Below are 72,089 nucleotides of genomic sequence, written 5' to 3'. Positions count from 1 at the left end.
TCCAGGAAAATACACAAAGCTAGGAGCACCCTAACCATATTTTTCTCTAGTATGTTTGTCTTGTTTCCTTAATCCTCGCAATGCCCATGCTGTGCTTCAGGTCCATTCAGAGCCTATTCACCTTGGGTTAACTCCAGCATAGAATAAAACAGACTGGTCTAGATGTCAAGGGCAAGATAGGCAAAATAGAATTGAAATTTTCATGACTTTATGCTTCAACGGTGTCTGCTGATTAGCTGTGTGAAATATCCTGCTGTCTGCTCTTTTTTTTTTCTTTTGGTTTTTGGGTCATACCCGGCAGCGTTCAAGGGTTACTCTTGGCTCTACACTCAGAAATCGTTCCTGGCAGGCTCCGGGGTCCCTATGGGATGCCGGAATTAGAACCACCGTCCTTCTGCATGCAAGGCAAACGCCTTATCTGCATGCTATAGCTCCGGCCCCCTGCTGTCTGCTCTTAATGTATCCACTGAATTTTTGATCTACTTTTAAACTGTCTTAAAGGTTTTTTTTTTAATCAACTTAAACAATAACTCACCTGCTGAGAATAAGAGTGAGGTAGTAAAATTGATTCTGAGTAAATGGCCAACCTGTGTACTCACTTTAGAGCTGCCTAGGAGACCTTAAAGAGGTTGGACAGCTCATGTGTATTTGTTTGTCTCCTTGTGTATTTGTATTTGTCTCAAACTCTGTCCAACCCTTGTTGATTAGAGGTGCCAGTTTGATTGGCTTTATAGTAATACATTGTAATACATTTATAGAAATAAATTGAGAGAAAATTTGAAACTTTTTTTTTTAGTTACCCACTCCACACTTTAAGAAATGAAGGTATAAGCTACTCTTATTTTTTTTCATCACTGTGGATCAAAGTTTATGAGAGCTTCAGTATTGGTGGGTCTTGGTCCTAGTTTTGGTCCTAGTTAGTGTTTATATGGAAAACAAATATTGATAAAGCCATAAAGTACACAGAAAAAATATGCTATCTTCTCTTCCAGAAGATTAGGGGTACCACCACTCATCCTGGTGGTACTTTTCTAATCTTAGTTGCACAAGGTCTAGGAAAATCCTCTCTCACTTGAATTTAGAATTAGAAAAAAATAACTTTCACTTCACTCTAGAAATAAGCATTCATTTTTTGAGAGATTATTTTTAGGTTCAAGGGTTGAATTGATAATGACAAAAAGCTTTATTGTCAAACTACAATATAACAGCACACTTGGAATATACCAAGCAGAAACTGACCAATAAATTTAAAAGAAATGCTGCTGAACATAATTTAAAATGAGACATGGTAGGAATACAGCTCTACTGAGTGTATGTTTCCTATATAGAAATCCTTGAATTATCCCTAACGTATTTTATATGTTCATATAATACATTTGTATATATCATAAAAGAATAAACAATAGTGAAGCGGTGACCATATTTATTAACTTGTGAGGTTTGATTAAATGTGTTCACTTTTGTTTTTCTTTAAAAAGGGCAGACATTCCCTGTGATCTTCCATTCAGCAGTGAACCTGACTGTTCAGTGTCTGATATAGTGTTATGATGTCTGAGGGCACTGAGTCATACCTACAAGTACTGGAGAGTAGCAGGAGTCTCAAAGGGGTTGCATGCAGTGCCAGGGATAGAACTTGGGACTTTATCATGCTAGGCATATGCTCTACTTCTTTGAATTATATTCTAGGCTCCTAGACTCACTCATTTTTATTTCAATGACAATATTGTTTTCAATATTCCTAGACTCACTCATTTTTATTTCAATGACAATATTGTTTTCAATATTCCATATTTCATTTGGTTCTTTATGAAATCTGCCTATTCTTTCATTACAATTTCTGTTTATTACTTTGCCTCTTTAATAAAGTTAAATGTTGCTATCTTCTCTATCAGGTACTTCTATAATTTCCAGCTTGTGAGTTCTTTACTACTCTTTATAGCATTTGCTCACAGAGATTTATTTCCTACTGAGCTGTTCTGGGATAGGTTGTTTTGTTTATAGGAGTCTCTTATGCCCTGAATTGTGAAAGAGTCCCTTCAGAGCAGTTATGTATTTGCTTCTGCCAGGGTTCTTTGGCTCTTAAAGATCCTAGAGCATTTGTGAATGATTATTACTCTGTTTGTGGTCCCTGAATTATGCAGCTATTGTAAATTTACAACCATCGCACAGGCCTGGTGTTTTGATTTCTCTTGGGTGTTTTTTGTTTTCTTTTTCTTTCTAAAGGCTCAGACAGAAAACAAACTTCCCTATCCTTCCCCCACACCAGAAGATGAAGCTTTTCCAATCTCATTGTCTGGAAGTTCTTAAGGCACCAGGTTTTTCATGAGATCCATCTCTTCTACCTTACTGAAGCTCAAGACCTTTTTTTTTTTTTTTTAACAAGCAGTTATTCCAATTATATTCTCCTTTTTTTATTGTGGGCAAAGTGAATTACAAATCGTTCACAGTAATATTTAAGGCACATAGTAGTAATGAATGAGGGGCATTCCCACCACCAGTGTTATCCTTCCTCCACTCCTGTTCAGAGCATGCATCCCTCTCCTCCCTCAATTACCCCTCGTAATGCTAGTGCAGCTGTCCCTCATGTACAGCATGATGTAGATTGGGTATCATTTCTGTTGTCATTGACTTTGGATTTTGTGTTCAAGTCTGATCATTTTTTATTTCAACCAAATGGACATACAACTTGGTCTTAGTGCCATCTGTTTTCTCTCCCTCCAAATATGATGGTGATCAAGGTGATTCCAGTAATGTGGCTCTATTGGAGATATAAGAAGGAATATGGGAAGAATCTGTCTAGGTGCTATAAGTATTCCTTTGGAAGAAAAAAGGGAAAAGAAGAAAAAAAGTAACAAAAAATAAAAGGAGACAAGGCAAAAACAAATCAAAATGAAACAAAAAACCAATAAGGGGGTAACAAAAAAAAAGTACAAAACATTTAAAAAAATAAATAAAGAGTAAACCAAAGCACCTTACCTCCATGCTATGAGAAAAGGGTGGAAGGCTGACAGGGACTAAGGTATTTTCTTTGCATGCGACCAACCCTGGTTGGATCTCAAGCATTATTTACTATTTCCTGAGCACTTCCAGTGATCCCTCAGCAAAGTGAGGAGTAAGCCCTGAAGGCTGTAAATATAATAAATAAATAATAGATAAATGTGGGAGGTGTCATAGCATCTTTCCCTGTTCCAGGAGCATAGCTCAGTAGAAATGACAAATAGGTTTTGGAGCCTCATATATGGTTTATTTAAAAATAATTATAATCTCACTATTTTTAGAGTTTATAAAGAAAGTTTAATCAACCATATTTGAGAAATTCTTATTTACTTTTCAGGAAGCTCATCAATGATCCTGGTTTAATTAGTGCTTTCCAAGTGGATGGTATTGCCCCTGGGGATGTGCTGGAAAGATCTAGGACTACTGTAATGAAGGGGGGAGAGAGTGGGGAACACTATCTGTTCATTTAAAAATGGTAAATTTCCAGAAGAGGAGTCTGTAATTAATTTTTATAAAAAGGGGTTAATAGGTCAAATATATGTAGAAATCTCTGTTTTTGCTCCATTGTTGCTTTTAGATTTCAATGATGCATACTAAAAGTAACTTTAATATAAAAAAAGGAAAAGGATAAGATCTTAAAATATAATCTTGTACTAACAAAATGTAGTGACTTGCTTATTTCAGTATTTTTCAATTTTTCTCATTGGTTTGTTTTCACTTTGGTTTATAGCCAAAACTGCTGAACATCTATCTCATCTTTTCTACTTCATGACAATTCTCATATTCCTTAAATATTAATTATTTGGTTTCTTAGGGCTATACATGGTAATGCGTGGGAGCATGACTCAGGAACTGCCAGATGGAAGATATGACTAGAACTAGAACTGGGGTTATAACATAGAATTTATGTGCCAGGGACCAGAGCCATAGTGCAGCAGTAGGGTGTTTGCCTTTCATGTGGCTGATCCAATACAGATCTTAGTTAGATCCCCGTCATCCCAGATGGTCCCCCAAGCCAGGAGCAATTTCTGAGCACATAGCCAGGAGTAACCTCTGAGCATCATTAGGTGTGACCCAACCCCCCCCCCAAAAAAAAGAATTTATGTGCCATTCCATATACATGATTTTTGCTAAATTTCCAATGCTCAACAACCTGGAAGCTTTCTGAAGACCATCTTTTTGAGTATTTTTGTATGTTTAATTGCAAGAAATGTTTGATGACTTATTAACCATTGATGTCACTCTCCAGAACTTCCCTCTTCCCTGCAGGATTTGAGGATGAGGACTGGGTGTTCTAATTCTAAAAGTTAGATCATTGGTTCCACTGGTATTTCTTAAGTGCTTCTAAAATTACTTCACAATTAACACCTTTAACCCTCTCGACACTTGGAAATCCCAAGGTTTTGTGTGTGTGTGTGTGTGTGTGTGTGTGTGTGTGTGTGTGTGTGTGTGTGTGTGTGATGCAAGTTGATGGTTCTGGGAATGAACCCAAATTTTATGCATCCAAGGGAAATACTAAGCCACATTTCCAGCCCAGTTCTTAAATATTTCTTACTAATGACAGCATTTCAATTCCTAAATTGAATCTATTTCTGGAAAATTTATTTGCATTATGACTAGCAATCCCTTAATTATCTATCCAGACTTTTCTTCTGGCTTCTATTTCTACTGTGATAAATGTTTGTGGCATACCTTAGTACAGAACACATAGAAGACACATATTGGTTAAATATGAATAAATTAGAGATTTATTATATAGTTTATATGTTGATATTTGTAGCTCTGATTAAAGTAACAAAATATGATCATAAAAGAAAAATTTGAATTGCCAAATACTGAAATACAAGATAGTCTCTTAATTGTTTAGTAACCTAAGGTTAAATTAACACCAGTTGTTTATTATGCCTCACTGATCTAACATTAAAAGAAATGTTCACACCAAAATGTTTTATTTGTGTAATACTATCAATCACTGCTATAACATTAGTAAGGTGTAGACTTCTACTTTGAAGTTTATATTCCAGTATTCTTGCATGAGAGTATCATACTTTGGTAGGTTGCAAATGTAAAATCCATAACTATCTATTCTTTCAGTTTAAACTCTATACATTTCATTTTTCTTTAATCCTATTTTTAAACATAATATACTACTCTTAACATCAATAATATTAGAACATTCAAGTGAATTTTGTTCAAATACCAGTATATGTGGGACTTCCCCCAATAGAGATCAGGTCAGATTCCAACAGTCCAAACCATCCAAACTTGGTTCCTTTGGTTTGTTTGCTTTTTTTGTTTGCTTTTGTTGTTGTTGTTGTTTGGGCCACGTCGGTGGCACTCAGGAGCTACTTCTGGCTCCAAGCAGGAAGCATATGGGATACCGGAGATCCAACCTGGGTCTGTCCAGGGTCAGCTGTGTGCAAGGCAAATGCCTTACCACTGTGCTATAACTTTGGCCCCAAAACTTGGTTCCCTTTATGCTCTTTATCATTGGACTCAAAGATCATGCCTTCAACTCTTTTCTGCCATTTTTTTTCTCAACTCTTAATCTCCTTGCTACAGCAACCACTTGGTGTGGGGCGGGGAAATAAAAGTATACCCTTTAATAGGACAAGCAATAATGAACGAGCATATAATGGTATAGATTTGGACAAAAATGTGTTTTTATTTTATTTATTTATTTATTTATTTATTTATTTATTTATTTATTTATTTATATTTTTTTGGTTTTTGGGCCAAACCCAATGGCGCTCAGGGGTTACTCCTGGCTCTACATTGAGAAATCGCTCCTGGCAGAGTTGGGGACCATATGGGATGCCAGGAATCAAACCCTGATCCATCCGGGTCAACTGCATGCAAGGCAAACACCCTACAGCTGTGCTATCGCTCTGACCCCAGAAATGTGTCTTTTAAAAAGAGATATTATAACTGCTTATACTAATACTAATATAGTATGATATAAGACAAACAGTGCATTTCCTTCTTGTTATATGTCTAACATTCTATTTCTATAGGAAACCACTTCTACAGTTTTTGTGAACTGGACTGTTCATTCATGTGACTTTACAGAAAGCAAATTTACCTAATCAACCATTCCAATTTCAGGAGAAAAAACACAGTTATTGAAATTTTTTTATAATATCTTTTCCATCATTGCTCTTCCAGTTATACATTTTATTTCAAACTTAGCTTGATTCTTCATATTTATGGTGTGAATATGGAATTTTATTGTTTAGCCAATTATGTTATACAATATCAACTTTCAAACACATCCTCTAAGTTCTTTCATGTAGTTAAATTTTTTTTCTTTGATTTATAGATGGAAGAAGCTGGATCATGAAGCCAGATTTTGATCAGAGAGTAAAAAATTGTTCTATTAATTATAAAATAAAATAAATAAAATAAAAATACTTTGATGCTAAATGTCAAAAGTACATAAAAATTTCTGGCTATAAAGCTTATATTGTAGTATATATCAATTCATATTTTGATTATAAAACATAATCCTTTTCAACAATCTTATACCACCAGAAGTAGTTGTCAGTCTTAAAGCCCCAAGTCCTTTACATGTGACTACCGAAGCCTTCAGGTCATTTAAATTTCAGTTGACCAGTTTCACAAGATGTTTGGACTGTATTATTTGTATGGATTTATAGTGGGTACCCAGATTGAGTTTAAGAACATAAAACTTGATAGCAAGTGAGTGAATTCTCAGTGAAGAGAAATGCCTTCCTTGCAATACATATCCACAAATGGTTGAAAATGGATTTATTTATATTAATGAAAAGCATATGTGATTTTGCATAGATAACAGGGCTGAACAGTGGCAACAGGAAGAAATTCTTTTAATAAGTGCTGGCTGGTGGTATCTTTTCATACAAAGAAATGTTGCCAGCAGTTCTGCTTGAAGACAAATTTGAGTAATTTTTGTTTTGTATATATTTTATTGGTTAATGGGATCAAGGAGTATAATAACCTGGTGAGAATTTCTCTGCAATTGGCAATCAAATTAGTCTTATTCATAAACCTTATAAATAAGCTATAATTCAGCATTTTATATCTGGGAAAAAACTGGGGTCATGCTGTGTAAGAGGATAAGGGGGTTTAGCAGAACACTAGGGGATTTATAGCAGATTTTTAATGAAGATGCATTATAACTAGAAGCCTATTTGTGATTTAAATTACAGGTCAAACTTTGCAATGCTTTTTAGAGACTTTTTTTTTTCAGGGAGCATGTATCTTTTTATGGAAGAAGCAAAAGTCAAATAAGAACGTGCATTTTCTGTCACTCTTAAAATTTCAAGCTGCTTTCAGTCAAATTGTTTCTGGTTTTCAAATGCTGAGAGGACTCTGAAATTTCTTGGGGTTTATTTTTTTTATATCTTATTTTACCCTCTGTTTCAGAGCAGTTATTTTACTTGGCAGGAACAAAGACATGTAGAAAGCATATCTGCCAGTAAACTAATATGGAACCAAGAGACAAAGTATTACCAGTCTTTATAGAATTGTGACAGATCATCATTTTCAACTGGTTCACATACCATAAATAAGTTCTAGGGGTTAAAGAGATAGTGTGGTGAATGGGTGCATGTCTTGCAAGTGACAGACTTAAGTTTAATCTTCCATTCCACATATGGTCCCTGAACATCAGCAGGGGTGGATCCTGAAAGCACAGCCAGGAATAGGCCCTTTGACCTGCGGGTGTGGCACAAAAGTAAATATAAAAACAAAAATCCCATGGGGCTGGAGAAATAGCATGGGGGTAGGACATTTGCCTTGCATGCAAAAGGACGGTGGTTCAAATCCCGGCATCCCATATGATCAACCCGAGCCTGCCAGGAGCAATTTCTAAACGTAAGTCAGAAAGTGCTGGCGGGTGTGAGTGCTGCCGGGTGTGACCCCCCAAAAAAAAATTCCTATAAATAAGTTTTAGTAAAACCTTTGAAGAATTGCATTTATATATATTTCAACATGGATAACATTAAGGCTTATAATTTTTCTCTAAGTCAAATAAATTAATATCACATAAAAATAGCGTGGGGTTGAGAAATAGTACAGGGGTTAAGTTGTTTGCCATATATAGCTGATCCAGTTTCATTCCCTGGCAGGAAATATCCTATGAACACTGCCAGGAGTGATCCTGGAGCAATCAGAAGAAATACTTGATGAATGTTTAGTATATGCCACAAACCAAAACGAACAAAAAACTGTAATCTTAATTTAAACATAAATTTATTATTTGGAAAATTAAATTTCAAATATATTGCCAGTTTGATACTTTAGAGAATATTTCTGTTTTAAAGAGCAAAATCTGACAGTTCAGAATCTAACTATCTACCATTTCCCTATTCTTCAGTAAAATTTATCGTAAGTGATAGCACAACCCCAGGCAGACTTTAACTGTGGATGGGGATAAAAGGATTGAGAAGAAATGAAAATGATTTGCTCTTTTCTTGAGGCTTCGATAAAAGTCCTAGTCAAGAATGGAACATTTAAACGTACAACGTGGAATAAAAAGATGCTGTGGAAATTTTAGGTTTAGAGTCCTCAGTGCAAGATCTTGAGGAAATAAAATATGAATATCCTAAATAAATTTCTCAAGTTACCTCCCAACCCTAACTCAAGCATCTTCCATATTAGTTCTCCTATGCCTAAGATTTGAGGAAGGGCTCCAGCATCAAGCCCTTTTCTTATACCAGGCAAATCTGTAATTGATCCTGAGTGCCTTCTAAATCCCCAAGTGAAAAACAACCATGATTGGGAATACCATCAAGAGATACCTCCTAAGATAATTTTCTTTTACTTTTCTATTTTTTTTTTTTGGCTTTTCGGGCCACACCCATTTGATGCTCAGGGATTACCCCTGGCTAAATGCTCAGAAATTGCCCCTGGCTTGGGGGACCATATGGGATGCCCGGGGGATCGAATCGCAGTCCTTCCTTGGCTAGTGCTTGCAAGGCAGACACCTTACCTCTAGCGCCACCTCGCCAGCCCCCTAAGATAATTTTCAGAAATTGTGTGAGTTGAATTCATAAAGATAATTAAACCTTGAACAGTATAAAATTATAGTCCAAAGAAACATCATTATGGGCATAAACCACAACGCAATGGTTTTAACAGGAGATAGTATAGAATCTTGAATATTTTATCAGAAAATGTTAGTGCTCCGGTAGTAGATACTGTCATTTACTGCTGGAAGTTCATATCATCAGCTCTTTCTGACAATTTTTTTCACTAATGGATGCTGCTCAGTTCAAAGTAGCATCACCTTTTCTATATAATGACCGGTGAGTGCAGAGACACAAAAGGCCCTTTGTTTCAAAGTGTCATTTCCAAAAGCCCTTTAAACATCATCCCAGGACATTTTCTGTGGTCTTGAAACTGTCATAGGTTGACTTGCCTTCAGGACAATTCTGCTCTCTGTACTAGTTTGTGGACACTCTTCTGGACAGCATTGCTAAATAAACTGTCTGCATAAAATACTCTGTCTGGGAAAAACACCTGAGGCAAATCCAATTAAAATGTGAGATACTACAGAATATATTAAAAACATTTAACCTAGAATCTGGGAAAAGTATGTATGCTTCACTCATTAGAAGTGCTGGAATGTAGTCTCTATGGCAACAAGTTGGCATCTCAAGTACCTGAGCTATTAGTGTTCTGTTCTCCAGCTCTGCAAAGCCCAATAACAACAGTTATGTTTATGCTTCTTGTCCATTATGGATTATTGGGACAAGGAGGTATTTTTTTTTTGGGGGGGGGGGCTTGTCTTAGTCATCAAGGAAACCAGTCTAATGAGGCAGCCACTAACTAGAATCATGTATACTCCTGAAGAAATATAGGAACTCTGAAAGCTGTTAGATATAGGATATAGAAAGCTTTATTCGAATTGATACATGTCACTTGTCTTGACAATTGATCAGAACTCTTCACCACACTGAGCTCAGGAACTGCAATCCTAATAATTACAGGAAAAGAGATTGGAAAATTCAGTAGGTGGCACTAAAGAAGACTAAATGGAAATCTTGGGAGCTAAAAATGTAGATAAAAGAAAAATCGGGTTTGAGTCTAAGAATGTGACTCAGTTACAGATTGTCTGCTTTTCAGGCATGTGTCTACCAGTTTGATTCTGACACTAGCAGAGAGAGATTCTTATTTCCAATCACCGAAGAATGAGATTCAGGATACAGACTCAAGTCTGTTGATGTGCTTACTAGAAGTAAACTAAGCTCCCAAATAATGGAAGAGTTCTTGAATGGGTGGAACTGTTTGCTGTTCCAGGAGGTCCCTGGATACATTTCTGCTTTCCCTTGTCCTGGTTAGAGAAATAATTAAATAGACAAGATGGTATAGGTGATAGTAGAAATATTTATTCAAAAGACAGTACATTCAGAGGCATTTATGCAGAAGCTGTCAAGGGAGAGAGTCGCACTGGCTTTAGGCATATGAGACTTTTTAAGGAATGAGACAGCAAAGAAATATATGAAAGGGGTTGGACATAAGGAGTACACCTGGAATGGTGCCAAAGCTGCACATGCTCATGATGAGGAGAAAAGTGAAATGGGTCAGGGTACTGTTGATGTGCTTGTAACACCAACTTGCTAAAATGTTTTCCCTGAGTTTTTTCTATATACAGAAGTTAGTAAATACAAGGCTGTCTGAACTCAAGCTTTAAACCTTTAAGGTTTGCCTCCAAGGCTGTTTTTCACTGGGCATATGAAGTACTCTAATTTGCTTTTTATAGTCCGTTCCCATCCTGTTTCTTCTTTTCTCTTAGAGTAACCATCTTTAAACATATATGGTAATATCCAAATGATGATATATATGGACTAGAAAAAGCACAAGCAGCTACTCTTGTCAGCCTTTATTTATTACTTCAGGCTGAACTACCAGTACTCCTATACCTAATTATATCCTTGTTGCTGTAGAGATTTGTTGTTGTGCTTCCAACCTATCTATCAAGCTCCAACTCTTAGACCTAACTGCTTAATCAACATTTCCACTAAGATGGAGTCAGCATCTTAGAATATATCTTTATAAAACCAAACCCTTGATTTTGCTCATACAAACTTTACATTTCAGTAAATGCATCATTTATTTCCTTCTGCTTCCTGGATGTGCAAACCTGAAATTATATTACTTACTTATTCGTCTATTTATTTTTGTAACCATCATCTAAAATTGAGGACTGGGAGAACAGAAAAATTGTGTTTTTCCTTCTCTGGCATGTATCCAGTACCACCAATTAAAAAAAAATGGTTTACACAGAACAGGTATAGGTAAACATATAATGCATATGTAATGAATTGATTTGTAAACAATGAGAAGTATTCACAGCAGAATTATTTGTGTTTCAAATCATTATTGAGTCTAGAGAATCAGACCGTTCAAGTGATACTTAGCCCTACTTATTTTTCCTGGACCTACATATGATAATATTTTCATTATGATGAAAATACATAAAAACAATGCTAAAGGGAACAAACTATTAATTTTACTGAATTTTTTATTTAGGAGAGATAGAGACCCAGAGGTATAAAAAATTATTTACCCCCAAACTGGGATGTGGATGCTTCTAGAATAGAGTGTGTCTAGTTTCTCTTCATTAAATATATTAATTCTTTAAATTTACAAAATTAAAAGTAAAATTTTGCAGAAGCTCTATTACTCCTTAATATAGTTCAGCTTCAATTTATTAGAATCTACTCATTCTTTTTCCTTTGTCCCTAACTTCCTTTAATGGTATTAACAAAATATCTATTTTGCTAAGTACTGAGTAAACAATGCATTAGAGTCTATTATCTCAATCAGACATACTCTTCCACCAAATTTTTCATATTTGTGTCAAATATGTGCCCAAAGTACAAAGATAGAAAGGCCTATTACTAGTAAGCAATTAATAAATTATTCAAATACATAAAATTCATGCCTATAGATACAAGTTTTGTTTTTAGGGTGATGATGGTGTAACAAGTCAAGAAGAGGAAAAGAAATAAAACTAATGAATAGCATAGGCAAAACAGAAGTGGGAATTAACACATAATGAGATGTATTAAAATCCAAGTTGTATGCCCAAATTTTGTCTTAGTATCTGTAAAATGTGTCATGTGTATTATTTTATAAATAAATCATATAATGAAGGAAATAATTCATTTTTATTTTTTCTTATGTAATTTCTGACAATAAAACATAATTTAGAGTGGAAAATAAAAGTCATAGACAACAGAAAAATTTATACAAATAACATTCTTAGAAATTTTTTCCTACTTAAATAGTTTATAGGCGCATTTTTATATTAATTTACAATTTAAAATAAATAGCTAAGGTTATATTTAACATACCCTTTCACTTTTATTCAGAATATTTTGACACTAGCCTGTATCAAATTGAAATTTGATATGAAAATTCATACAAAGCCTGTGTGAATTGAATGCTCATGACCAAGATGTGATTGGGTGTGTGATCTATTTCTGCTGACCAGATTGCTTGTTCCAGAGCATGATTACTTTTTGTATGCAATCTCACAGGATACAAATTTTAAAATTAACATATGGTCAATAGAGTTTAAGATGATTTGATTGGTTTGATAAATTTAAATTTTTAAAAAAGTATATGCAAATGAATCTATATATATACACACATATTTGGGTGCATATATTTAAATATATATTTGGGTGTATATATTTAAATATGGAATAGAATAATTTTGGGGGACCACACTAGGAGCTGCTCATGGCTGCTTATTACTCCTGGTTCTGTGCTCACAAATTACCTTTACCAGGCTCAGAGGTACCAAATGGGATGCTGTGAATTGAGCCCAGGTGAGGTACATGCAAGGCAAATGCCTTATCCACTAAACATGACTTCATACCCCTACATATGGAAAGAATACTTTTTAAGTTTAAGCATACTTTTTAATTTAAACATTTCTTATCATAATAAAACACCATATATTTTTGTTTCTTTAGACAGAGTAATAGCTATCCTAAATCAAGAACATCTTCTTAGATATTATATTGAATCTTCAAAATGATTTATCTATATTTAATGGAGAGAAACTGAGAGCTAGAGAAATTAAATAATTTGCTCAAGGTCACACATCTAATAAATATCAGACTGAAAACAAACCTAAGGGGATTGTGGTAATTTAAATGATAAAAATAAATTACTTGCCTATTCTCTTGTTAATATGTTTTATATTGGAGAAACATAAAATAGTTTTTGATAGTAGTTATCTTCTTTTTAGTATTACATGGTAGAGATTTATTTTATTCTTTACTGTTACAGTTAACAAAATTAATCTGATAGTGACTACAATTTACATTCCGACACTGACTAAATAGTTTTTGTATACTTAATTTCACAATCTGTTTTATCTGGAAATTGATAACATGAAGACAGTGTTTTTTTAGATTCATATTCTGAATTCTAAGATTACAGTATTTGAAAATGTATAGGATATATATTACTTGGAGAAATATCTAAGAAAATATTAAGGCTAAGTTTGTGCTGACACACTTTTAATGATTTTGGAGTCACACTAAGCAGTACTCAGATTTTACTTCTGTTTATCTCTCTGGGAATTACTTCTGAGGAGCTTGTGAACAATATGGAGTGCTGGGAATTGAATCCAGGTCAGAGTGCTTAAGACAAACATCCTACCTACTGCACTGTCTCTCTGACTCCAACATAATATTATTTTTAGAAATGAATCAGAAAATTCAATTTTGTATAGCATATACCAATAAATTTTTAGAGAAAAATTAGAGAAAAGAAATTATTTTGGAAATATGATACAGTAGAAAGGACATTTGCTAAGAAGTAACCCTTTACTTGGGTTTTATTTTTACCAGGGTTTTATCCCATGGTTTTTAGTTTTCTGACTGTTGAAAAAATTGTTTTCCTTCTCTGATTCAATAAGGTATTTGGGATGAAGTGGTCAGTATTTTGCTATCATATCAGACAAAGGTGACACTACCTTGGAGATCACCATCAGCTGTAGGAGTGGGGTAAAGGGTTATCACTATGGGAGAGAGGGAAAAGGGCAAAAATTACTGGCTACCTTATAAATCAATACTTATCAAAAGTGTCTTGTTCCAAAGACATTATCTATCTTATAGAAATACTGGGGTTTGGAAAAATAAGAATGATTATATATTGATTTATAGCTTACATGTTACCAAGATCCTTGTTTTATGAAATACTTTCACCTGTTTGAGAGAATTCATCTGATTATATTTAGCCTTTAACTAATCAACATTATCACTATACAGGAAGAGAAAGAGGTTGTCATTCTCAACATTCCTAGTTTATCGATCCCTCATAATAGTCTCTTCCATTCTGCAAATTGTAGTGGAAGAAATAATTTAATTTATTCCCACTGATTATTATGATTCTTGATCTTGATGAAAAGATAAAAGTTATAGTTAAGAACTAAATGGCGTGAAGTGAAGAAATAGTAGCAGTGAGTAGGGTGCTTGTCTGTGTGTACATAAACTGTGTTCAATTCCAGCTATCTATATGTTCCCCAGACAGAGTGTATCACAAAAGTTAAAAAAAGAAAGAAAGAAAGAAAGAAAGAAAAGAAAGAAAAGAAAGAAAGAAAGAAAAAGAAAGAAAGAAAAGAAAGAAAGAAAAAGAAAGAAAGAAAGAAAGAAAGAAAGAAAGAAAGAAAGAAAAAGAAAGAAGAAAGAAAGAAAGAAAGAAAGAAGAAAGAAAAAAGAAAGAAAGAAAGAAAGAAAGAAAGAAAGAAAGAAAGAAAGGAACTACACAGAGGTGTAAGTCAAGAGCAAGAAGTGATCAGAGTACATTTTTGGTGTTATTATTTATTTATTTTTAATAAAGTACATATTTTAGAAAGAAATTGTGGAGGAAGAAAAAAGGAGATATTTTGAAAAACTAGATAAGGAACTTAAAATTTTATGCACAGTACATTAAGCCTGGGTATTCTTTTAAAATGTATAAAATTGTTTTTAACTTACACAAAAGATAAATGTGTAGTAGAATCAGTATATCTATTTGTTGCTAAATAAAATGCACCCTTTATTTCTACATAAAACTCATGGGTCTGTATTGTCATCTTGTCTATATAAGACACAATGAGTTACTGTAGTGTAAGGTATTATGTTCGTGTAGATTTCTATTATACTAAAAAATCCTTGAAGCATGAGAAGTTTGCAGCCATACTGATTTTCTCTCTGCATGTGATGCAGAATTTATATATTCTATTTTTCTCACATAAAGAAAATCTATAGCTAAAAATAATGGTCCTGCACAAAATATATTTAAAATGACCATATTCTTTCTCTGAAAAAATCCTCTTTTAAGTGACATGAAAATTAAAATAAGGAAATATAACTTTAGAGAATGCTTAAATTTACAATGGTATTAGCATTTCCTTTTGTTCAGCTATATCTTTTATATATAATTTGAACCAAAAATTGTATACACTAATGCCTCTAATTTCATACTGTGTTAAGATATATAAAGATATGTTCAACATTTATGTTTTATAATTTGTTCATCTGCTCTTTCTTACAGATTAACCATATGTATAATATAGGAAAAGGACACATGTTAGCATGTTTCAAGTATATTATTTCATAATAACTTTTGAAATAGATATTATAATGCTGACTCTGGAAGTTCTGACATTAAGAATCAGAAATGGGGAAAGGAGAGACAAAAAGAATTGGAAACAATTCTATTTCATGTGACTTGAATCTGAACTCCACTGTGATTTATTTTTAGCTAACAGAACGTGTGTAAGTGACTTTTAAAAAATCCTAAATGTTTTTTTCTGGGACCCTTAATGTCTTGTAGAAAAAAAACCAGACTAGCTTACTGAAGAATGAGAAATTATTTGGAAATAGTTCAGTTATTCTGAGACTGTCCAAGATCATCTTATTGGCAGTCAATCAGCAAACATAAAAGAGCTCAGCCAAGATCAATAAAGCTGCCTCCTTGATACAAGTATCATTACAGATTCATCAGAAAGCACAGCCAAGAATGAAGAACCGCTTAGTCAACTCAGATTAAAGCGCAATAAGAAAAGATGATTTATTTTAAGTTACTGAGCTTTGGTATTTGTTGTTGGCTTATTTTTTTACATAGAAATAGTTAACTAACACATGGATTCTTAGAAAAATGACACAACTTATATTAGAACTAAATATTGGGGACCAGAGCAATAGCACAGCAGTAGGGGGTTTGACTTGCACATGGTTGACCCACGATAGACCTGGGTTCAATCCCCAGCATCTATCTGGTCCTCCCAGCCAGGAGTGATTTCTGAGCACATAGCCAGAAATAGTCCCTGAGTGTCACCAGATGTGCCCTAAAACAAAACAAAACAAAACAAAACAAGAACTAAATATTGAAGCACACAAGTATACTACTTCAAAGCTTTATTTTCATACAGGTCATGAAATACAACTTATGAAATAAAAAGATTGAAGTACATGGTTCTTTCAAAGATGTAGAATTTACTTTGTTTTTGTTTCTGGGCCACACCCAGTGACACTCAGGGGTTACTCCTGGCTATGCGCTCAGAAATAGCACCTGGCTTGGGGGACTCTATGGGTCACCAGGGGATTGAAACGCGGTCCGTTCTAGGCTAGCACGTGCAAGGCAGGTGCCTTACCGCTTGCGCCACTACTCCGGCCCTTTTGATTTAAGTGATTATGTGAGGTATCCTTGGGATTGGAATTTTCTAGCTCAGTGTTTCTCAGTTATTTTCTGTCATGCCCCACCTAGGAAGAAGAAAACCTTTTTCAAGTCCCCCCATGCGACTGTAAATAGTATCTTTATTAAAAAAAAACTTTATGATCATGTGGTTTTTATTTTTCTTGTTGTTGATGTTGTGTATTATGTTGATAGACTTACGGATGTTAAACCATCCTTGCATTCCTGGGATGAAACCTACTTGATCGTAGTGGATGATCTTCTTAATGAGGTATTGAATCCTATTTGCCAGGATTTTGTTGAGGATCTTTGCATCTGCATTCATCAGCGATACTGGTCTGCAATTTTCTTTTTTCGTAGCATCTCTGTCTGGTTTAGGTATCAGGGTGATGTTGGCTTCATAAAAGCTATTTGGAAATGTTTCCATTTGTTCAATTTCATGAAAGAGTCTTGCCAGGATTGGTAGTAGTTCCTCTTGGAAAGTTTGAAAGAATTCATTAGTGAATCCATCTGGGCCTGGGCTTTTGTTTTTGGGCAGAATTTTGATTACCATTTTTATTTCATCAATGGTGATGGGGGTGTTTAGATATGCTACATCCTCTTCCTTCAACTGTGGAAGATTATAAGAGTCCAAGAATTTATCCATTTCTTCCAGGTTCTCATTTTTAGTGGCATAGAGTTTTTCAAAGTAGTTTCTGTTTACCCTTTGAATCTCTGTCATATCAGTAGTGATCTCTCCTTTTCCATTCCTGATACGAGTTATCAAGTTTCTCTTTCTCTCTTTCTTTGTTAGGTTTGCCAGTGGTCTATCAATCTTGTTTATTTTTTCAAAGAACCAACTTCTGCATTCGTTGATCTTTCGGATTGTTTTTTGGGTTTCCACTTCGTTGATTTCTGCTCTCAGCTTTGTTATTTCCTTCTGTCTTCCTATTTTTGGGTCCTTTTGTTGATTACTTTCTAGTTCTATTAGCTGTGTCATTAAACTTCTCAGGTAAGCTCCTTCTTCCTTCCTTATGTGTGCTTGCAAAGCTATAAATTTTCCTCTCAGTACTGCTTTTGCTGTGTCCCATAAGTTCTGATAGTTTGTGTCTTTATTGTCATTTGTTTCCAGGAACCTTTTGATTTCCTCCTTGATTTCATCTCGGACCCACTGGTTATTGAGTATGAGTTTAACTTCTAGGTGTTAAAGTTTTTCTTCTGAGTCCCTTTGGAATTCACAAATAATTTCAGAGCCTGTGGTCAGCGAAGGTAGTCTGCAAAATTTCTATCCTCTTGATCTTATGGAGGTATGTTTTATGTGCCAGCATGTAGTCTATCCTGGAGAATGTCCCATGTACATTGAAGAAGAATGTGTATCCAGTTTCTGGGGATGGAGTGTCCTATATATATATATATATATATATATATATATCCACTAGGCCTCTTTCTTCCATTTCTCTCCTCAGGTCTAGTATATTCTTGTTGGGTTTCAGTCTGGTTGACCTATCCAATGTTGACAAAGCAGTGTTGAGGTCCCCCACAATTATTGTGTTGTTATTGATATTGTTTTTCAGATTTGTCAACAGTTGTTTTAAATAATTTGCTGGCCCCTCATTTGGTGCATATATGTTTAGGAGAGTTATTTCTTCCTGCTCTACATACCCCTTGATTAATATAAAATGTCCATCTTTGTCCCTTACAACCTTCCTGAGTATAAAGTTTGCATTATCTGATATTAGTATGGCCACTCCAGCTTTTTTATGGGTGTTGTTTGCTTGGATAATTTTTCTCAAGCCTTTTATTTTGAGTCTATGTTTGTTCTGACTATTCAGGTGCGTTTCTTGTAGGCAGCAGAAGGTTGGATTGAGTTTTTTGATCCATTTAGCCACTCTGTGTCTCTTAACTGGTGCATTTAGTCCATTGACGTTGAGAGAAAGAATTGTCCTGGGATTTAATACAATCTTTATATCAAAATTTGGTGTGTCTTTTGGTTAGTCTTGTTTTAAATTAGGTCTTTCAGATTTTCTCTTAAGACTGGTTTTGAGTCTATAAAGTTTCTGAGCTGTTTTTTGTCTGTGAAACCATGTATTCTTCCGTCAAACCGGAAAGTGAGTTTTGCTGGGTACAGTATTCTAGGTGAAGCATTCATTTCATTCAGTCTTGTCACAATATCCCACCACTGCTTTCTGGCATTGAGTGTTTCTGGTGACAGGTCTGCTGTAAATCTCAAGGATGCTTGCTTGAATGTAATTTCCCCTTTTGATCTTGCTGTTTTCAGAATTCTGTCTTTATCTGTGGGATTTGTCATTGTGACTAGGATGTGTCTTGGGGTGGTTTTTCTTGGGTCTCTTTTGGTTGGTATTCTTCGAGCATGCAGGATTTGATCACATATATTCTTTAGCTCTGGAAGTTTCTCTTTAATGATGTTCTTGGCCGTTGATTCTTCCTGGAAATTTTCTTCCTGGGTCTCTGGGACTCCAATGATTCTTAAGTTGTTTCTGTTGATCTTATCATAGACTTCTATTTTCATCTGTTCCCATTCTTTGACTAATTTTTCTATTGTCTGTTCATTTGCTTTAAGTTTTTTTTCCAATCTCTCCTGCTGTATGGAATTGTTATGTATCTCATCTTCCACAGCACCAAGTCTATTCTCAACTTCTGATACCCTGTCCCAGAGCTTATCCATTTTGTCATTCACTTCGTTTACTGATTTTTTCAGGCCTGTTAGTTGACATGTTATTTCAGTTTGGAGTTTTGTGATTTCTGTCTTCATATTTTCTTGATTATTATTAGTGTTCTGTTCCACTCTATCCATGGTTTTTTTGAGGTCTTTGAGCATCTTCCATATTGCTACTCTAAAGTCCTTATCTGAGAGGTTGATTAGTTGGTTGGTCATTAACTGGTCATCAGAATTGTCATCTTCATTCTCTATGTCTGATGCTGGCCTGCGTTGTTTCCCCATTGTCACACTTGTATTGTGGGTTTTTCTACATGTTGTGGTGGTATTCATTGGTTATATGATGCAGGCAGCACACTTCTCTGGCTCCGCCCTTTCTGGATGGGCCTGCTTGCCTCCAAGGTAGGGGAGTCCTCCGTGGATGAAGCCTCACACAGGATCAAATCTTAGGCCCGAGCACGCAGCAGAGAAGACAGTCTGGAGAGAAGTTCTTGCTTCTGTGATCCAACACAGTTCTTAGTGTGTTTTTTTTTTCTTCTTGTGATGGCGTTATTTTTTTAGAAAGAGCGCACAGCTGTGTAGCGAAGTGGAGCTAAGTGCCTTCTGGAGCCTCTTTTCATCCCACTCTCAGGAGGTTCACGCAGCAGGATAGTAGAGAGACACACACAGGCAGCACTCACAGTTTTTCACAGTCGGGCCTCACTGGACAGGCGTAGTTTTCACTCGCTTGCTTGGCAGCTTCAGAATGCTGTATTTTTGGGGTCGCTTCCCAAGACTCTGAGGAGAGTTGCTGGGTAGCTTCAGTTTTTGGGGGGTTTGCTTCCCAGGGCTCTGAGGTGAGCTTCCAGAGTTCAGAAAAAACAGAGAAAAGTAGGACAGGGCTCCCTTCAGGTCCTCAGTTTCCTCAGAAGGAGCACAGCCGGGTGGAGACTCTGCAGGTAGAGCAATCAGCATTCTGCCTGGAAACCCCCACATCTAGCCATTTCTTACTCACTCACTGGCTCACTGGGTGGCTTCCGAATGTAGTTTCTTTGGGGTTCGCTTCCCAGGGCTCTGAGGAGAGCTTCCAGAGTTCAGGAAAGACAGAGAAGAGTAGGACAGGGCTCCCTTCAGGTCCTCAGTTTCCTCAGAAGAAGCACAGCTGGGTGGAGACTCTTCAGGTAGAGCAGAGTAAACCCCCACATGCAGCCATTTCTTACTCAATCCCTTCTAATTCTATTTTGCTGAGTGTCTTTAACATGAAAGGATGTTGGATTTTGTCAAACGCTTTCTCTGCATCGATTGATATGATCATGTGATTTTTGTATTTCTTGTTGATGTGATGTATAATGTTGATTGATTTGCATATGTTGAAACAACCTTGCATTCCTGGTATAAAACCCACTTGGTCATGATGTATGATCTTTTTGATGAAGTGCTGGATTCGGTTTGCTAAAATTTTGTTGAGTATCTTTGCATCTATGTTCAGTAGTGAGATTGGTCTGTAGTTTCCTTTCTTGGTGGTGTCTTTGTCAACTTTGGGAATGAGTGTAATATTAGCCTCATAAAATAAATTTGGGAGGATTCCTGTTTTTTTATGGTTTGGATAGCCTATGGAAAAGTGGTAGTAGGTCTTCTTGGAATGTTTGGTAGAATTCACCTGTAAATCTATTTGGGCTGGACTTTTGTTCTTACAGAGTTTCTTGATTACATCTTCAATTTCCTCTGAGGTGATTATCTGTTTAGGCTTTCTAGTTCTTCCTTTTCCAGTCTCAGAAGATGGTATGTTTCCAAGAATCTGTCGATTTTTACTGGGTTTTCTAACCTAGCTGAGTATAGTTGTTCATAGTGTGATATCATAATATGTTGTATTTCTTGGGGTTCTGTTGTAATATCTCCCCTTTCATTTGTGATCCTACTGATTTGGGTGTTTTTCCTTTTTTTTGGTGAGTTTGTCAGTGGTTTGTCTGTCTTGTTTACTTTTTCAAAAAACCAACTCCTGGTCTCATTGATTTTCTTGTATTGTTTTCTTAGTCTATGTTGTTTATTTCTGCTCTGGTTTTTATTATTTCTTGCCTTCTGGTTGTGGTTGGATTTCTCTGCTGCTGTTGTTCCAATTCCTTGAGGTGGATCCTTTAAACTGTTGATTTTGACATTTTCCTGTTTCTTGAAATAGGCCTGTATGAGTTTCTCCCTAATTACTGCTTTTGCTGTGTCCCACAAATTTTGACAAATTGTCTCTTCATTATCATTTGTCTCAAGGAATCTTTTTATTTCTTCCTTGAGTTGTTCTTTGATCCAGCTGTTGCTGAGCAGCATGTTGTTTAATCTCCAGGTATTAGTTTTTCTCCATTGCTTCTTCTTGAAGTCAATGTTGACCTCTGTTGCATAGTGATCTGATAGGGTACTTCTAATGATCCTTACATTTGTGGTCTTATATAGGTTGGCTTTGTATCCTAAGACATGGTCTATTCTTGAGAAGGTTCCATGCTTGAGAAGAATGTATATTCTGCTTTCTGGGGATGGAGAGCTCTATATATGTCTATTAGCTTTAGATCTTCTAATTTTTCATTTAGAGCTCTTATTTCTTTGCTATTTTTCTGTTTGGTGGATCTGTCCAGTGGTGATAGTGGAGTATTGAGGTCCCCTACTATTATCACATTTTCCTTCATGTGTTTCTCCAGGTTTGCGAGCAGTTGCGTCACATATTTTGCTGGCTCTACATTAGGTGCATAGATATTGACCAGGGTTAGTACTTCTTGATCTAATGTTCCCCTAATCAGTAAGTAGTGACCCTCTTTGTCTCTGATCACATTCTTGATGTTGAATGCAATTTGGTCTGATATAAGAATGACTGTCCCTGCTCTTTTTTGTTTTCCATTGGCCTGAATAATTACTTTCCACCTTTTATTCTAAGCCTGTGCTTATCCTGTAGTTGTAGGTGTGTTTCTTGCAGACAGCAGAAGTCTGGTTTATTTTTCCTAATCCAGTTCTCTACAATGTGTCTTTTAATGGGAGAGTTCAGTCCGTTAACATTTAGGGAGATTATTGAGAGAGAGGACTGTTGTGCAGTTGTGTTGTGTGGAGTGGTTGTTGTTACAATCAGGGGTTTGTATTGTGTAATTTGTCTCTGAGTAGGTTGCTTAGGATTGGCTTTGTTTGCACAAATAATTCTAGTTTGTTCTTGTTTGAGAATGTTTTTAGTCTGCCCTACCATATGAATAATAGTTTTGCTGGGTATTGGACCCTAGGTTGGAAATTTCTTTCATTCAGTCATTTAAATATGTCATTCCACTGTCTTCTTGCTTGAATCATTTCAAATGGGAGATCTGGTTTGATTCTTATGTTCCTTCCTTTGTACTTGAGGGTTTTTTCTCTCCCTTATTGCTTTAAGGAGTTCCTCTTTCTCTTTGTTTTTTGCCATTTGGATTACTATATGTCTTTCTATATTAGGGTCTATTTTATTAGGGACTCTCTTCACTTCCTGGATTTGCACTGAAGTTTCTTTCCAGGGGGTGGGAATGTTCTCTGCTATTATCTCCCTGACTACTTGTTCTTCCCCTTTCCCAATTTCCTCCCCTTCTGGTATACCCACAATTCTTAGATTGTTCATTTTGTCCTTGTTCATTGATACTGGATTTTTCCTTTCAGTGCTTTGCCTTTTATTTCTTTGTTGGTTTCTTGATTATTTTTTGTTTGCAGTTTTCCTTCGAGTTCCTCAATGTGCTTCTCCATCTCTGTGTTTCTGCTTGTAAGGCTTGTTACTTTGTCTTTTAATTCCTTCAATTCTTTTTGTATGGAATCTCTCATGTTCTTTAATATTTCTTCTTTAATTTGGCTGATTTGTTCATCCATAGATTTCTTATACTTGGTATCTAGCATTTCTTTCATATCTTTTATCAATTCTTTCATTTCCTTCCTCATGGCTGCTTTTAGGTCTCCTTCCCATGGATCTGTGTGGTTTGGTGGACGTGGAAACTTGCTAGGGTATGTCTCTGTATCTCCAGATATTAGGATACTCCTTGATTTACCCATATTTCTTTGCAGTTAATGTTGTGCTTTGGAGTGCTGTGCCTTCTAAATTCAGTCTGCTTTGGTCCCCTGTGGCATGGGGATGGGTCCCCACCCTGAGGGTGGTTCTAGAGGGGGCTGTTGGGTTAGCTCGCTGAGGTTTGGCTCCTCCTGTGCTCTTTATGTGGTCTAATCTGTTGCTTTTTTCTTTGGTTGTCTGCTAGTGCAGGTCCTCTTCTGGCTACAATGGTGGATGGCGCTGTTGAACCTAGCTCTTTCCCCCCCCCCCCTTTGCTACCTGGAGGTCAGCCTTCCTTCAGTGGGTCTTGTTAATTTCCTTCTCCTTATTCTTGTCAGCCGGTGCAGTTCCGGTCCTGGCCACAATGGTTGCAGGCGCTATTGAGCCTAGCTCTCTATCCTCCCTGCTCTCTCTGGAAGTCAATGGAGCCACGCCCCCTTAGAGCCTCAGCAGAAGAAATTCCCTCAGCCAAACCCTGCTGGCTGCTGCCCTCAGCCCTTGAGGAGTCCCAGGTTCACTCTGGGGCTAAGGGGGGTAGGCTGCTCTAGGTCATCCAAAGGTCCAGGTGGCTGGCCCAATTGCACCCAGCCTATTGGTCCTAGCCTGTCCCAGCAGCACAGAGTGGATCAGGTGCAGGGTTCTCCTCACCCCTCCTACACTCCACTTGGGCTTGAGGTCCCTGGGGTGGGTTGCTTGGGGTGCAGGGGCAGCTGAGGGGTAGGGCGCCCATGTGGGGGGAAGGCACTTACCCAGTCTGCTCTCCGCTCGGGCTTGGGGTCCCTGGGGTGGGTTGCTTGGGGTGCCTGGGCAGCCAGGGCGCCCATGTGGAGGGAAGGGACTCACCCAGTTCGCTCTCTGCTCAAGCTTGGGGTCCCTGGGGTGGGTTGCTTGGGGTGCCCCCAAAGATGTTTTATGAGAGTGGACAACTATCTTCACATAACTTTTATTATAGTTTATTATTTCTATAATTAGTTATACTCATAATTAGATATAATTAGTTAAATTTTATCATATCAGACCTGCTGTGACTTAGACTAGTAAACCAGTATGAAACTGAGCCTTTATTCTAAATCTAAAATATGTGAAATATATAAAGATTACTATATCATAAATAACTAGATGACAGTATTAGACTAATGTATATGACCCAACCAATAAAAATAAAAAAGATTTAGCATATTTAATATTTTACAAAAACATTAATAGAATAAAGGGCATAAAAAATAAACCTCCAGCTATCATTGTTCCTCATGGTGAGAGAGAATACTTTTCATTTAAAACTAAGAAATATTCACTTTTTTTCATAGGCAATATAGAGGTATAAATAATGACTAATGCAAATCAGTCACTTGTCTTGCATGTGGCTGATGCTGTTCGAAATTCCAGGCACCAAATGTGATCCCTCAAGCACTGTGAGGGACCACTCCTGAACAGAAAGCACCACCAGGTATAGCTCAAATATTATCCATCCACCTACCAAAAATAAAGTATACGCCATGAAACTCAAAGAATCCCTTGATTGCAAAACAAGCCAGCAGGGTGGTGCATTGCAACTTTGTGGGACAAATTTTCTTAAATTCTGGGCTATTCCTATATTCATCTTTATTTGCTAGGTTTCTATAAAATCTTTCCAGCACACTGGTATCAGTAAATGTTTCTCTGTGTTCTGTGAGACATCCTAGAAAATCACTGAACCAAAAGAGGGGGGTTATATGAGCTCTTGACTTAATAGTCAGTGGGTCAGAGGTATAGATAAGATGACAGAGAAATAATATAGTGAATGGGTAAGGCATTTGGCTTAAATTTGGCCAACACAAGTTTTTAACTTAAATTTGGCCAACACAAGTTCGATCCTCATAACTACATATGATTATCCAGGAGTGACTGATCCTTGAGCAAGAACTAGTAGTAAACTCTGCCCATAGATAGATGTGGCCCAAAAATTGAAGAGGAAGAAGACAATGAAGAAAGAGATAGAAGAAAGATAATGAAGAATGGCAACCTGGTACTTAAAATTACATCTGAAAAGGGGACCTATGTGAAATTGAGCTATTAATCTGTGGAGTTTTGATTTTATTTCAGGTTGATACTATGACAACTATGTTGTAAGAAGACTATAAATGTTTGGAGTCAAGAGAACTGTTAAGTGAAGCAATATTCTCCCCAAATTTTGTGTAAGAATTATAATGAAGTGTATTGAAAAGCAGTGGTTTTTTTTTTTTAAATAAAAAGTCTCTAGTGCTATGGACGTGCTGTGTCTCAGCAATTCTCGGGGTCATAGAACTTCACGGGAAGAAAGGGGGAGCACGAGCAGCCGAATATGAAATATAAAATAAATGAGACCATACAGAAAATGTGGGGTCAACATGTTTCTGGCAGGAGTGCAACAAGTTTAATTTTTAAGCAGGGGAATTAATAGGGGTAAAATTAGCCACAGGTGAAGAATAATTGTAATCACAAAGCCTAGTACACAATAACAATACCTAAACTATGGGTGTGACTGTAAAAATTCTAAGTTACAAGAGAGAAGGTCACAATTCAAGGTAACTCCTTGCAAGCTTACTTTAAAGGCAAAATCAGGATTAGGAGGAAGTAGAAAATATCTAGAAACTTGATCTTTCTAGGCTGGACTCTATTGTTATAGAGGTTAAGTGAAGGGAGGAACCAAATCCCCAAGAATGAGCTTCCCTATTTCTAAAGGAGGGTCAATAGTCAAGATCTGCATTCTGGTTACGCCATTGATTACCAGAAACTGCAGTTGCAAAGAGAAAAAATTGTCTTTAAGGCTGACTATATCTAGAAAAAGGGGTTCTCAAACTTTGGTGCTGGAATTTCTGAGCCAAATTATTTGATAGAGGCCATTATTTTTCCTGATATATACAAAGGAGAGATAGTCAAATACTGACTGAAAATGTAATGCTAGGCATCTCTATGGAAAGTCCTCAACCATCCATGCAGGGGAAAAAGGCATCCACAGCGGGCCTTTTAAGGAACCCCATGGGGGCTAAATTAGTTCTACCCACCAGGAAAATCTGAGGATACATCTGGTGCGCTGAGCCCCACTAAAGCTTGGCACTCTAGTATGTGAAAAAAGAGTAAAATTTAAATAAGATTAGTTGGTTGTGTTTTGTGTTCTGTGAAAGAAAAATAAATAGCAAAAATAGGGAATATAATGAGAGTTTTAATAATATCTGATTATAATTGTACAAAGATAATGAGAATGGTGAGATAAATATTAAAGAACAAATAGAAATGTATCTGCAAGTATAGTAAGTCATATCATATGTATGTAAAATAAACATTATTAACATATTTTAATTGCTTATATATGTTTACTAAGAGCCTTAAATGCGATTGTGCCATGGAACTATAGTATATGCAATTAAAAAACAGAACATATACTGCTCAGATTTTACTTTGTTTTAAACAATATTTGGTTATGTCCAAAAGAATGCAATAAAATGTTCTCAAAGAGTGCATACTGAAAATTGAGAGACAGAAAAATAGAGAGGAAAAATAGTTCACCTACAATTGAACAGTAATTAATTTGATGCAAAAATTTCTTAACTGTTGTGAGATCACCTTACCCATTAGGCAGATGAGTCTAAAGCAGGGTAGCAGCAAAGAAATAATAAGGCAATCCAGTCAGGAGAGAGCCACGAAGCCATTCTGCACCTGGTGATATCTCTGAGCACCAAGCCAAAACTGACTTTTCTTTATTGTACTAATACCCATCTACCAGGAGGGGGAAGGTAGAGAGTGGGACAAAAGTACCTATTCAGTGGGCTTTTACATATAAAGGAAAAAAGATTAAGAAAGGAGGAAGTTGATGGAACACCTTTGAGGTTGATAGCTGGGCATCATCTTATACTTCAAAATAAAGGAAATCAAAGTATAAAAGAGTTATATTTTTTTAAGTGGAAGTGTTTATAAAAATGTACCTCTCAGCACAACTGATTGCATGGTAGATATCCCTGTGATCAGCAACAAAGTTTTCCCAAACTTCAATGGTTCATAAAAGCTATCTTCTATTTCTTGTTTATGTTTTATGTAGGCTATTATTTGGCTACTTACATGCCAGCTCTGGTTCATGTCTCCTTTTTGGGGATTCAGACTATAGAGAAGTTCTATTGTTAACTTGCATTCCTCATAACATAAAAAGAAAAAAGAAAAATCCATGCAGAACAAGATAGTGGCTTCTGAGATTCTTCTAATTATGCATTAATTGCTTCAAATTCTACTAAACTAAATGGCTATCTATCATGTCATAAAAAAACAAAAAAATAATATCACAATTGAGAGGGATTCAAATATTTTAAATATTCTTAAAGAGAGAGAAAAAATAGTTAGAAATAGCTATATATTGTATTTTAGTTTATTTTTTGTGTACTAAAACAGTCTTAGATTAAGATTGTTAAGCTAAGAAAACATTTTCAGTTAAGTTCATTTGAGTAAAAAGTGAGAAATTTTACATTCATTGAAGAAAATTTTGAGGGATTCATGAACTTTAGGAAAGAAAATAATAAAATGATGTAAAATATGAGAAAGTATGAATATAAATTAAAAACAGGACTTGCATGTATGAAAGAAAGAGAAAGACAGAAAATGGACTACATATGACATAGGGGCAGAGTATTATTTTGAACATGATGGTGTGTAACAGTGCTCAACAAAACCATAATTACCAATACCATTGTTAATATGTTAATTTAAATACATTTTAAATACATTAAGTATAAAAAATTTTAAAGGAAATAAGAAAACAAGTCATAAGAATAAAGACATATGGGGCCGGAGAGATAGCATGGAGGTAAGGTGTTTGCCTTTCATGCAGAAGGTCATCGGTTCAAATCCTGGCATCCCATATGGTCCCCCATGCCTGCCAGGAGCAATTTTTGAGCATGGAGCAAGGGGTAACCCCTGAGCACTGCCGGCTGTGACCCAAAAACCACACACACAAAAAAATAAAGACATATAACAAATAATCTTACTCATAAGTGATAGATAAAGAATTAAAACAAAGGGAAAGACAATATCAAATGAAAACAAGTCTCAGCCTCTGGTAAACAGAATTGAAGATTGGAGGGTGGATGGATGTAGGGAAAGACAATATCAAATGAAAACAAGTCTCAGCCTCTGGTAAACAGAATTGAAGATTGGAGGGTGGATGGATGTAGGGGAGAAGGAGACAGAAAAGATTAAGGTGGCCCAGTGGATTTGGTAAAAAGATATTGACACTTTGGTAGCAAGTGTGATTTGGTAACACTGAAACATAAATCTAAAATGAGTATTTTCAATTTTGTAAGCCAATGTTTTCTCAAAATCATTAAATAACATAAATATATTATATAACTGTTTTGTATGCAGTTCACTTTTACACACTTTTATAGACTCCATAACAGGAACACCAAATCTACCAACTCTATACATATTTGAAAATCCATGTCAAACATTTATTTGTCTCAGACTAATAGTGGACCAATACTGACCAGAAAGCTGTAACAGTAATATTATTTATATTTCTATTGACAACTCAGAATACCAGTAACTCATGACTCTCATATATAGACTCAGTGTTTTGTAAGCTTTTGGGGGGTTTTATTTGTTTTTGTTTGTTTATTTTTCAGCCACACCCGGTAATACTTAGGGGATACTCCTGGCTTTGCCCTCAGGAATCACTCCTGGCTTTGGGGGATCATAGAGGATGCCCGGGAATCTAACCTCGGTCTGTCCTAGGTTAGCCATGTGCAAGACAAACATCCTACCACTTGCATTACTTCTTCGGCCCATCCAGATCTTTTTCTAATATAATCTAAGTATATGTATATATTATGTATGTACAAGTATATTATTAAAGGTATACATGTGTGTATGAACCAGTACATTCAAATGTATGTACAAAGAACAACTTTGTACTCAATAAAAAAATTAATTTTTATTCACTGCTATACTGTTAACCCCCTTTACGTTTATTTACAGCCCAAGTCCTCTCCTTTCTGGCAACTACCAAATTCTAACTTTGTTTTATTTTTTACATTTTTGGGAGGTGCCCTATTCAGTGTTGAACAGGGAAAATACCTGTCAGTGTTCATAAGTCACTCCTGATGGTGCTCAAAGGACCATATTCATTGTAAAGGATTGAATCAAGGTTTACATGCAAGGTCACCTACTATATGTAGTAAATTTTTGTAATAATTTTGTTTACTTTTTATGTATGCTTATTATGGGCTGCATGTGATAGAAATTGTAAGGTATATATCTTCTCTATATGATTTGCCATAATATTCCCAGATCAACCTTTATTGCTACAAATGACAAGATTTTATTTGTCACTCTGTGAATGTGTTCTTTACCCATTTATCTCTTGATGGACAAGCAAATTGTAGGCTGTTCCAAATCCTGGTGATTAAAAATAATGCTGCAATAAGTTTAGTCATGAATATTTTTAATGTATTTATAGTCTAGAATAAATGCTCAAAATTTGAATTACTGAATAATCTTTTTCTTTTATTTCTTTAGGAATATCTGTGATGTTTTTCAAAGTGATCATATCAGTTTGCATCCTATTAACAAGATATGAGAGCTCCCTTTACTCCACATCCTTAAAACATTATGTATTTTTCTTGTCTTTTGTATGATAGCAATTTTCACAGGTGCAAGGTGATATTTTACTGTAGTTTCAACTTGCATATCCCTAGTGGTAATAACAAAGAACAAGTTTTTAATGTGCCTATATGTCATGTTATTTCTTTTTTGATTAATTTTACATTCAGATAATTTGTTCCTTTTTTAATGCGGTTGTTCCATAATTTCTCTGCTGGTATTATCTTATATTCATAAGCATTTCTAAGCTTCATGCTTTCAGTTCCACCTTCAAAGTTTTTGTTCTCATAAATAATCCTGTTTTATAATATTAGTTCAGTTACAATGAAGGTATATGAGGTTATTTAATACTTCTTTATTAAACTTTATACTATTTTTGTTTAATAACATAATAATACCATGTTTTTAATGGAACCAACATTTATTCTTTTATTGCCTTGGTTATGTTTTTGTGTACTCTTATCTTTTCATTTTAAATAAAAGAGTTCTTTTCAACATTTTTGAAAGAGCAATATCATAGTGGTGACCTACTTTGGTATTTGTCTTAGAAAGCCTATATTTTTTTCTTTATCTATATAGGATAGTTTTACTGGATTGAATACGTTTTTGCTGGCAATTTATATCTTGATTTTTAATATGTCATTCCAGTCTGTCCTAATATGTAGACATGCTTCTGAGAAATCTCATAGATATAAATACCTTTAGATGTATTTTATTCCTAGCAATTTTTAATTTTCTTTTTCTAATTTTTATTTGTATTTTTTATCTTTTGGCTTACAATACTCTTTATGTTTTTTTCGTGGACATAGTGACTCCATACCTTTCTACTTCCCGGCTCCTAAAACCTTCATGTCAATTCTAAGACTGGAATATACGGTGCAAAACATATGCTCACTCACATCCATCTTTATTGGACATAAATTTCAGAATTAAACAAGGAAATAGTTTTTTGAGTGAAGAAACAGAAACTATTGACTATTCTCATGGTAGAAAAATAGAGAAAGTGCTCAAATAAATAAAATTATAAATGTAAAGGGAAAATTTTTAATAGAGTTCTAAGAAATCCAAGACACCATGAGAACTTACAATGAATAACTCTACTCTGTTAGGCTGGAGATCCTAGAAAAAATACAGATTACTAAAAACATATAACTCCTCAAAATTGAATGGGGATGAAAAATAAGACCTGAACAGGCCGTCAAAAGCAGAAATAGTTGAAATAGTAATGAATAATCTCCCCCAAGAGTAAAAAACTTCTAGCCAGATGGATTTAGAGATGAGTTTTTTCGAATTTTCAAAAAAGATTCACTGACATTGGTTCTTAAGCTCTTCCAAAATATTGAAGAAACCACAACCCTTCTCAACACCTCCTATGAAACTAATATTATACTTGTGCCCAAAGCTGACAAAGGTACTGCAAGAAAGACAAAGTTCAGACCAATATCTTTGATGAGTAAGACCAATGAATGGCCAAAAGGCACATGAAAAAAATTCTCATCATCACTTATAATTGGGAAATCCAAATAAAGACAACAGTGAAATTCTATCTTACAGAAGTTAGAATGGCAAATATCAAAAACACTGGGAACAATTTGTGTTGGCTGGGATGTGGTGAAAAGAAAAATCTCATCCACTGTGAGTGGAAATGTTGTCAGGTCCAACATTCCCTTATGGAATCCTTATGGAAAATACAATTCAGGGGACTTACTTAACTCAGAATTAAACTTCCCTGTGACCTAGGAAACCTATTTTTGGGTATTTATACCTAGGACATAAAAATAATTCAAAAAGATATATTACACAATTATTCATTGCAGCATTCAGTGCAATAGCTAAAAATTGGATTCAAGCTAGATATCCAACAACAGTGGGTGGATCATGACGATGTGGAATATACGCACAATGAAATGCTACTCACCTGTAATAAATTATGAAACCATGCAATTTGCTGCAACATGGAAAGAATAAAATATATTATATGGTAAATTAACTAAGCAGGAACAAGGATAAAAACAAGATGATGTCACTGATGTGCAGTATATAGAGTAACTGGATGAAGTGATGCAATGATTTAAAGGAGGATACTTAATTCACATTAAGCCCCACATTAGAGAGAAACAAATAGATTGGAAGGAAAGAGAAAAATAAGGATGAGAAATATTGGGAGTTAGGGATAAAAGAAAGACATAGGTGCATTTTGGGTTTAAAGACGTAAGTATACAAACAATAGAATGAGCAACATTGAAATCATGAGATCTTTAACAATTAAACTTAAGAAGGTGCATATCAATATGGCAAAAGGAGGGATGGGCTGTTATGTTAGGCCATGGGAAAGGAACTTGGGAACATTGGTGGAAGGAAGTTGACACTGGTGTTGAATTGGTGTTGGAACCACTGTATGACTATACTCAACTATAAATAACTTTGTAGGTCACATGGCTTTAATTAAAAAAACTTTTTATTTTCTTTTTTTTGACCATTTAATGTTTTTATCAGATCATTAGATATAGATGAACTTGTCTATTCATGTTTTCTCTAGATTTTGATAGTTATGATAGTAATTTTTCACTATCATGATTTATTTATATCTAAAGATATGACCCCTTTTAATTTGGGGAAGGGGTTTGGTCACACCTGTCAGTGCTCAAGGCTTTACTCCTGAACTGTGCTTGGGAATTATTTCAGGTGTTAATGGAAGGACTATATGAAAATGTCAGAGATAGAGCTAAGATGGGTAGCATGTAAGGCAAATGACTTAACTTCTGTATTATGTCTCCAATGTAATCTATTATTTCTTTAAACTCCCTGCTAACTTTACCCTTCTCATTAACTTCTAGAAATTGTTTTGTTTGTTTGTTTGCTTGTTTGGGGGCCATCCTTGGTTGTGTTCGTGCCTTACTCTTAAATCTGTTTTACTGGCAAAGCTCCAAGAACCATGTGGGTGTCAGGGATCAAACCAGTTAAGCTACATTTAAGGGAAGCACTCTATTCACTGTAGTATTGCTCCATCATCAAGGTTCTGAATTAAAAAAAAATTACCTTGGGGATCCAGTATGATATTACAGTGAGTAGGATGTGTGTATTACATGCAGTCAACCTGGGTTCAATCCCCAACATTGTCCTCCAAGACAGGAAGACAGGAAGACAACTAAATATATATATATATTTCCCCCTTTTGAAATTTGAATCATTTCTAAATTTTTCTAGATTTCTTTTATTCTCATTAATTCACTCTTCCATTTAACTTATTTCCAATGCTTATTTATTTCATTTATTTATTTTTTAAATTCCAGATTTTATATATTGTCCCTTTAGATTTTTCATCTCCTTAGAAAAGCATTCTTTTTTCTAATTAAATTTATTCTTGATTTCACTGTATTATATATCTGAAGTTTGTTTTGTTTGTTTATTTATTTTGGGTTTGGGGTCCTCCCAGCAACACTCGGGGCTCTCCTGTCTCTGAGCTCAGAAATCACTCCTGGCAGGCTTGGGAGATGATATGGAATGTCAGGAATCGAACCCGGGTCCTTGCCAGGTTGGCTGTTTACAAGGCAAATGCTCTACAGCTGTGCTATCACTCTGGCCCCTGACTTTCTTATTTTTAAGTGTTCATTTCCAGTGAGCTACTCTAAAGTCTCTAGTTATTAGCCAATCTCTGTTTTTAAATTTCAGTTCGAGATTCAGCAGCTTAAAACTATATATTTCTTTTTCTTTCACTAAGTGGAATTATAGGTGGTTTTGGATGACTACTTGTGCTGCTGCCACTTACTGTGATAGCAGTAGGCATCACAGTTAGTATACTAGGGAGGGCATGCCAAGTTGCCACTCTTGGTTTCTGATGCAAAGGAAGGGCACAAAATGTAATGGAGACCACTTCTCTCAACATTCCAAGTTGGATTGCAGTTGTTAAATTTCTGAGGTCCTCACACTAATGTAATGAGGGTGGAGGTGTGATTATGTGCACTTTGGTCAACTCCTTCAGCAGTATCTCAGTCTGTGCTATGTGCCTCATTCATGTTGAAATCTATGGCCAGATTTCTCTAAGTTGTCTCAGTCCTTCCCTTACCAATTCCAACAGATCAATCTATTGGGACAACCACCACTATTTCCCTGATTTCCTACTCTACCCTCACATGGTCCAAAACACCCACCTCAAACACAGATATGCAAGAATCTCTGATATCCTGGCATAATTTACAGCAGATGTTTCATTGAGTTATAGTTGATCTATTAGTTATAGGTTAAATAGATGAAACAAGGTATTTTACAATGATGTGAGAATAATGTCCAATGTCCTAGAATCATCTGAAAATTTATTTACAGAAGCTGGAGCAATAGCACAGCTGTAGGGCATTAGCCCTGCACATGACTACCAGGATGGACCCGGTTAGATCCCTGGCATCCCATATGGTACCCGGAGCTAGCCAGAAATGATTTCTGAGCACAGATCCAGAAGTAACCCTTGAGTGCCACTGGGTGTGGCTCCAAAAACAAAAAAAAATCATTACAGCAACAAATATTAAAACTTAAAATTTTTACAACTGACACCCATCATGAAAACTCTAATGACATGTCATTACTAAAATCTAATTACCTCCTAAAGACCCCAAATCAAAATAAAATTATCTTAGGTATTAGAAATTCAGAGGACTCAATCGTTCAATCCATATTGTTTTAAAATTTATCTAACATCAATTTTATTATAGAATTTATCAAAATATACTATTATTTTTGTTTATTTCTTGCTTGCCTTTCCTATTAAGCAATGAAACAATATCATTGTCATTTTTTATGTTTTCCAATATATCTAGCATTGTATATATAGGTATAAAATAAATATTTATTTAATTATAGGAGTTAATGCATAAAATACATTTTATAGTATAATAATTTTAATATTTATTAAATCTAAGGAATACAAATATCATTTTAATGATTTATATATAGTTAATTCAGTTATCTTTTAAACTAATGCATTTTATGTTATAGCTTTTTTTCAGAAACAAAAAGAGAAATTACTGTCAGACAATGGAAAAGATTGAAGCTGCAAGCAGGGAATATATTTCAAAGCTAATGTTAGCTTTGATATAAAAAAATTTCTAAAAATCAGCATTCAACACATAAAAAGGATGCTTTCAAATACTCAATATTATGATCATTGATTCTGTGTTGTAGATAAAAATATATATTTTTTAGAAATAATTGTATGACAATGTGGAATGAATGATACAATTGGCTAAAATTCATATAGCTACTGTTATTGGGGATAAAAAATAACTCATTAGATATTGCAAATACTGTTTTCCAAGTTTTGTTCTTTTTTAGTTTATTCCTGTTTAAAATGTATTGAAGTGTGGAAGAACTGGTAAGTAATTATTTTATCATTCATTCTAAACTCCATCCAATGTAGACTACATAAATTCAGGCCTATTATTGTCATAGCATTTATTTCAGATTGATGTCAATTTACTGCTTCAAGAACATTTAATTGAATCTGTCGGAAAAAGGAGATGAAGCATTTCTGGAAATAGAAAATTACACAGATATCAGTAAACTGTAAAGCATCAACCTGTAAGTGCCTCCAAATTCTGACATGGGAGTAATTAGTTCCCTTTTATTAATTTCTAATTTTATTTTATTTTTGTAGTACAAGCAGCATTATATTGATATTTAAAGTAAAAGAAAACTCTCTTACATTCATACCTCACTAAAATTCCTGCGTTTTTATTTTTTTAATATCTCAAGTAAAAATGACTCAGTAAAATTGTAAGCTTAGTGTTTAGTCTAATGTTTTTAGCTGATATTTGTTATTAACATTTCTACACATTGTATTTTTTTTCACTTTGTTAGTTTAATGTGGGAACCACACTCATTGATGCTCAAGGCTTATTCCTGGCTCTGAACTCAGGAATAACTCTGGACACAATTTTAAAGGGGCCACACCCATCAGAGTCCATGAGATCTACCCTATTGTGCTCAGGGAATCATGCGGGTCTGGAATCAAATTTAGGGTTGTACATGCTAAAATGTGTCCTACCACTCAACCATATCCTTATAGTCTGCAATTTAATATTTTTTTTTACTAAATCATTTCTCAGTGTTCACACATTACGATAATTCTACTTTTTCTATCATAAATAAGTTAACAATAAGTTTACTTTTCCTCTATTTTGCTGAGATACCATAATAATAATTAGCGACAATTGCATTCAAATAGCATTGCCACTATACCCAGCACTAAAGTGCCTGCTCTGCTCACCCTACACCCTCCCCACCGCCACTTCTGACTCCTATAAGCTCAGCTCTGGAGACAAACTCTCCAGTTCTGATGCCTTTGTTAGTCTCTTCCTATATCTCTCTATATCCTGTATTCGGGAGATTATCATTTTGTGATTATGAAAATGACAACTAAACACATATAGCTGAGTAAATCCTGGAAATGTATGAAATTGAATATCATTTATTAAGTTGACAAAACAACAAATCTTTTGAACCCCTCCCCTCAATGCTTCTCAGTTATGTCTCCTGGGAGTCTCTGAGGGTTTAGATTGAGTTTGTTATTTTCCATCCCATTTAGTACTCAACTAATGAATAAAGGCATAAGTATGTGCAGCATGTGGAGTGATAGGTAGAGATGTTTGTTTCAGAGTATAAGCAGTGGCAAGTAGAATTATAGGGATGGGGTAAAAATGAGCCTGACCAATTGAGAAAATGCAGAGTCTGATATACATTATAGAACTATAAAGATGACAGAGGTGGGGCAGGGGGTTATCTGCCACCCGAGTTATAATGGAAACAAATCTGCTTCTGGTTTCAAAAAGAACCAGAAGATATTACCTGGGAGTTTACAGTTACCTGGAGGGTTGAATAAGCAAGCAGGAGAACAGGATGTGGATGTGAACCTATAGCAATAAGTATATTTTAATATTAATTTCTTTATTTTCCCCATTTTTTCTTTTTTTAAATATCTTGATTACATAAATGATTGTGATTAGGTTTCAGTCATGTAAAGAACACCCCCTTCACCAGTGCAACATTCCCACCACCAATGTCCCCAATCTCCCTCCATCCCACCCCACCCCCACCTGTACTCCAGACAGGCTTTCCAGTTCCCTCATTCATTCACTTGATTATGGTAGTTCTCTGTGTAGTTATTTCTATAGCTGCACTCACCACTCTTTGTGGTGAACTTCGTGAAGTGAGCTGGTGTTCCAGCCCTCCTCTCATTGTCTCTGAAGATTGTTACAAAAATGACTTTTATTTTTCTTAAAACCCATAGATGAGTGAGACCATTCTGTGTCTCTTTCTCTCTCCTTCTGACTTATTTCACTCAGCATGATAGATTCCATGTACACCCATGTATAGGAAAATTTCATGACTTCACCTCTCCTGATGGCTGCATAATATTTCATAGTGTATATGTACCACGGTTTCTTTAGCCATTTGTCTGGTGAAGGGCATCTGGGTTGTTTCCAGAGCCTGGATATTGTGAGTAATGCTGCAATAAATATAAGTGTGAGAAAAGGGTTTTTGTATTGTATTCTTGTGTTCTTAGGGTATATCCCTAGGAGTGGAATAGCTGAGTCGAGTGGGAGCTCAATTTCCAGATTTTGGAGGAATCTCCATATCACTTTCTGTAGAGGTTGAACTAGACGGCATTCCCACCAGCAGTGGATAAGAGTTCCTTTCTCGCCACATCCCCGCCAGCACTGATTGTTCTATTCTTTGTGATGTGTGCCAATCTCTGTGGTGTGAGGTGGTATCTCATCATTCTTTTGATTTGCATCTCCCTGATGATTAGTGACCAGGAGCATTTTTTCATATGCCTTTTGGCCATTTGTATTTCTTTTTCATCAAAGTGTCTGTTCATTTCTTTTCCACATTTTTTAGGAGATTAGATGTTTTTTTCTTGTAAAGTTCTGTCAGTGCCCTGTATATTTTGGATATTAGCCCCTTATTCGAAGGGTGTTGGGTGTATAGTTTCTCTCATTCAGTGGGTGGCTCTTGTATCCTGGGCACAATTTCTTTTGAGGTGCAGAAGCTTCTCAGTTTAGTGTATTCCCATCTGTTGATCTCTGCTTTCACTTGTTTGGAAAATGCAGTTTCCTCCTTGAAGATGCCATTAGTCTCAATGTCATGGAGTGTTTTACCAACGTGTTGTTTTATATACCTTATGGTGTGAGGTCTGATATCAAGGTCTTTAATCCATTTGGATTTTACCTTCGTACATGATGTTAACTGAGGGTCTGTGTTCTCTTTTTTGCAAGTGGATAACCAGTTCTGCCAGCACCACTTGTTGAAGAGATTTTCCCTGCTCCACTTAGGATTTCTTGCTCCTTTGTCAAAAATTAGGTAATTGTATGTCTGGGGGACAATGTCTGAGAACTCAAGCCTATTCCACTGATCTGAGGGTCTATCTTTATTCCAATACCATGCTGTTTTAATACCTATTGCTTTGTAGTACAGTTTAAAGTTGGGGAAAGTAATACCTCCCATTTTCCTTTTCCCTAGGAGTGCTTTAGCTATTCGAGGGTGTTTATTGTTCCAGATGAACTTCCTAAGTGTTTGATCCACTTCTTTGAAGAATGTCATGGGTATTTTTAAGGGGATCGCATTAAATCTGTATAATGCTTTGGGGAGTATTGCCATTTTAATGATGCTAATACTGCCAATCCATGAGCACTGTATGTGTTTCCATTTCCATGAGCCATCTCTTATTTCTTGGAGCAGGGCTTTATATTTTCTTTGTATAGGACCTTCACGTATTTGGTCAAGGTGACTCCAAGATATTTGAGTTTGTGTGGCACTATTGTGAATGGGATTGCCTTCCTGACTTCCATCTCTTCCCTATCATTATTGGTGTACAAAAAGGCCATTGATCTCTGTAGGTTGATTTTGTAGCCTGCCACGTTGCTATATGAATCTATTTTTTCTAGAAGCTTTTTGGTAGAGTCTTTAGGGTTTTCTAAGTAGACTATCATGTCATCTGCAAACAATGAGAGTTTGACTTCTTCCTTTCCTATCTGGATTCCCTTGATATCTTTTTCTTGCCTGATCGCTATAGCAAGAACTTCCAGTACTATGTTGAAGAGGAGTGGTGAGAGCGGACAGCCTTGTCTTGTACCAGAATTTAGAGGAAAGGCTTTTAGTTTTTCTCTATTCAGGATAATATTTGCCATTGGCTTGTGGTAGATGGCTTCAACTAGATTGAGAAAGGTTCCTTCCATTCCTATCTTGCTGAGAGTTTTGATCAAGAATGGGTGTTGGGGGCCGGGTAGGTGGCGCTGGAGGTAAGGTGTCTGCCTTGCAAGCGCTAGCCAAGGAAGGACCGTGGTTCGATCCCCCGGCGTCCCATATGGTCCCCCCAAGCCAGGGGCGATTTCTGAGCACATAGCCAGGAGTAACCCCTGAGCGTCAAACGGGTGTGGCCCAAAAAACCAAAAAAAAAAAAAAAAAAAAGAATGGGTGTTGACCTTATCAAATGCTTTCTCTGCATCTATTGATATGATCATGTGATTTTTATTTTTCTTGTTGTTGATGTTGTGTATGATATTGATAGATTTACGGATGTTAAACCATCCTTGCATTCCTGGGATGAAACTAACTTGGTCATAGTGTATGATCTTCTCGATGATGCATTGGATCCTATTAGCCAGGATTTTGTTGAAGATCTTTGCATCAGCATTCATCAGGGATATTGGTCTGTAATTTTCTTTTTTGGCAACTTCTCTGTCTGGTTTTGGTATCAAGGTGATGTGGGCTTCATAAAAGCTGTTTGGGAGTGTTCCTGTTTTTTCAACTTTATAAAAGCTTGGCTAGGATTGGTAGTAGCTCCTCTTCAAAGATTTAAAAAATTCATTAGGAAATCCATCTGGGCCTGGGCTTTTCTTTTTTGGCAGATGTTTGATTACAGTTTCAATTTCCTCAGTAGTGATGGGGGTGTTTAGATATGCTACATCCTCCTTACTTAAATGTGGAAGGTTATAAGTGTCCAAGAATTTTTTCATTTCTTCTAAGTTCTCATCTTTAGTAACATAACGTTTCTCAAAGTAGTCTCTGATGACCCTTTGGATCTCTGCAATATCTGTCCTGATCTCCCCCTTTTCATTTCTAATATGGGTTATCAGATTTCTCTCTCTCTCTCTCTCTCTCTCTCTCTCTCTCTCTCTCTCTTTTGTGAGTTTTGCCAGTGGTCTATCAATCTTGTTTATTTTTTCAAAGAACCAACTTCTGCTTTCATTGATATTTTGGGTTGTTTTTTGGTTTTCCACTTCATTGAGTTCTGCTTTCAGCTTTGTTATTTCCTTCTGTCTCCCTATTTTTGGTTCCTTTTGTTGGTCATTTTCTAATTTTTTGAGCTGTGTCATTAAGTTATTCAGGTATGCCCCTTCTTCCTTCCTGATGTGTGCTTGTAGAGCTATAAATTTTCCTCTCAGGACCGCTTTTGCTGTGTCCCATAGATTCTGGCAGTTTGTTTCTTCATTATGATTTGTTTCTGGGAAAGTTTTGATTTCCTTTTTGATTTCATCTCGGACCTACTGGTTGTTCAGTAGCAGGGTGTTTAATTTCCAATTGATAAAGTTTTTCTTCTGTGTGGCTTTGTAGTTCACATCTAATTTCAGAGCCTTGTGGTCAGCAAAGTTATCCTGCAGATTTCTATCCTTTTGATTTTATGGAGGTATGTTTTATGTGTCAGCATGTAGTCTATTCTGGTTAATGACCCATGTACATTGGAAAAGAATGTGTACTCATGTTTTTTGAAATGGAGTGTCCTGTATATATCTACTAGTCCTCTTTCTTCCAAAACTCCTTTCAGCGCTAGTATGTTTTTGTTGGGTTTCAATCTGGTTGACCTATCAAGTGTTGATAGGGCCTTGTTGAAGTCTCCCACAATTATTGTGTTGTTATTGTTTTTTTTTTCAGATTTGTCTGTAATTGTATTAGATAATTTGCTGGTCTCTCTTTGGGTGCATATATGTTTAATAGTCTGATTTCTTCCTGTTGCACATATCCCTTGATAGTACATAGTGTCCATCTTTGTCCCTTACCACTTTTCTGAGTATAAAGTTGGTGTTATCAGATATTAATATGTCCACCCCAGCTTATTTGAGGGTGTTGTTTGCTTGGATGATTTTCCTCCAGCCTTTGACTTTGAGTCTATGTTTGTTCTGACTATTCAGATGTGTTTCTTGTAGGCAGCAGAAGGTTGGATTCATCTTTTTGACCCGTTTTGCCACTCTGTGATTTTTAATTGGTGAATTTAGTCCATTGACATTGAAGGAGATGATTGTTATAGGATTTAATGTCATCATTATAGATAAGTTTGCTATGTTTGTTAGTCTCTCTTGTCTTTGAGTAGACCTTTCAGTTTTCCTTTAAGGCTGGTTTATTATCTGTGAAGTTTCTGAGCTGTTGTTTATCCATGAAGCTATGTATTCTTCCTTTAAACCTAAACGTGAGTCGGGATGGGTGCAGTATTCTCGGTGAGGCATTCATTTCATTCAGTTCTGTCACAATATCCCACCACTGTCTTCTGGCCTTGAGAGTTTCTTTTGACATGTCTGCTGTAAGTCTTAGCGATCCTCCTTTGAATGTAATTTCCCTTTTTGATCTTGCTGCTTTCAGTATTCTATCTCTGTCTATGGGTTTTGTCATTGTAATGATAATGTGTCTTGGGGTGTTTTTCTTCGGGTCTCTTTTAGCTGGTATTCTTCAGGCATGCAGGATTTGATTGCATGTAGTCTTTAACTCTGGGAGTATCTCTTTGATGATGTCTTTGCCTGTTGATTCTTCCTGGAGATCTTCTTCCTGGGTTTCTGAGACTCCAATGATTCTTATGTTGTTTTTGTTGAGTTTATCAAAGATTTCTATTTTCATCTGTTCGCATGCCTTGAATACTTTTTCCATTGCCTGTTCATTTGTCTTAAGGTTCTTTTCCAATTTCTTCTGTTGTGTTGAGTTTTTCTGCATCACATCTTTCAGTACTCTGATTCTCTCCTCAGCTGCTGATACCCTGTTGGCGAGCCTATCCATTGTGGTTTTCAGTTGAGCAACCGTGTTGTTCAGATCTGTTATTTCAGTTTGGAGTTTTCTAATTTCTGTCTTTGTGTTCTGTTCAGATCGATCTATGCCTTTTTTCAGTTCTATGAACATCTTCCATATTTCTATTCTAAACTCCTTATCTGAGGGGTTAATCAGGTGGTAGGAATTTATTAGGTCATCCAAGATTTCATCTTTATTCTCTGTGGATGGTGTTTTCCTGCGAGGTTTCCCCATTGTCACACTTGTAGTGTGGTTTTTCCTGCGTGTTGTGGTGGGGTTCATTGGTTAGAAAGAGTGCGCAAAGCAAAGTGAAGTGGCTGCACTCTTCTGCTGCCTCTAGTTGACAGTCTCAGAGTGAACAAAGGCACAGCAGGGCGAAGCCTGCACAGGCCAGAGACCTCAGCTTATTAGATAGCGATCCCCATAGCCAGAATGTACTTACTGGGCAGCTTCAAAATGCAGTTTTTTGGGGGTGTGCACCCTAGGCTTCTGAGGAAACCTTCAGGGATTCAGAAACACAGGGAGACAGGCGCAGAAGTTTCCGTTGAATTCCTCAGAATGCATATTATTTTCTTTTTAACTAGAAATAATAGATCCAATAATAAAAACAGTTCAGTGAGTTAGAAAATTTTTTGTTTGTTATTGTGTTTCAAAGATCCTAACTTAAACACTCAACAGTGAATAATAAAAACAAACAACAAATCAACAAATGCACTTGTTTGAATACAAATGCAAGTGTGCATATATCTATTTAATATCTGTAAAAAATGCAAAATTTTATCCTATTTCTTTAATAATCATAGGAAATGTTGTTTTCTGATTGTTGCTATGTGGACTTCCCATGACAACATATTATTATACCCATAACATTCCACAATTATATATATATATTCCCAATATACTGACTTTAAACACAATGTAGTTAGGGGGCGGAGTGATAGCACAGCCATTATGGCATTTGCCTTGCACAAAACCAACCAAGATTCGGTCCCCAGCACCCTTGAAAGCTGCCGGATGTGGCCCAAAAACAAAACTAAAAAACAATGTAGTTATATGAGCTCCTACACTGTCCCTAAAACATGATTTTATGTTCTTGTTTTTCTTTTTATCTTAGCTCATTTTTAACTGCAAATTTCCTTCTCTAGCTAGCTCAGTGTTACTCAAATAGTGGGGTGTGCCCCCCAGGGGGAGATGCGAGGCTCCATAACGGAGGGCACCTTTGACCTTGGCAAACACTGTCATAACAAGCTAAGTCCCATATTTATGTCTCTGTGTGTCTCTGGAGCTGAGAGTTGCTGTGTCTTGCTTCAAACCCCGCTTCGAAAAGCTATGCATTGCAAAACGTGCTCATTGTAGCCATTAATCCAGACATTATCTCTGATTAAAAAATCAGCTCAAATTATTTTATATATTTTTGTTTTGCAGGTTAAAGTTTTTTTTTTAATAAATTCTTTTTTTTTATTTAAACACCTTGATTACATACATGATTGTGTTTGAGTTTCAGTAATAAAAGGAACACCACCCATCACCAGTGCAACATTCCCATCACCCATGTCCCAAATCTCCCTCCTCCCCACCCGACCCCCTCCTGTACTCTAAAAAGGCTCTGCATTTCCCTCATACATTCTCAATATTAGGACAGTTCAAAATGTAGTTATTTCTCTAACTAAACTCATCACTCTTTGTGGTGAGCTTCCTGAGGTGAGCTGGAACTTCCAGCTCTTTTCTCTTTTGTGTCTGAAAATTATTATTGCAAGAATGTCTTTCATTTTTCTTAAAACCCATAGATGAGTGAGACCATTCTGCGTTTTTCTCTCTCTCTCTCTGACTTATTTCACTCAGCATAATAGATTCTGTGTACATCCATGTATAGGAAAATTTCATGACTTCATCTCTCCTGACAACTGCATAATATTCCATTGTGTATATGTACCACAGTTTCTTTAGCCATTCGTCTGTTGAAGGGCATCTTGGTTGTTTCCAGAGTCTTGCTATGGTAAATAGTGCTGCAATGAATATAGGTGTAAGGAAGGGATTTTTGTATTGTATTTTTGTGTTCTTAGGGTATATTCCTAGGAGTCGTATAGCTGGGTCGTATGGGAGCTCGATTTCCAGTTTTTGGAGGAATCTCCATATTGCTTTCCATAAAGGTTGAACTAGACGGCATTCCCACCAGCAGTGGATAAGGGTTCCTTTCTCTCCATATCCCCGCTGCACTGTTTGTTCTCATTCTTTGTGATGTGTGCCATTCTCTGTGGTGTGAGGTGGTATCTCATTGTTGTTTTGATTTGCATCTCCCTGATGATTAGTGATGTGGAGCATTTTTTCATGTGTCTTTTGGCCATTTGTATTTCTTCTTTGTCAAAGTGTCTGTTCATTTCTTCTCCCCATTTTTTGATGGGATTAGATGTTTTTTTCTTGTAAATTTCTGTCAGTGCCTTGTATATTTTAGAGATTAGCCCCTTATCTGATGGGTATTGGGTGAATAGTTTCTCCCACTCAGTGGTTGGCTCTTGTATCCTGGGCACTATTTCCGTTGAGGTGCAGAAGCTTCTCAACTTAATATATTCCCATCTGTTAATCTCTGCTTTCACTTGCTTGGAGAGTGCAGTTTCCTCCTTGAAGATGCCTGTAGTCTCAATGTCCTGGAGAGTTTTGCCTATGTGTTGTTCTATATATCTTATGGTTTGGGGTCTGATATCGAGGTCATTAATCCATTTGGATTTTACCTTCGTACATGATGTTAGCTGGGGGTCTAAGTTTAATTATTTGCAAGTGGCTAGCCAGTTGTGCCAACACCACTTGTTGAAGAGGCTTTCCTTGCTCCATTTAGGATTTCCTGCTCCTTAATAAAAAATTAGGTGATTGTATGTCTGGGGAACATTTTCTGAGTATTCAAGCCTATTCCACTGATCTGAGGGTCTGTCCTTATTCCAATACCATGCTGTTTTGATAACTATTGCTTTGTAGTAAAGTTTAAAGTTGGGGAAAGTAATTCCTCCCATATTCTTTTTCCCAATGATTGCTTTAGCTATTCGAGGGTGTTTATTGTTCCAAACAAATTTCAAAAGTGCCTGATCCACTTCTTTGAAGAATGTCATGGGTATCTTTAGAGGGATAGCATTGAATCTGTATAATGCCTTGGGGAGTATTGCCATTTTGATGATGTTAATCCTGCCAATCCATGAGCAGGGTATGTGTTTCCATTTCCGCGTGTCCTCTCTTATTTCTTGGAGCAGAGTTTTATAGTTTTCTTTGTATAGGTCCTTCACATTTTTAGTCAAGTTGATTCCAAGATATTTGAGTTTGTGTGGCACTATTGTGAATGGGGTTGTTTTCTTAATGTCCATTTCTTTCTTATTACTATTGGTGTATAGAAAGGCCATTGATTTTTGTGTGTTAGTTTTGTAGAGCAGGAAGAAATAACTCTCCTAAACATATATGCACCAAATGAAGGGCCAGCAAAATATTTAAAATAGCTGTTGACAAATCTGAAAAACAATATCAATAACAACACAATAATTGTGGGGGACAATAAAAATAAAAACCACATGATCATATCAATAGATGCAGAAAAAGCATTTGATAAGGTCCAACACCCATTCTTGATCAAAACTATCAGCAAGATGGGAATGGAAGGAACCTTTCTCAATATAGTGAAGGCCATCTACCACAAGCCAGTGGCAAATATTATCCTCAATGGAGAAAAACTAAAAGCCTTCCCTCTAAATTCTGGCACAAGACAAGGCTGTCTTCTCTCACCACTCCTATTCAACATAGCACTGGAAGTACTTGCTATAGCGATTAGGCAAGAAAAGATATCAAGGGAATCCAGATAGGAAAGGAAGAAGTCAAGCTCTCACTGTTTGCAGATGACATGATGCTCTACTTAGAAAACCCTAAAGACTCTACCAAAAAGCTTCTAGAAACAATAGACTCATATAGCAAGGTGGCAGGCTACAAAAGCAACACACAAAAATCAATGGCCTTTCTACACACCAATAGTAATAAGGAAGAAATGGACATTAAGAAAACAACCCCATTCACAATAGTGCCACACAAACTCAAATATCTTGGAATCAACTTGACTAAAAATGTGAAGGACCTATACAAAGAAAACTATAAAACTCTGCTCCAAGAAATAAGAGAGGACATGTGGAAATGGAAACACATACCCTGCTCATGGATTGGCAGGATTAACATCATCAAAATGGCAATACTCCCCAAGGCATTATACAGATTCAATGCTATCCCTCTAAATATACCCATGACATTCTTCAAAGAAGTGGATCAGGCACTTTTAAAATTTGTTTGGAACAATAAACACCCTGGAATAGCTAAAGCAGTCATTGGGAAAAAGAATATGGGAGGAATTACTTTCTCCAACTTTAAACTTTACTACAAAGCAATAGTTATCAAAACAGCATGGTATTGGAATAAGGACAGACCCTCAGATCAGTGGAATAGGCTTGAATACTCAGAAAATGTTCCCCAGACATACAATCACCTAATTTTTGATAAAGGAGCAGGAAATCCTAAATGGAGCAAAGAAAGCCTCTTCAACATGTGGTGTTGGCACAACTGGCTAGCCACTTGCAAATAATTAAACTTAGACCTCCAGCTAACATCATGTACGAAGGTAAAATCCAAATGGATTAAAGACCTCGATATCAGACCCCAAACCATAAGATATATAGAACAACACATAGGCAAAACTCTCCAGGACATTGAGACTACAGGCATCTTCAAGGAGGAAACTGCACTCTCTAAGCAAGTGAAAGCAGAGATTAACAGATGGGAATATATTAAGTTGAGAAGCTTCTGCACCTCAACGGAAATAGTGCCCAGGATACAAGAGCCACCCACTGAGTGGGAGAAACTATTCACCCAATACCCATCAGATAAGGGGCTAATCTCTAAAATATACAAGGCACTGACAGAAATTTACAAGAAAAAAACATCTAATCCCATCAAAAAATGGGGAGAAGAAATGAACAGACACTTTGACAAAGAAGAAATACAAATGGCCAAAAGACACATGAAGAAATGCTCTACATCACTAATCATCAGGGAGATGCAAATCAAAACAACAATGAGATACCACCTCACACCACAGAGAATGGCACATATCACAAAGAATGAGAACAAACAGTGCTGGCGGGGATGTGGAGAGAAAGGAACCCTTATCCACTGCTGGTGGGAATGCCGTCTAGTTCAACCTTTATGGAAAGCAATATGGAGATTCCTCCAAAAACTGGAAATTGAGCTCCCATACAATCCAGCTATACGACTCCTAGGAATATACCCTAAGAACACAAAAATACAATACAAAAATCCCTTCCTTACACCTATATTTATTGCAGCACTATTTACCATAGCAAGACTCTGGAAACAACCAAGATGCCCTTCAACAGACGAATGGCTAAAGAAACTGTGGTACATATACACAATGGAATATTATGCAGCTGTCAGGAGGGATGAAGTCATGAAATTTTCCTATACATGGATGTACACAGAATCTATTATGCTGAGTGAAATAAGTCAGAGAGAGAGAGAAAAACGCAGAATGGTCTCACTCATCTATGGGTTTTAAGAAATATGAAAGACATTCTTGCAATAATAAATTTCAGACACAAAAGAGAAAAGAGCTGGGAGTTCCAGCTCACCTCAGGAAGCTCACCACAAAGAGTGATGAGTTTAGTTAGAGAAATAACTACATTTTGAACTGTCCTAATATTGAGAATATTTGAGGGAAATGCAGAGCCTGTTTAGAGTACAGGTAGGGGTCGGGTGGGGAGGAGGGAGATTTGGGACATGGGTGATGGGAATGTTGCACTGGTGATGGGTGGTGTTCCTTTTATGACTGAAACCCAAACACAATCATGTATGTAATCAAGGTGTTTAAATAAAATAAAAAAAATAGAATTAGAAGGAACCTTCCTCAAGATAGTTACAGCTATCTATGAAAAGCCTACAGCCAACATTATCCTTAATGGTGAGAAGGTAGAAGCATTCCCACTAAGGTCAGGAACTAAGCAAGGCTGTCCACTCTCTCCACTCTTATTCAATATAACCTTAGAAGTCCTAGCAATAGCAATTCGACAAGAGAAGGGAATCAAAGAAATCCAAATTGGGAAAGAGGAACTAAACTATCTCCATTTGCAGATGATATGATAATATACATCGAAAACCCTAAAGAGTTCACAGTAAAACTCCTAGAAACAATCAACCAATACAGCAAAGTGGCTGATTACAAAGTCAATACACAAAAGACAGTAGTGTTCCTATACACAAAAAATGAATTCGAGGAGAGATTAAAAATACAATTCCATTTAAAATAGTATCAAAAATATCAGGTACCTAGGAATCAACCTTACAAGAAAAATGAAAGACCTATACCAGGGAAACTTCAAAACACTTCAGAAAGAAATTGAAGAGGATCTAAAGAAATGGAGGAACATTTCATGCTCATGGATAGGTAGAATTAACATAGTCAAAATGACTATCCTACCCAAACTACTATATAGATTTAATGCAATCCCTATCCAAATTCAGACATCATTCTTTAAAGAATTAGAACAATCAATCACAAAATTCATCTGGAACCACAAAAGACCCAGGATATCCAAATACATACTGAAAAACAAGAAGCTGGGTGGTATCTCCTTACCTAACTTGGAACTATACTATAAAGCCATAGTGATCAAAACACTATGGTACTGGAACAGAGACAGGACCTTAGACCAGTGGGTCAGAACAGAATTCCCAGACATAAATCCCCAGATATAGAGCCAACTAATATTTGATAAAAGAGGCAAAACTTGAAATGGAACAAAGAAAGTCTCTTCAACAAATGGTGTTGGTACAACTGGAAAACCACATGTACAAAAGTGAAAATTGACCCATACTTCACTCCTTATACAAAAGTCAACTCAAAATGGATTAAAGACCTTTAAATCAGACCCGAATCTATAAAGTTTATCGAGAATAAAATAGGCAGAACACTTGAAGACCTATATATCAAAAAGGTCTTTGAAGATGGTGCACCAATGGCAAGAACTTTACCGTCAAACATAAACAAATGGGACTACATCAAACTAAAAAGCTTCTGCATGGCAAAAGAATCCATACTTAACACAAGAAGACAGTTAACAGAATGGGAAAAAACTTTTCACTTGACATATAAGATAAAGTTCTGATATCTAGAACATACAAAGCACCCAGAAAGCTAATCTCCCCCAAACCATTTGATTTCTTTGTTTTGGTGTGGCAAAAAGCACAAAACATTTTTTTATCTTTTATATATGATTTTTTCTTCATTTATTATTATAATTATTTTTATTTACCTATTTACTTTTTGTTGATTTCTTTGTTTTGGTGTGGATATTGAAGTTGTTGTCCCCATTTATATTTATATTGTTTTTTTTTTTCTTTTCTTTCTTTTCGGTGCTCCGCCATGTTTTTTAACTGAAGACCATGGCTTATTTTGTGGTGCCTATAATTATCACTGGAGTGCTCACTGGATATTTGACACTTCTTTTTGTACTGTTGGGGTGTTTCACCTTCTTTTTCTCCTTCATCTCTCAAACTGACGATGAGAGCCTCTAGAAGGATTCCGCTCATTTTTGGCATATTAGACTTTTACCCCAGTTTATTATTTTTATCTTCTTCAAATAAAACCACATAACTTGAACTATGTAGTCCTTCCTTCCAGTTAGAGGGGGAAATAAGGGAGGCACAAAGACCAAGACTACTAAGTAGTAAGCTAGGTACAGAGGGGACCACATATTCTCGCAGCCCTGGGGGTGAGGGAGGAGGATATTGAGATAGGGCGAACACGGAGGTGTAGGGAGGACAAATCGGTGATGGAAACCTCCTGATTTTATGTAAATATGTACCTATAATATTATTGTCAACAATATGTAAACCACTATGATCAAAATAAAAATTATATTAAAAAACATCTTTGGAACATTAACTGACTCAAGATATTTAAATCTTCTATTCCTCTCTCCCTCTCTTGCTATCTTCCTTCCTTTTACTCCTGGTTCTGCATTCAGGGAACATTTCTAGTGGAAGCTCTGCAGATGTATGTGGTTCTGTAGATCAAACTTGGGTCAGCCACATGCAAGGCAAATACCCTACCCACTATATTATCTTTTTTAAAAATTATTTTTATTGTGACCAAATGTGAATAACAAATCTTTCACAGTAATGTTAGAGAGAGTCCTTTACTACCTTTTTGCACTAATTACAAAAATCGCAAAAAACTATCCGATCCTCTTCTCTTGTCAAGATTACAAAGCCTTACATTCCAATTGGAATCTCTTATTTGTGCAGTCACATTTCAACAAGTAAAATAGTCCAGATTTGGTTCTATAAAACTTATGTTAAGACCATTTCCTGTAACTGAAATATGTTAACTTTTATTACATTTATTTCATGAGGGCTTAGATAAAAGATTTGCATGATTTTTTTTGTGTCTTCATACCCATTTTGTGACTCATGCAATTTTTGTGTACTTTGCATTATTGTGTGTTATTTTTTCTTTAGGTAATAAAAATCCACACCTAATTTGACATGATTTCTTTGGCAGTTAATAAGAACACATTATACAGTTTAATGAATCTGCAAACTAAATAATGGTTGTAGTGGGTGTGAAAATAGGGATATTTAAATGCATAAGGAAATTTAGCACACATCCCAGTGGCCTTGTAAATAGACTTCTGATTCTTTTATAAATTGAAAATACTTTCTTGTGCAGAAAAACAGTGAAGAAAATTGTCCTATGTCCATACATAGAGCTCATTATCATACCTCAGACCGCTCCTTGCATGCTTACTAACCACTTAAAAGCTTCATCAAAACACCCACTCTATTTCCGCAATAGCTAAACAAGTCAGAAACCAAGAATCACTTGTCAACACTTATTCCGGTGATTAGATAGCTATATTGATGAGGTACATTTAAGAACACATCTCCAGTTATTTTTCCAAAAATATTTTCAAATATGACTGTGCTATATGAAAATCAATATTCAATAGCTATCAATAGCATAAATTCTAGAATGAAAAGGCTTACTGAAAAGAAATTCATGTGAAGAAAAATGGAAATTTTCATTGGTATGTACTATTAACTTGCTATGTGAAACTTCTGCCTTTTGGTTACTTGTTTATTATTATGTATAACCACAGGCAAAGATGTTGAATAAATTCAATGGTTTACATGAAAGTAAAGTAATTAACAAGATAACATATTGTTCAGAAACAGAAGTTGTTTTTTAGCTTACAGTCAAGCAAAACAAAACAAAACAAAAATACAGAGGCTATTGACATGCCGAATGTGCCACATGGATGAGGCATTTGAAACTTGCATTTAAAAAGCTAGAGTATCACTCCTTTTTTCATTTTGCTACCATTTTCTTTTATTTGCATACTCTTCATTATTGTTTTTAAATGATTAGGTTGCCACTAAATTAGCAGAATTTTTTAGGTTTATCTTCCAAAACTTCTTTAGTTTATGGTGAGGTGGGTATTAATTATAAGTGGTATATTTGATTGTATTTTTGCATTAAATTATAGTGGTTCTTTTTTAGTGTTAATGGTATTTTTAAGTTATTTAGGGAGAACACTAGTGGTGCTTGGTTATACAACCGTTATAGCAATAAAGAAATACCCAGAAGTTTGAGTATGTTATACTACCATATTAATAATATTTATTTTAGGTCTTTTAGGGGAGAGTGTGTAGGTTATTTATTATTATAAGGTGATATTAACTTGAGGTTGATATTAAGCTAGAAGATGACTGATTTATTTATTATTAAATTTTTATCTGGTTATTTGATTATTATTTCAGGGTGGTCTTTAATTAGTGGTATAGAGATAGTAATAAAGATTACATTGATAATTAGAGTAGTAGGTCTAATATCAGTAACTAGGAATAATAGGAAGTACATAATAGGAAATATATTTTAAGAAGTTCCTTTAAATTAAGGACTATAATAAAAGATTTGGCTGGGAAGCTGGTAATGGATTTTAGTGATGCATTTTTATTTATGTTAGGTGTAATAATATAGTAGCTAATTTATAGATTATTGGTAAACTGAAAGTAGGATTGAGCTGTTATTAATAGTTGGAAAGTATGCTGCTATATTGGAGAATTTATATTTTTGTGTAATGATAAATTATAATGCTAGAGTAAACCTGGTTATAGTCATAATAAGAGTTTTAAATAGACTGGTAGAGTTATTTGTGGAATAGTTTTTAGACATAAGTTGTATGAAATAACTACACCATTAAAGATGCTTTTAATCAAGTCATTTAATATAATTTATTAAAAAGAGGGTTATTTTCATTGATTAAGATTAAAGTAAAGTAGGATGGTTGTCCAGTAAAGGAAAATAACTTATGTGCTTCAGACAGCTTTAAGGGAGGAAACAATTAGTTTAACTAGTAAGGCTTAAGTATTGGTGATTTTGATGACTAGATATTTGATTTAGAATCCTGTAGTGAAGAGGTTCCATGTTAGTTCAAGGGTGCCTACGTTTAGGAAGGTTCAAGTGAAGGGTAAGGCTTTACATAGGCCTCCTATTTTTTAGATATTTTTAAAATTGCTTTATTTAAATACCTTGGTTTCAAATTCTTCATTGTTGAGCTTAAGTCATAGAATGTACACCATCCTTCACTAGTGCATCCATCCCATTACTGATGTCTCCTGTTTCCCTCCCACCTCACCTCACCACTGCCTTGTCATAAGACAAGTAAATTGCTTCTCTCTCTCTCTCTCTCTCTTACATCTTTCTTTTTTTGATACATTTTGTTCATCATTAAGGTTGTGAATAATAGACTCAGGACATGTAAGCAACATGCATTAAAATATGTGTAGAAATATGTGTAGAAATTCTAGGTATAGTTGGTAATGTGAATTGGTATTAATAACCTAGTTGACAGGAGGTAAAGAAAGCTGATTTTTTTAAAATATTGTTTTGAGTGAGGACACAATTCCTTTAAATAAGGTGATCAGTGCAATAAGTTGTAGGGTTAATGTCTGAATTGTGTTATTATTTTCTATAATAGGGTGAATGAGTAAGAAAATTCTTACGAAAACAATAGTGCTAGTATATAAAGTAAAGACAATATGGGAGTTGGGTCTTCTATGGCCAAAGATAGTAATGGGTTTAAGCAAATTGGGCTGATCTGGCTATGGCTATTAGAAGTCTTATCAAGGGTAGAGTGTCTTGGCTAAAGGTGAGTATAAAGATTTGTTATAATTTTCATGAGTTAGAGTTAAATAAAAATCATGCTATTGATAAGATAAATTTCATATCTCCAGTACAATTGTATATAATGGCTTGAAAAACAACTGTATTGAAGGTGGCTTGTCCATACCATCATTTAATAAAAATGCTATAATGCCTACTTCTTCTCAAGCAGTAAATAATTAGAAAAATTGTTAGCAGTTACTAGAATTTTTATTGTATATAATATTAGTTTTTAAAGAAATAATGTTTGGATCAAAGTAAATATACTGAAAAATTCTATGATAGATAACAGGATAAAAGTGCTATTGATATAAATATATTGAGAAGTAATAGTTTGAAGCTAATTGATAGATTAACATTTTAATAGCCATTCAATGTCAGTTTAAAATAATTGCACAATGTCTGAAATAGATAAAAATTAGTCTAAGGATATGGCTGCTATAAAAAAACATCTGAAATGATGGTTTTTAACATAGTCCAGTAAATTCTGGTACTGTAGATTAGAAGGTATTTGTAATTACTGGTTGTGTGAGTATTACTAGAGAAGTTAATATTAAAAACTTGTATATATTTATACTTTTATTTAAAATTACATCGTTTTTTGTTCATAAGACCAATGGACAGCTACAATCCTTTTAAAAATACAATAAAGCAAGGTCTGAGAGATAGAACAGCAAACAGGCACATATTTTGTATGCAGCTGACCTAGGTTTGATTTCTGGAATCCCATATGGTCTCCCAAGAACCACCAGGAGTCATTTCTGTATGCAGAGTCTGAAGCAACCACTGAATACCAAACCAACAAATAAGAAAAAGTATGACAAATTCATATATTTATGTATGGGAACATGAATTGGCAGCTCTTGCAACATTTCTCAATAAGAAGCTGCTATCTTCTGTAATTAAGTCATAATATAGTGTTTTTGCTAAATTATAATAATGTAAAAAATGTCAAAAATTAACTTTTAGGGCCCAGCCGTAGTATAGTGGGTAAGATTTGCCTTGCACATGGTCAACCTTTGTTTGATCCTTAGCATTCTATATTGTCTCCTGAGCCTGACAGGAGTAATTTCTGAATGTAGATCCAGAAATAACCCTAGAAATGCCACCAGATATGTCCCCAAAAGAAAAATATTAAGTGAGTTTAGGGAAAGAGTAAACTCAGCATTATATGTAAAGATATGAGAGCATCTTCTGTAAAAGATAGTTTAATTACTTTAATATGACAAGTACATTTACCTTGTGCTAGAATACGGACAGAATAAGTTGCTATAATAATGACATTGATTCCTATTAAAATTGTTGTAATATTGAATCAGGAGGACGATTGTATTACAAATAATTCTCCAATAATATCAATTGTGAATACAAATTGTAATACAAAGTGTTAGACTAGCTAGAATTCATTATGCAGCTATTGAAGGTAAGGTTTTTTTTTATATTACATAAGTTAAAATTATGGCCTGGCTATAGATTAGCTCCTAATTGGTATTTTTTAGGCAAAGCAATATTGAGAATGTTAGACTAATTATGCTTATTAGAGATATAGTCCCTATATAGCTGCATTGGATTAGTATTAAAATTGCTAGAGTGTTTAAGGATATTGGTTTACACTTGCCTAGGTAATGGGTAGTTTTAGGTCTATTTGGTATAAGCAAAAAGACTTTGTCATAATTACTCGTCACTGGGATGATTAAAGAAAGAGTTAACTATATAGGTTTTGTAATATAATAAATTATATCATGTCATAACAGCTTAGTTTGAATCGTATAGCTGAAAGTACTATTGACCTTATTATGAATGGGAACCTCTCTCTGTGCTTTGGGAGTCATAGATAGAAACCATAAAGTGGTTTTTTATAACAAAAATTTTTTTTACTATAAATACTACTGTACATGTTAACCACAGATCATGAAGTTATTAATGTGCTTACTGGCTCACTATTGAGCAATACTACAGTTTAATTTTAAGGTAAGTTTTGACTAAATACTAAAGCTACAAGTAGAGAGAGTGATCTCACTAGTGTATAAAGAAGGAAATATAACCCAGTGCTTAGTCATTCTATTTAATTCCCTGATTATGTAAAAATAATTTGATTCAAATAAAATAAAGTAATTTGATTAAAAAAACAATAACATTAATTTAATAGCCAAAAATTATGATCAAGAGGTTTTTAGTAGAACTAGTAGTATTCTGTGGAATTTTATGCTAAATGTCTTCTTGGAATCATTATATTAGCATGTCTGTTTTGTGCGAGTGCAAACGTACAGTGAATAGTTTAGAGGAAAAAAGATTCAGAGAAAAAACTTGTTACATAAGTTTGAATCAAGAAAATGTCATTGGGAATAGAGTGAATTAAGTATATTTCTGAGAAATAAAATTGACATGAATAATTATTTAATATAATGAGGGATAGCACAGAATTTGTTGAGCATGACACAAAGTTTCTGGCTTGAAAACCATGAACTGATAGTTGTATTAACTAAAGTAAAGATTTAATGTCCTTAAATGTCATAGTAAATTTCTTTCAGAAAATTGTTGAGGTGAAATTTCAGCTTAAGTACATTTTAAGTTCTAGAGCTAAAGATGTCACACACACACACGCACACAAACACACAAACACACACACATGGACTTAGCCATTTTTTAATATTTAAAGTTATGGATTTAACATGGATATAAGTGAGGTCAAAAGACATGGAAAAATTATAAAAATTATTCTTCATATAGTTCATTCATTTGCTTCCTTGTCTGTTGAAATCCTAATATACTTCTATGTTTGCAACTATTGCTTTATATTTTATTACTTGTAAATCTTGTAGAAATTTCAAAAACAATTTATATTCTAAAATTGAATTTTAAAATTAAATTTGAATTCTAAAATTGCATGCTATATTTACCAACTCAAATCTTTTTTTCTATAATTTTTATGAAATAAAAAAAGATGGAGATGGAAACATAGCACAGAGGGTAGGGCATTAGCCTTGCTGGTGGCCTGTCTGGGTATTATCCTTGGTATCCCATATGATCCCCAAGCCTCCAGGAGCAATTTCTGAGCATAGAGCCAGGAATATCACCTGAGTGCTAGTATGTATGGCCCCCAAACAAACAAACAAACAAACAAACAAAAACCAAAAAAGATATCTTTCAAGTCACAAATTTGGGAATCACTTAAAAGTCTATTTTTTTATTCAATGTTCATATGTAACCAACCCTATAAATGTTTTACTATATTTCCAGTTTATTACCTTTTCACCATTCCTCTTCACTATTTTATTGAACCATTTATTGAGCATTTATTACATGGATTGTTAAAACTCTCCAAATTGACTTGCTATGGCTTTTAGTCTTCCAATTTATCCATTAAATATTTGTTAGAGTAAAATTTAAATTTCATCTTTTTAGTTGACTCCAAAATATTTGAGTTTGTGTGGCACTAATGTGAATGGGATTGTGTTTTTAATGTGCATTATTTTTTATTATTATTGGTGAATAAGAAGGCCATTAATATTTGTGTGTTAATTTTGTAGCCTGCCACATTGCTATATGAATCTATTGTTTCAAGAAGCTTTTGGTAGTCTTTAGGGTTTTCTAAGTAGAGAATCATGTCATCTGCAAACAGTGAGAGCTTGACTTTTTTGTTTCCTAACTGGATTCCCTTGATTTCTTTTTCTTGCCTAATCACTATGGCAAGTACTTCCAGATCTATGTTGAATAGGAGTGGTGAGAGAGGAAAGCCTAGTCTTGTACTAGATTTTAGAGAAAAGGCTTTTAGTTTATCTCCATTGAGAATAATATTTGCCATTGGCTTGTGGTAGATGCCTTGACTATATTGACAAAAGTTCCATCCATTCCCATCTTGCTGAGTTTTTATCAAGAATGGGTGTTGGGACCTTATCAAATACTATTTATGTAGCTAATGATATGATCATATGATTTTTATTTTTCTTTTTGTTGATATGGTGTATTATTTTGATTGATTTACAAATGTTAAACCATCAGGATGAAACCTACTTGGTTGTGGTGAATGACCTTCTTTTATGATGCATTTGATCCTATTTTCCAGAATTTTGTTGCATCTGTGTTCATCAGGGATATTGGTCTGTACTTTTCTTTTTTGGCAGATATCTTTCTGGTTTGGGTATCAAGGGGATGTTAGCTTCATAAAAACTATTTGGAAGTATTCCTGTTTTTTCAATTTTATGAAAGAACCTAAAAAGTAGTTCCTCTTGAAAGATTTGAAAGAATTCATTAGTGAACCCATCTGGGCGGGGGCTTTTGTTTTTGGGAATACTTTTGATTACCATTTTAATTTCCTCAATAGTGATGGAGCTGTTTAGATATGTTGCCTCATCCTAATTCAACCATGGAATGTTATGAGTCCAAGAATTTATGCATTTTCTCAGGGTTCTCATGTTTTTGGTATAGTTTCTCAAAGTAGTCTTTGATTACCCTTTGCATTTCTGCAATATCTGTAGTGTTTTCCCCCTTTTCATTTCTAATCCGGTTTATCAAGTTTCTCTCCCTTTGTGAGTTTTGCCAGTGGTTTATCAGTCTTATTTATTTTTTCAAAGAACCAACTTTTGCTTTCATTGATCTCTCAGATTGCTTTTTGGATTTTCACTTCATTTATTTCTGCTCTATGCTTTGTTATTTTTGGTTCCTTTTGTTGATAATTTTCTAATTTTATAAGCTGTTCCATTAAGCTATTTATGTAGGCTCATTCTTCCTTCCTGATGTGTGCTTGCAAAGCTATAAAATTTTCTTTCAGTACCGCTTTTGCTGTGTCCCATAAATTTTGATAATTTGTGACTTTATTGACAATTGTTTTAAAGAATGCTTTGATTTCCTTTTTGAGTTCATCTCTTACCCACTGGTTGTTCAGTAGTAAGCTGTTAAACTTCCAGGTATTAAAGTTTTTCTTACTTTTGTAGTTCACGTCTAATTTCACTTCCTTGTGATCAGCAAAGGTTGTGTGCATAATTTCTATCCTCTTGAGTATATAGAGGTATATTTTATAAGATGAAACTATAAGATATATAGAACAACACATAAGTAAAGCACTCCATGACATTGAGACTAATGGCATCTTCAAGTAGAAAACATCACTCTCCAAACAAGTTGAAGCATATATAAACAAATAGGACTATATTAAGCTGCAAAGCTTCTGCACCTCAAAGGAAATATTGCCTAGGATACAAAATCCACCCACAGAATGCCAGAAACTACTCACCCAATTCTCATCAGATAAGGGTTAATATTGAAAATATACAAGGTACTGACAGAACCTACCAAGAAAAAACATCTAACCCCATCAAAAATGGGAAGAAGAAATGAACAGACACTTCCTCAAAGAAGAAATACAAATTGCCAAAAGACATGAAAAAATGTGCCACATCACTAATAAACAGGAAGATGTGTTTCAAAACAACGATAAGGTACTATCTCACACTACAGAGACTGGCACACCTCACAAAGAACAAGAACAATCAGTGCTGGTGGTTATGTGGAGAGAAAGAAACTCTTATTCTCTGCTGGTGGGAATGCCATCTAGTTCAGCCTTTATGAAAAACAATATGGAGATTCTTTAAAACATTGGAAATTGAGCTCCCATATGATCCAGCTACCATTTCTAGGGATATACCATAAGAACACAAAAATACAATACAAAATTTCTTCCTCACACCTATATTCATTGCAGTGTTATTTATAATAGTCATACTCTGAAAACAACCAAGATGTCCTTCAACAAATGAATGGCTAAAGAAACTGTGGTACATATACACAATGGAATATTATGCAGCTGTCTTGAGAGATCAAGTCATGAAATTCTATATGTGAATATACACGGAATCTATTATGCTGAGTGGAATAAGTCAGAGGGAGAGAGATGGACAAAGAATAGTCTCACTCATTTATTGGTTTTAAGATAAATTAAGGACATTATTGTAATAATGCCCAGAGACAATAGAGATGAGGGTCAGAAGGACTGGCTTACAATATGAAGCTCTTCACAAAGAATGGTTAGTTCATTTAGGGAAACATCTACATTAACAACTATCATGACAATCTAAATGAGTTAGAGAAGTAGAATGCCTGTTTCGAATACAGGCAGGGGTTGGACAGGAGGGAGGGGAGCATTGGTGGTGGGAATGTTACACTGGTGAAGGGGGGTGTTCTGTTTATGACTGAAACCCAACTACAGTCATGTTTGTAATCATTATGCCTAAATATTTTATTTAAAAAGGAAATTAAAATTTCACCCTAATTTTGCAAACTATGCTTAAGAATGTATCAATTGTTATTACCATTGTTAAGGATAAAATTTTAAATTCATTTTTTTTGTTTTTGTCTTAGGGCCTTACCCAGCAATCTTCATGGTTTATCCCTGACTCTGTGCTCAAAAGACAGTCCTGAAGACTCAAGGAACCATATGGGATGTCAGGGATAGAACCTTAGTACATCACATGCCAGGCAAATGACCTATCCTCTGTACTATCACTCTGGCCCCCAAATTTTAAATGCTTACCTGGAAAAAACTAAACCTTTAATTGTCTAACCACCCACACACCACCATCTTTTGCTTTTTCTCCCTCCCCATATCTATGTTCATACTGATGCCATGTAGAATTATTATAATTCTAGAATTCAGAAATCCAACATGAGTAAACTGAGAACATTTCTAGAACCCCTAGTGGATAGGTAATAATATGCTTCCTTAAATTTTCTAGTTTCTGGAGCAATGTTTCCCAAAGTGGGTTTAAATCCCAGTTGCCATATGCAAGGAAAACTCTGAACTCACTGAACTATCTCTCCAGTTACTTAGGTACCATAGTTTATAACATTCTTAGTAATAGAGCTTCAGGCATTGAATGTTTTAACTCCAAATTTTGTACTAATTAACATCTCTCCACTATTATGTGAAAGTCCCTTCCCATCCACTCCACCTTGCCCCTTAGCAAATCACTTTGATAAGCTAATTATTATAATTTAGGTAACATTATTATAATTGCATTGTCACTTATGATTTTTATGTGCTAAGTTATCTCACCTCTCTAGCACCAAGTATCCACTAACCATAAGCCAATGCCCTATGATACCTCCCATCTGTTTTATTATTCTTCCACTTAATTGGGACTAACTATCTAGCATGACTACCTATCATTACTTGAGCTTACTTGGGATTCTAGATCTTACAGCTAAGTACATGCTTTGCATGTGGATGCCCATGTTTGATCCCTTGCACTGGATGGCTCATGTACATCACCAGGTATGAACAATGAGCACAGAGACAGAAGTAGTCATTGAACACAGATCATACTTGAGAGATTGAGCCACGAACAGGAGTGAAAGTTATGCTTTATTAACTATCCGATGGGCGATGTTACATGTACAGGCAGCTGTCAGGAGAGTACAAAAGTATAATTTCTCAAGCAAGACATCTGCATAGAACTGACATAGTTACTTGCAACAACAATGGGAATTAAATTCTCCTTGAGGAGCAACTAATGCCACTCTGGCAACAACTTGGGCCAGGTAGACACAACAACCTGACGAAGAGGAAACAGCAACTACTTAATATAAGAGCAGGTTGCCCTACCTCATCACCTAATGGTAAAATAAAATCAGAAGACGTAGATTGTCTAATTACAGAGAACAGATTTTGTCAGCCAGAACTGAGCAAAACGTTTCCTGGCACCATAAAAAACCCTTGAGTTTGATAATGAGCATGTCCAGAGCCTGTAGTTATTCCCATAATAATATGCTTCAAGTGTGGATAAATCCTATATCTCTTAGGACAAAGGACTTTTCTTTCTAATTTCCCCAATACTTACTGTGCCTATGCAAAATAAAACAAACACAAAACACAAGATGTTGCCTCGCCAGCCCCCTTTCCTATTTTTCTTTCTTTTATCTTTCTTGTTATTGTTTTGCTATTGAACTTTTGCTACTCTTGTGTTTCTTTTTTGCTATTGCTTGTTTATATTTTCCTCTCTTTCTTCTTTTAAATTGATATTTATAGCTTCTATATGGGCTCCACCCAATCTTCCCTTTTTTTTTTCTTTTTTCCAACAGTACCACAAAACTTAAATTATCTTGTTATGCCTCATAAATTGAGGGAAAAATAAAAAGTGGATAAAACCAAAAGCAAATAGTCACATTAACATTGAGTAGAAGTAAAAATGATCAGACCTAAATACCAAACCCAAAGTCAATGACAACAGAATCAAGATACCCAATCTACAACAAGCTATACACAAAGGGGACCTGTTACACTAGCTATTCAGGGGGCAAAGGAGGAAGTATGGAATGCATGCTGGGAACAGGGGTGGAGGGATGACAACACTGGTGGTGGGATGGCCCTAATTTACTGTCACTATGTACCTTAAATATAATGTGAAAGACTTGTAATTTACATTGGTCACAATAAAAAATATTTATAAAAAAGATTAACTCGGGGACATGAGTGTATTTGGAATCTATATAGTTACAAAATGAGACTCTGATCATCTCAAGAATATATTAAATGCATGCCATATGCATGCCATATTACTAGACTCAGTTGCTCCTTGGAAGCTCCTGCTCTCTGGGTTAGCTTGTTTAAGCTTGCCTTTTTAAAAATGTGGACAGAGGTATATTTTCTTCATTTACATACAAAACATCCTAATAGTTTCTTGAGTCCACAAACATAGAGTCCTTTGGGGGTCCACAAAGGGTCTAGCCCTTTTAGGTCAAAGGACAACTGTGCTAGTGTGTTAAGAAGTCTCAAATTTACTGTAAATCCAACAGCAATGTTATCTACAGTTATGTCATTCTGCTAAACGCAATCAACTAAAAGCCTTTCTCTGATTACTAGGGCTGACTAAGCACACATTTTTCAAGTCCTTTCTTCAATAATCTCTGTGAGGAAGTTTAGTTTCAAAGATTTCTAGCAGAAAGTTAGGATGAATCATAATTGGAAGGAGGTAGTAAGTTTTATAAAGTTCCTAATAGGGACCTTTTAGCTCTTATATAATTAGGACCAAAGACATTATACTTTGCAGTGTGAAATAACTAAAAGGAATGTCCATTGTTAGTTCCTGAGACATTGGAGAAAGTCATCAACGAATAGTAGCTTTTTATGTCTGCACTCCTCACCATGTGAAAGCTCTGTATTTCTTCAAAGGTTTGCTTTCTATTGCTTTCTACAGGCCAAAATTCATGTGGAGATATTTAGCACATGTCTTAAATAACATCCACTCAATTCTTATTCATTTATTCTTTTTTTTAACAATTCTAAAAATCTTGGGATTTCTTAGTAGTGAGATTGCCATTGGCTTTTTTTTTTTTTTTTGGCCATTGGATTTTTAATACTTTACTCTGATGACATAGTTTCATGATTGTGCTGTCAAACCTCATTAATTGAAAGAAGTACAATCAGAGACAAATTTAAAAAACTAAATTATTTTTCTTACAACCACTTGTTTTACCTTGTCTCCAAAATCGAGATGTTAGAATATGAAACAATAGTTTGAGAAAAAGCTTTAGGGAATATGTTCAATGAATAAATAAAAGCAATTATAATTAGCCTATCATCCCAGGTGTTTATACTTAAATGATGCTTCTAAAGTACTTGAGGTAGCTCAAAAATAATTTAATTTTAAAAATTAATTATAAAATCTAGCATTCTCTTCAGAATGATTTCCTTTGGCTAACAACCCATTTCTATATCTTTAAGGAAGGGAACTTCAACACAACCAAAATGTGCAAAATATTATCATCTCCATTAGTGATTTTTGTTTTGTTAGGAAGAACTGGTGTAAATTCAGATGTCAGAGACAGGCACTGGTTATCATGTGAATCTTTATGCCTGACCACTCAGAAGCATACAGAATTGAGTGCCAATATAAGAAGATGGGCATTTTCCACCTTCAGACTTTGTATTTCATATTTCTACCCAGTATATGTGAGCAGTATGAGACATAATAGGGGGCAAAAGTAACTGCCTGGGATAACAGATTCCTGAGATCTGTAGCAATGTTATTTTCAGTATGGAGTAAGGGGAAGCTGCTGAAGAGAATCAGCTTCTTTGATAAATGCTCCCAGTTAAAAGAAGTAAATGCAAAACTATAGGGGAAATAACTTTTCAGCACAAAAGCCTAGAGGCCCTTGAGAATAGATGATGCCAGAAAAATGTGAGATTATTGTGACTGCTAGAGTATATTAATACCATAAATATAGATGATTTCCTGAGGTAAAAGATCCTTGAAATTGTACCAAATTATGATGCTGAATATCAAGTAAAAGAGCAAAGATACAGAGTTCCAACCAAGCATTGATTTTTGCTTTTCTTCCTCAGGATACAGAAACATAACAGGGATGTCTTTTAGGTAACCCAGAATCAATTAATTCTTTTCTAATTTTCTACTTTTTCATATGATCTAATTTTATTAAAATTGGTGCCATTTAGGAGATTCAGGAGGTCTATTCTTTCATTTTAAAGATATTTATTAAAACTCAAGTGTTACGCACTACTTTGGGAAATTAGGAAATATTAGAAAATAAAATACGAATTTCTCTTCTTGTGGAATTTAAATGCTAATGAAAGAGTTTTGTGGAAAGTATATAATATAGAATTTAGGTAAATTATATAACGTCTTTATAACAGCTATGGAAAAAAGTAGATCAATTGATAGAATCAAGAGTATAATAAAGAGGTCTAGATAGATAGATAGATAGATAGATAGATAGATAGATAGATAGATAGATAGCAGGTAGAGTATTTGCCTTTCACTCAGCCAACATCATTTCGATCCTCAACATCCCCTCCAGTCCACCAAAAGTGATTCTCAGTTCATAGCCAGTAGTAATCCCTGAGCACTGGTGGGAGTTCCTTCAAAAAAAAACAAAAACAAATAACAAAAGAGTTTAATAAGAAATATTGGAAAGAATGGGTGCTATTTCAATTGGATGATCTGAATATACTGAAATTAAAAAAAAATTCAACTCTTCTTGCTTTCTTTTTTTTTAACTTTTTGTCCAATATAGATTAGGTCAGTTCTACCCATTCTTTGATGCTCTACTCAAATGTCATAACATTGGCGATGACTGCATTAATACCTCACTGCTCATTAAATATTTTCTTTCTTATTTTTTGGTTTTGGGGTCACACCCATTGGCACTCAGTGTTACTCCTGGATCTGTCCTCAAAAATCACTCTGCGAGAGACAGATACATAAGGCTAAACAAAGGCGGGGCTTATTTCCTTTCCACAAGACAAGACTAAACACAATGAACAAAATATGGATGTCAAACAAGAATTTCCTAATTGGGCCGCAGACATTTTTTTTAACCACCATCACAAATAGAGGTACACAATCTGAAAAAAGTTACAGTGCTTTATTCTTTCTGTTTGTTCTTTTTTTTTTTATGACTGAAACCCAACTACAAACATCTTTGTAATTATGGTGCTTAAATAAAGATATTATTATTAAGAAAAAAAAATCGGGGCTGGGCGGTGGCGCTAAAGGTAAGGTGCCTGCCTTGCCTGCGCTAGCCTTGGACGGACAGCGGTTCGATCCCCCGGTGTCCCATATGGTCCCCCAAGCCAGGAGCAACTTCTGAGCACATAGCCAGGAGTAACCCCTGAGCGTTACCGGGTGTGGCCCAAAAACCAAAAAAAAAAAAAAAAATCACTCTCTGCAGGCTCAGGGGACCATATGAGATGTCACGGATCAAACCTAGGTCAACTGTGTGTAAGGCAAACATCCTACCCTGCTCACCATGCCATTGCTCTGGTGCAAATATTCCTTTCGTTATATGTCCCACACCTCTTATTCCTTCACCCTTTTAAATAGTGAGCAATTCTAGTGCCTAGAAATATGCATTGGGATTGTTTTCTACCTTAGGTGCATGGATCTCTGTATTTAAAGTTCCAGGCTTTCCCTAGTGCCTAGACTTAGACTATAAGGAAGCACTAAAGTTCTAACAACTTAGTATCTCCTGTAGATACAATGAGCTATACAAACATGATTTAACCAAAATAATTTTCTTTTAGGCTGTTTGAATGAATTGCAATTATTCAATTTAGGCTAGTGAGTGAGTTTTACCTATTTTGAGAAAGAGTTGGCTAGAATTAGGATTAGGGTTTGTCTTAGAATACAGGTTTGATTATGTTTAAAGTTGAAACTACAAGACAGGTATAGGGTTACTGTTAAATAGAGGCTGATAGGTAGAATTAGGCCTAGCTTATAGTAAGTATAATAGAGGATGAGGTGTAACGTTAGAGTTAAGTTTATAGCACAAGTAATGTTAGAATTTGGGGTCCTGTAAGTTTTAAGGTTTAGGTGAGACTATATTTGATTTGAACAGTGATGTTAGATATAGAGTGACTAAATTGAAGGGTAAGCCTAAACTTGGTTTAGGTTGGCATAGGTTTAAATTTCAGGTTGCAGTTCAATTTCAAATTAAAATTAGGTTTAGGGTTCATATAAATTTTAGGAATTAGGCATAGTTATATCCAATTTTGAAAATGAATATTTGGTATAGGTTGGTTGCAAAATGTAGGCTAACTGGTAGATTTAGGCATAGGTTAAAAAAAGGGTCAGGTCTAGGATTTGTATTAGGGTTAGGCTTAGATTTTGAATTGGATTGGGGTTAATGTTTGGCTATATTTTAAGTTAACTATGTAACTTATAGACTATTGTTAAATATAATTAATTGGTAGGCTTAGATCTAGGCATGGGTAAGGTTAATATAAAATTAGGGTGAGGGCTAGCATTAGAGTTAGGGATAGTATATTCTATAGAATTAGGGAGTAAATTTGGTTATAATCAAAATTAAAATCAATGTTAGGTATAGAGTGATTGGTAAATTTAGATTCATCATTAGTATTATACCTAAGGTAAATATAGAGTTAAGGATAGTAATAGTATAAGGGTTAAGAGTTAGAGTTAGTGTAAAGTTAAAATTAGTGTAATTAGTTAAAATTAGACAGGGTTTAGTATGGCTACTTTTAAAGCTGAAAATGAACATTTGATAAAGGGAGATTATTCAATTTAGGTTAAATAATAATTTTTTATATTCTTAGATAAGGATAATTGTATAGTTTAGGCTTATATTAGGATGAGGGTGGTCAAAGTTTGTCATTAAGTTAAGATATTGGTTTGGCTATGTTTAAAATTGAAACTAAAAATTAGCTTTAGAGCAATTGTTATAGTTAGGTTGATAGTAAAATTAGGTCTACATAAGGATAAAGTTATTATAAGGTTAAGATTAGTGTTAGAGTTAGGATTATGGTTAGAGTTTAAATTAGGTTTAGGGATGAGTTTTGTTCATGTCAAATTTTGAGATTAAAAGTAAGATATATGTATTACTAATTCGACTAGTAAATAGATTAAATTCTAATATAGGGTAAAGTTAAATTTTTCTTTCTTAGGGGTAGACATAGCACTATAATTAAGGTTAAGATTTGTGATAAAATTATGATATAAATTTGGCTGTGTTCAAAGTGAAAAAAATCCATGTTAGGAACCGTAATTGATGGCTTATCATTGAGATTAACCTTTAAAAATACACAAGCGAAAACTCTAAACATAATGCAGACATATCTTTTACCTTAAACCAATGTTTACCTTAACTCTATTCCCATAAACCTTACTATACATAGATCTGAACATATAAATTAGCATAAATTTAAATTCACCCTATAAATAAAATGTATACTTACCATCAAAAACAAAGCTAAACACTAAACCTATTGGAAACCCTGCCCTATAACTGTAGCCCATGGTTCTCACTACCCCAAATCCATTATTAACCTTACACTAACCAAGTTCTAAAGGTAAAATTAGCCAAAATTTAACAATTGTCCTATAAACAAAATTGTAATTTAACTTTAAAAACAACCAAAGCTAATCCGCAAACCTAACCCTATGAGACCTAACCCCCATAGATGATACTAATTTACCCTGTAGCAACCTTACCCTTCCTATAAAATAACTTACCATATAGCCTAAATTTATAATTGTTCTGCGAATAAAATTGATGTTTAACTTTAAAACACCCAAAGATATACCCCAAACTCTTTTCCAACACAACCCTGATACTAAGCATATTGTTGTCACTAATCTAGACCCAATAGTTACCTTAATCTCATCTTCTCTAAACCTCCTATAATCTAATCTTCTCTAAACCTACTATTTAGATTAAGTCGAACCATTGGCCTATAAATAACACTGATATTTAACTTTAAAACAGCCAATTCTAAACTAAACATAAGGCATACCTATACCTAACCCCTATGATTAAACTAACCCTAACACTACTAACTCTAAACTTATTAGAAACTTAACCTCATAAATGATACTAACCCAAACCTTATTCTTACCAAGCTTTAAAACTAACAACTAATCAAAATTTAGAAATCAAAAATAATTGTATAAGTAGCATTAATATTTCACATAGAAAACAGTAAGCTAAACCATAAAGCTATGGCAAAAATAATAACCCTTAACCTTATTTTATTTCTAATGTTAAATCTAACTGAGTATTAGCCTTTCAAAAGCATGGTCTAAAACTACTAGTTAGCATATATTAATAATCACCCTATAAATATAATTGATATTTACATTTTTAAATGAGTCAAAGCAAAGGCCTAAACCTATATAAAACCTAACCCTAACCCTATTGATTATACTAAGCCAACACTGTAGTAACAATACTCTTTTTTTAGGTGTAAAACTAACAATTAGCCTAATTTTTACTATTTTTCTATAAGTAAAAATGATATTTAACTTTAAGAGAGCCAAAACAAAATCCAGATTCTATGTCAAACCTAACCCTAACTCGAACACTTATGTTTATCCTAACTCAAGCCTCTAGTTACCTTACCCTACATAGAAATGATAATACCAGTTAGTGTAAATTTAACAATTACATAAAATAACATTGATTCTATAATTAACAGGAGTCAAAGCTAAATTTAAACCTTTTGGAAAACTAATCCTAACCTGAATCCCATTGCTGATCCTATCTATAATCCTTAGTAACATTATCCCATCCTGGTCTAAGAATACTAATAAGCTTAAAGTTAATTAGCCTATAAATAAAATTAATATTTAATGTTACAAACAGCCAAAGGTAATGATTAATTTTATTGGAATGCTAAAATTAATCCTAGCCATTATGCTTCACATAACCCTGACTCTATAGTAACCTACCCTTCCTAGGAATGAACTTACAATTTAGCTTAAATTTAACAATCATTCTATGAATAAAATTGAGGATTAACTTTAAAAACAGTTAAATCTAAAATGTAACCTAGGATAAGACCTAATTCTACCAATCAGCTTTAGTTTAGCAATCCCTTATTTCTAATTTTTGTTTTTAACTTTAAACATAACCAAATCTATATTTAACTTAAAGTGGAGCCTAACCCCAATCATAATCTTATCAAACCTTACATTAATCCTTACTAATTAGTTTCTTCTAATAGGTAAGGGTTGTAGAAGCAAATTCCACAGAATTCTTCAGTATTCCAATTTTTTTCAGTTACCTTTTTGTATTTTTTATAGTGCACAATTTGTATTGTTTAGCCATTTTGTGTCTCACTAGTACTTTCTGCACTCACCTTGTAAACAATCCACACTGTAACCAATTAAGAATATATAACATAATCTCTGCTTCCACTTTAACAGATGGGATTACATTAAACTGAGGAGCTTCTGCACCTCAAAAGAAATAGTGCCCAGGATACAAGAGTCACCCATTGAGTGGGAGAAACTATTCACCCAACATCCTTCAGATAAGGGTCTAATATCCAAAATATACAGGGCACTGACAGAACTTTACAAGAAAAAAAATCTAATCCCATCAAAAAATGGGGAGAAGAAATGAACAGACACTTTGATAAAAAAGAAATACAAATGGCCAAAAGACACATGAAAAAATGCTCCTCATCACTAATCATCAGGGAGATGCAAATCAAAACAACGATGAGATACCACCTCACACCACAGAGATTGGCGCACATCACAAAGAATGAGAACAATCAGTGCTGGCAGGGATGTGGAGTGAAAGGAACGCTTATCCACTGCTGGTGGGAATGCCGTCTAGTACAGCCTCTATGGAAAGCGATATGGAGATTCCTTCAAAATCTGGAAATTGAGCTTCCATTCGACCCAGCTATTCCACTCCTAGGGATATACCCTAGGGACACAAGAATACACAGTAATAGAAATAACTACACAGAGAACTACCATAATCAAGTGAATGAATGAGGGAACTGGAAAGCCTGTCTGGAGTACAGGTGGGGGTGGGGTGGGATGGAGGGAGATTTGGGACATTGGTGGTGGGAATGTTGCACTGGTGAAAGGGGGTGTTCTTTACATGACTGAAACCTAATCACAATCATTTATGTAATCAAGATATTCAAATAAAGAGAAAAAAAGAATATATAACATAGAAATTAGTATTTCAGTACTGAAATGTGGTTGAACTAAATTTTATATCATATTGTTACATTATATTGCATTACATTATATTTCTGTTAGCATTTCTACAAACTCAGAAATTCCTTTACTTAAAGCCAAAAAGTTTATATTCTACATCACTAAAAGTAGATTAATTACTAAATTACTTACTAAATTAATTACTAATTTTTGATCTGAGATATTTTTACCTTTATATTTGGTGAAGTTAATCAATTTACTGGGTATGAATGATATTTTCTTTTATAACTGTATTTGTGAGAACTAACCTAAGTTTTAAATTTTTCATTATTTTTTTTTAAATTTTATTTAAACACCTTGATTACATACATTATTGTATTTGGGTTTCAGTCATGTAAAGAATATCTATATTGTGGGATAGTTTTGAGAATAAAATAAGGAAGTTTTAAATTTTGTTTTGTTTGGGGGCCATATGCCCAGTGTGTAAGATATTAACACTGACTTTATCTATGCTCAGGAGTCACTCAAGAAGGACTAGAGGGAATGCTGAGGATCAAACCCAGGTTGGTCATATAGAAAGTAGACGCCCTACCCACTGTACTGTATCATTCTGGCCCCTACATGAATATTTTGTTTTGTTTTGTTTTTGGTCAATATCAGGCAGTACTCAGAGATTATTCCTGGCTCTGTATTTCTGTATTTCTGCCAGAAATACCTTCTGGCACACTTGGCTGACTATTTGAGATGCCAGGGATTGAAACCAGTTCAGTCACATGCAAGGCAAATGCACTACTTGCTGTACTATCTCTCTCACCCCAGCCTACCTGCAAGTTTTAAAAGTGTTCCTAGTTTATATTAAGAAGTGAGTCAATATATCCCTTTCCTGCTTTACTGACTTTCTTGATATTGATCAATTAAATGTTTAAAAATAGATAACAAATTAACTGGAATAGAAGGAAGAGAATTTCAAATGTCTTTGAAATTTTAACATGCTAAATCAGAGGCAAACTAAATAAGTGTAACTGCAAACTGCTACATATTTTTATAATTTTATTTAATTCAATAAAGAACTTGGCATCACAGAAGTCAAGCTTCTATTTTCTCTTTAGTGTACCTGGTGTTATAGAACTATATTACAGAACTAAAATAATTACTTTGGTGAACCAGAAACCTAGAGCAGATTCATATATAACATCTACGTATATTTTATTCAGATATAATTTATGTACATACATGTATAAGAAACATTACATTTTCTTTAGCATGTAGTTGAAGATCAAAAAATTGTTAATCCTATTCACTTTTTCATATTTTTATTTTAGAAACGTGATTTGCATCTGATGCTTAGTATATATAGAGAAGACTAAGTGTTGGAAAGAGATTTAGAATTGTACATAACACTGTAGGATGGGTCAAACTCATAATGAGAGATGTATAAACATTAACACCTGCATTCAAAAGAGAAATGCAAGTGCTAGTTTAAGAATTAGATTTTCATAAGAAATTAACACCTAAGATGAAAGAACTACTATGTAGTAACAAGCAGATACTATTTTTAAAATGAGGTGTAGCCTATACAAAAATGTAGCAATGACAATATAAAGAATGCATTTTAAAAAGAGATTTCAGTCTCTTTTTGAATTTTAAACTGTTTGGAAGCAAATTATAGAGATGCTTGTGAAGAGCTCATGGAAGCCAGAAGATAAATTTGAAGGCCAGAGAGAAGGCATGTTGTAGTTAGCTTAATTGAAGGAGAATACTTTTTGTTTCAAGAAATAGAAAACAGTGTTAACTTATTTAAATAAGAAAAATGGATTATCTGACAAACTGAAGAGTACTCTGCTTTTGGGTACAGTATACTCAGGTTAAGCTATTTAAGTATTTTAATGCTAAGTATAAAAGAACCAAGTTATTAAGCCAGAGATGATAGTACTATCTCTTGTAAGACACTTTTCTTGCCTATGGCTGTCCTTGTTTAATCCTGAACACCAAGCTGGAAGTTTGCTAAGGTGTATCCTACCCACTGTCCAAAGAAAACCCATCTTTTCATTTCATCTTCAATAAAGCTAAGATGACATGTTGTATTTAGCCAATTACTTTACGCTCACAAGTTTCCTAATTCCAGAAGCACATATGATGCACATATGATATCAATCAGCAAGAATAAATCTCTATCTATGTGTTGATGTAGTGATATAAATATTTCTAAGAAATATCTCCCCTTAAATGAAACTATTCACATTTCAAAAGCTAAAATTACAACATAGTAGAACTAAGGCTACATGAAAGAAGGGTGTTTGAGAGTAAAATAGACTGAGGAAAGGTAATAAAAATAAGTATGCTATAAAAGAAAACAGAAAAAAATTTAAAAGACCTTTAAAAGGGTTCAGATATAATAAATATATTAGT

This window comes from Suncus etruscus, chromosome 1, assembly GCF_024139225.1.
Source record: "Suncus etruscus isolate mSunEtr1 chromosome 1, mSunEtr1.pri.cur, whole genome shotgun sequence".
NCBI lineage: Eukaryota > Metazoa > Chordata > Mammalia > Eulipotyphla > Soricidae > Suncus > Suncus etruscus.
The sequence above is the reverse complement of the archived record's forward strand: the minus strand, read 5'-3'. Positions refer to the sequence as shown.